The 72,089-nt window shown below is 38.8% G+C and overlaps 1 protein-coding gene across 1 annotated transcript; it reads left to right on the top strand.

Annotated features, from left to right (window-relative positions):
- The first annotated feature begins 29,348 nt into the window (after positions 1-29,348).
- On the top strand, positions 29,349-54,148 carry GORAB (golgin, RAB6 interacting). Its single transcript, XM_043923786.1, has 5 exons — positions 29,349-29,527; positions 37,180-37,528; positions 39,710-39,811; positions 42,381-42,521; positions 52,394-54,148. The coding sequence occupies exons 1-5, from the start codon at positions 29,392-29,394 to the stop codon at positions 52,851-52,853; spliced, it is 1,188 nt and encodes a 395-aa protein (XP_043779721.1). The 5' UTR covers positions 29,349-29,391; the 3' UTR covers positions 52,854-54,148.
- The last annotated feature ends 17,941 nt before the right edge of the window (positions 54,149-72,089 follow it).

Raw genomic sequence — 72,089 nt, forward strand, 5'->3', positions numbered from 1 at the left:
ATAATATTTTTAATATAAAGAAAGTGAACAATAAAAGATTTTTCAAAAACTACAGAAAAAAAAAAAAGCTTGATATAATCTTCTTGGCTCATGAAGAACCTCAAAAAAAAAAAAAAAAGAAGAAGAAGAAGAAGAAAAACCAGAAAATAAATGGAACAATTGTCCCTCCCCTTCTCCTCACTCAACTTGGTCTTCCCCGTTTTGCAGGTGGGGGGTAACATAATTTGCAGAGAAACACGAGATTTTTCTTTATCAAAGAGGGGCAGAGGTTATGTAAAGGTTGAGAAACACCTTCAGAAACCCACCAGCTGGAGAACTATTTAAACATCACTAGGGACAACATATTCCCCCCATGAGGCATGCTGCAGGAAAGAGAGGAACTGAAGCCTTTATTCTCTCCTGTGGTAAATGGAGTGTCCCCAAATCAGATTATAAACATTGGAATACTAGCTGGCGTGATCCCACCAAAGATTTTATTGCAGTGACTGTGTCAGACCTTTGCTGTTATCAGTTCTCTTAGGAAAAGTCAAAGGAACAAGATCCCTGAGTAAGGATTCCCTTCTTTACACAATGCTAATCCTATATTCATCTTGAAAGAAGAATGAGAAAATAAACACTAATCTTATAAATGCCAGCATTTAGTACAAGTTGCTCTTTTAAAAATGACCTTTCACTTAAATGAGGTTTTCACTGTTATACACAAGTTTTCTATAAGAGATATGAATTTTTTGCTTCTCCTGAGAGTCTGCCTTCTGCTATGAAGTGTTAATATATGACTTCAGTACCTTCCATTAGATTTTTATTTCTTTGCCTCACTGAGATTTCTGCTCAATGTGTTTTCAACTCCCCGCCCCCCATTTTTTTAATGTGTTTTCTCACAAAGATTAGATTTTTGAGTTGAAATAATATTTCACACACACAAAATTGCTCTCTTTGGGCAATAATGACCAATTCAGGATGATCTGTACAATGCTTAAGATCTATGGATATGGCAAGTTCTGACCTTTCACCTGCTGCTGAGTTTCTGAATGTTTCAGGAAAGTTTGTGTTATTGATGGCAGTTCATAGCTGTAAGCACATATTTATATGCCAGAATCATCAGCTGACATTCAAGCTTACATTGATAGAATCACTGCAATGTTTACCTTATAAAGGGAATAGACATGCTAGAAAGAATTGAATTGCATCAGTGCCAGGCTGTGCATGATGGTTAAGTGGGTTGTGACAACTTCGAGTCTTGCTCAAGGCTTGGTTGATAATGCAGTTAGAAAAGGAATGGGCTCAAGACCCAAAGGATGTTAAGAGCTCAGAATAGCAGACGAGAGTAGAGGTTGTTTCTAGAGCTGCCTACACTGCTCAGAGAACATGTTATATCTCCTTCCGTGAGGATACTTTAAAGCACTGTTTGGGGATTCCCTGGTGGTTCAGTGGCAAAGAATCTGCCTGCCAATGCAGGAGACACAAGTTCTATCCCTGATCCTGGAAGGTCCCACATGCCTCGGAGCAACTAGGCCCATGTGCCACAACGACTGAGCCCACGTGCTCTAGAGCCCAGGAGCTGCTACCACGGAGACCACGTGCTCTAGAGCCTGCACACCGCAACTGGAGAGTAGCCCCAGCTTGCCACAACTAGAGAAAAGCCTGAGCAGCAGCAAAGATCCAGCACAGCCAAAAACAAATAAAATGAATAAAATTATATATATACATATATAGGTATATATATAAACCACTGCTTACTTCCACTGATAAAGCCTCATTGTATACATGGCAAGGCTGGGACTGGCTAAAACCGCAGAGCAGAACGGCTATGCAAATTGCTGGACAAGAAAGTTGAGCTCACCCAGAGATGGACTCAAGTAGGCAATAAAATCAGTCATGGGAAACAGAGAGCTTTGGGATCCCATGTTACAGCTGAGTCAATCTTCCCTTCATGTCCAGATAGGTAATTCCAAAATTTTTTGCTCTATGCAGATGGTTTATTCTAGTGAACACCTTGGGCGTGTTTGCTCAGTTGCATTTGACTCTTTTGTTACCCCATGGACTGTAACCCACCAGGCTCCTCTGTCCATGGAATTTTTCATGTAAAAATACAGGCGTGGGTTGCCATTACCTCTTTCAGGGTATCTTCCCAACCCAGGGATCCAACTTGTGTCTCCTGCATGGGCAAGCAGGTTTTAACCACTGAGCCAACTAGGAAGCCGGAATATCTTGACTAGGTAACAATTGCAGGAAGTGGATACTCCTGAGATGCTTCAGTGGCAGAGGGCCCCTGACTTCAAATTCAGAAGACATCTTTGAAAACTGTCTGTGGATAATTTCTATCAGTTGTTGCATTTGCAAGACTGACCACTGGATATTTTCATGATTTCATTGCCTTGCAAACTAAGGTAGGTTCACACGAGCCAATTTTTTAGTTGATAAAGAAAACAGACATCAAATATAAGATGGCATTGGTGACTGGATACAGATTAAGGAAAAAATTATGACATAAACTACCACTAAGACTACTCTTAAATGGAGGATTAATTTCAAAGGACTCACTGTATATAGCTTGGTGAAGAAAGTAAGAGTAGAATCTCCTAGGGCTTTGTGTGCTAAAAGTCACTTTAGTCGTGTCTGACTTGTTGTGATCCTGTGGACTGTAGTCTGCCAGACTCCTCTGTCCATAGGATTCTCCAGGCAAGAATACTGGAGTGGGTTGCCATGCCCTTCTCCAGGGATCTTCCCAACCCAGGGATCGAACTTTTACATCTCTTTTACATCTTCTGCATTGGCAGGCAGGTTCTTTACAACTAGCACCACCTGGGAAGTCCAGACTTAATTATTTGCTCAAGATAGTGAATTCAGAGAATTACTCTCACACTTAATGATAAGCTCTAGATTTTCTTCGAAACTTAATGACTCACTTTTGGCATTTGAACCGCCACATAACCTGAAAGGGACCGGCCCAACAATTTGGAGATGACACAAACATTCTACATGTTGATTAGCTCTCAATCAATATGGGCTGTTTAAATTTGAAGGTATTTTCACAACTTCAATGTCAACTTCCCTGGTGGCTCAGGCGGTAAAAGTGTCTGCCTACAATGCTGGAGACGCGGGTTCGATCCCTGGGTGGAGAAGATCCCCTGGAGAAGGAAATGGCAACCCACTCCAGTATTCTTGCCTGGAAAATGCCATCACAAGAGTCAGACAGGACTGAATGACTTCACTTTCACTTTCTAAATAACAGATATAACTAAGACTAAAATTCCATTTTCTCAATCTTTATGATGCTTTAATTTTGAGACTCTAAGTTCTACTTAATATTTGAGTATCTACTATATCCAAAGCACTGATACTCAGATAAATCTGAAATGTTTTCTGTCTAAGAGGCAGGAATCGCATAAAAATGTAAGTTAACCTCAAAAGGAAATGAAGTTGGGGTACAGGTTCTTACTAACAGATACACAGCTGTGAAAGAATGGAGGCAAAATTTGTTGTTAATATACATTTTTTTTCTGTAAAAGGGAACCACAGTTTTCATCAGACTAAAAATTGATCAAGATTGCTGTTTTGTAGTTTGAACTGTAGATTTTGTTTCCACATAGCACCAGTCTATTATTTCCAAGATAAGGGTGCTGACAGTTTATTATAATCATACTTTAGAAAGAGAGAACACCAGATAAGATCTGAAGTAATCTCTAGTGATTTTAGTTTTAAAAACTGTTTTTCTTGGTGTAACTGGCCATGAATCTGCCATTCAGATGGACCCGGTTTATTGCTTTGGAAAGGGAGGGGAAGAAAAGGTAAAAGCCTTAGAAACAAAAGTAAAAAAGAAAAAAAAAGTCTTAAGATATTAAAGAAAAATCGATTAGAAATGTGAGAACATGAGCAGCAAAATATAATCCTTAACAAGCAATTGAAGTAAACTCAAATTTTAAACAAACTTAGGAATAACAGTTGTTTTAAAGTTACTTTTTGCCAAAGTCAAACTTCTTCTGAAACTAACTGGCCTATTTTTAGGCTAAGGATAGATACAGATAGATGGATAACCGAGATAGACAGATAGATGCAAATAGATCAATCATGGATACCAGATCACCTAAAATTCAAAGCCATGGCATAGCCTTATTTTATTAGCAGTTTTTGAACAGCAGAACAGGTAATCTTAGTAACATTAAAATACTGTGAATGATCTGAAATAGCTAGAGCCAATATAGAATAAAAGTTATCAAAACAAAAAAGGGAACTAAATGAAGTAAAGTTTGCCTATCTATTTCTAAGCAAACGAGAATCCATTATTTGAAATATTATCAGTGGGATTCTCAGTCTGTGAATAAAGGGACTATCTTGTTGAACAGTGTAACCTGAGAGCCTGTTACACAACAGACATTTGATAAATATCTGTTAAATGAGTGGGGTCTGAGGTTTCAGAAACTCCCCTACCATCACAAAATCTGTAGCATTTTCAAGTGCTAATGTCTGTGCTCTGAAATGAAACCACCAGCAAGAGAGCGCTGAGTAAGATTTAAAATATGGGACTAGTTTTCAGAGCTGAGTCAGAGGGTGTCAGTGATCTGGGGAGCAAAGGGAAGAGTGGAATAAGGACTTTGTAAATAAAGTATATACATCACATTTATTGTAACACCTAGATCAGCTTATAACTATGACAACTATCTGATTGGTAAAGGGGGGTAGTAGTTTATTATTTCTTTTAAAGAACCGTAGTGGTTCCTATCATAGATCAGCAAGTCATGCTTGCTGATTTAATAAATGCCTAAAAGCGGGTTTTTCTTGCATATATGTGCATACTGGTTAAGGTGCAGCATACATAAATCAGAATACAAAATTCTACTCATATATGACAGATTTTCACGTCTGACCTTAACCTTCAGTTAATATAAAGGACTTTTGTGTTTGAAATATACCCATTCACAACACATACCTCATTTTATCTTGTTTCCATATGGATGGGACTGGCAATGGGGGAAACAATAACAAATTTGTCTCAACTGAAAGTGTTCCACCAATCTTCCCTCCTCTCCAATCCATCTCCAGTTCCTTGTCCACCATGACCCACCCCCCAAAAAAGTGGCTCCAAGAGAGGAGGAGGATCAAGGATGCTACCAGTGGTGATTGCTGTTGCCTGCATCTTCAAACTGAGGCACATGCCTGTCTAGCAGTGGAAACAAAGGTCTCTGCAGCCCCACTAGCCAGGGCCCTGCTGCTTGTGTCTTCAGCACTTATTACTGAGGCAACATGAAGGCAAAACCTTCCGCTCCTGTCCTCAATCCCTTCCCCCAGCCGAGCATGGGGTAGGCATTAAGTAAAGCCTGCTTCTTGGAGAGCCTTTTCCCCACTCGCACGTTCTCTCACAAACCCTCTTTGTTCCCTGCCCTCCACCCCATCTATATGCTACAGCAGCAGCCGCCCAGATGTTCTCTATCAAAGCCTGAGCCATGGCAGCAAACTTTGGCACGCATGAAAGTGCACTGAGTCCTGGCCCTCCAGAAATACCTTTCCCCCCCCTCTGATTTCTGCAAATATTTTTAAATGTTAATGGGTTCCACTCACCCACAACCTAGGGGGAGGTTACAGAACAGGGCTCTGTGTGTCCCGCAAATTAGCAGCCGGAGGATACTGCTTGGCGCCTGGGTTCTGTCCCACCCTCGGGCGTTGGCTGGGGTTCTCCAACCTTGAATTGTTGAGGCCGGTTTGCCAGCACATAGCTTTCTAGTGACAGAGGTTAGATGGATGGTTGACAGGAAAGTTGCTCCAAGCTACAAAACAGAAAGGGCCCTATCTTGCTCTGAAGTTTCCGAGAGCAAGAAATCTCCTTTGAGCATCACAGAAATAAGATTCTGAAATGTTTATTTTGCCTTTTACCCATCCTGTCTCTTTTCTTTCTTTTTTGTTTTCTTTTTCTTTTTTTCCCAGTTCAATACACAGGCGTAGAACAATGTGATGTGAGCTCTGGGACTCTGGGTATCATGTCCAATTTGAAGCACTTTAAACATAGAAAATGGCATATTAACAGAAGCTGTGGTGCAAATTTTAACAAAATGGAAGCTTTATATGGATCATTCATATGTAGGCAGGAAAGTGATATGTATTTGGAGGGAGAAGGGTGGATGCACAGGAGAGACTTATTCGTCTTCCTTGCACTAAGACAGTATGATAGCTGTTTTAAGGCCCAGCTAGGGACCTCTAAAAAGCCCAGTTTCAAAAGCTAATTGAAAGCCACCTTTGAAGATTCTTTGTTTCTAATCCTGTCCTGACAATCTCACCAGTCACTCTGGGAAAAAAATGCTTCATGTCATCACCTCTAGGCCCTTGTTTTCTATGGCTAAGGCTCCCTCGATGCTCTTGAAGTCACAATGCTTGAGGCAGGTGGCCCATATGCTGTGCTTCTGCCCACTCTAGGGAGTGGAGGACATGGCTCTCAGATCTTGGGCTTCCTACATTCACGCTTCAGATAATCACACATGATCCAAAGACTTCGGAACGTGCCAGTTACACCATCAGTATTCTGGCTTCCAGGCGAAATTTTATTCTCCTAATGCCAAAGAATTGATGACTTTGAGTTGTGGTGCTGGACAAGACTCTTGAGAGTACACTGGATTGCAAGATCAAACCAGTCAATCCTAAAGGAAATCAACCCTGAATATTCATTAGAAGGACTGAAGCTGAAGCTCCAATACTTTGGCCAACTGATGTGAAGAACTAACTCATTAGAAAAGACCCTGATGCTGGGAAAGATTGTAGGCAGGAGGAGAAGGGGACAACAGAGGACAGGGTGGTTGGATGACATCACTGACTCAATGGACATGAGTTTGAGCAAGCTCCGGGAGATGGAAAAGGACAGGGAAGCCAGGCGTGCTGCAGTCCATGGGGTCGCAAAGAGTTGGACACAACTGAGTGACTGAACAACAACTTTTTAGTGAGAAGTAATTGAAGAATTAGGAAAACCTCAGTGAGATTTGATTGCAGAGCAAGTAAAAGGGTATCCAATCTGGATTCAGGGGAATCTTAAGAAGAAAAACCATCTACCCACACTCTCAGCCTTGGACACAGAAAATCATACTTGACAGCTTAGATTCATGTGAATTTGCTATTCCACTGCCTTCATTAGCATTTAAAATATCTACCCATCTATTTGGGCTTCCCTGGCGGCTCAGACAGTAAAGAATCCACCTGCAATGTGGAAGACCTGGGTTCGATCCCTGGGTTGGGAAGATCCCCTGGAGAAGGGCATGGCAACCCACTCCAGTGTTCTTGCCTGAAGAATCCCAATGGACAGAGGAGCCTGGCAGGCTACAGTCCACGGGGTCACAACGAGTCAGACATGACTGAGCGACTGAGCACCAGCACCTATCCATTATTAACACTTCTGGGCTGTTCTAACCAAGCAAATGCTTTGACTGTTCACTACAGAAATTTCCCCCCAAACTCACCAACTCTTCAACAGAAAACATCATTAGACAAATGCCCAGATTCTGTGGAATCCATTGCTTCAAGACCTTTCCCTTGTACTTTCTACCAATCCTGAAATTCTTACCCAATACTAATCTAGTCTCCACATTAACAGAGCAGATTTAAACCAATCCTCAATAAATTCTGACCTTCCATTTCCCCCCTCCCCCCTACCATACACTGCCAAACCTTTGTGAGGTGGTGCTTACTACCATACTACAGTAAGCAATAAATTCAGTTCTTACTCACAGATTGTGTTGATATTTAGGGAGCCAACTGCTGATACCCTTTTGTTTATAACCTGAGATGGGATTAAATTTTTCAGATTTTGAATTTTATGCTTAAAATTGGGGAGGAGGCAGTTTTTTTTTAATTCTCTTCTTTCTCTCAAAATTCTTCTCTATCATTTAAAAAGCTCTGAGATGATTAAAAGATTGGAATTAAGAAGAATTTCCAATGAGTTAATTTGAAAATGAAATTTAAATAATGTTAAGAAGCAAAACCTTAATAAGCTAAAAATATAAGCAGGGGCCATGTCTTTAATTTCCAATTTTAGGTGATCACAAATTAAGTAATTTGGTGCAACCCAAAATATCTCTAAATATTTATGTCAGTGTCAAATTACTGGGACTTTTTAGATGTGGGAAAACCGAACATACAGAATACTACTGTTAGTAGTCTCTGCAAGTGTGACTCAGCCGGCATTCATATTGATAAGGTGCCAACATAGGCACTATCTTGATATCAGGCAAAAGAGTGTAACCAGACAGATAAAGCACACAAGGAATTTCACTAATTTTTTACTTTAATCAGCAACCAAACAAAGCACAATAATAAATGCCAGACACAAGATAGGTGTCTCATCAAAGAATATGATGGTAATTAACAGACCACTAAAAACTCTGGAGAGGTGTGCTGAATCCAAGGAAAGAACTGTAAGATAATCACTGCTCTATTTACAAAGGCCTTAGTTTAAAAAACAAACAGAAGTAGCAACAGAAGAAAAGAAGAAATCCAATAAAGATTTTACACATAACAGTGTTTCTTGAGTTAGTACACTCTAGGAACCTGCAACAATTTTGGCTTTTCTTTAAAAGAGATCTGCAAGTTTGAGGACCACTATTTTAACATCCTAAATCCTTACTTAAACCAATATAAAGAAGCTAAGACTTCTGGTTTAAGCTAAACATAATTGCTCATCTGTTTCACCTCCTAAAAATCAGAGAAAGCATAAATAAATAAAAATTTTAAAGGGTGCTAACTAAAAATATTGCACCCACCAGAACAGGATGCCATGAAAAAGCAGCAGAGTTTTCAGAAATCATCATGATTAATAAAATATGGGCTGAACTGTAGACTGAGTGAGCTTCAAGATCAGTGAGCAGGAAGGTAAACTGAAAGATTCTATCAGAATTCAGTTGAAAAAGACAAGGAGATTAAATAGACGAGAGAAAATGGGAAACATGTAGAATATATCTAAAAGCTCTCCCATGCATTTAGTAGGTGTTGAAGAAAGAGAAGCTGAAAAAATGAAGGAACAAAAATCTAACAAATAATGAAAACACCAGAGAACAACAAGAAGATTTCCCCTAGATGAAGAAAGTTTTTTCATAGTGAAAGAATCCATTGATAACAGGGAAAGAAAAACACTTAGGCACATTTTATTAAACTATATATACTCCAACAATAAGTAATGAAAGAAACCAAGAGTATAACTAAATAGAAAGGAAAATTGAAACAGCATCAGACCTCTTATCTGCAGCAAAGTATGCTAGAAGATAACAGTACAATAGTTTATTTAAAGGGACAATTAGAATTTACATACGAAGTTTATTATCATTTAAAATCCAAGGCACATAATATTAAAAATCTAAGAGCTGACTACCAATAATCTTCCTGAAAAAATACAAGTAATGTAATATAACCAAAAATAGAATTTAAGGAAGAAACTAATATAAGGAAAAACTGAGAGCAACTAAAAGATAAAGCTTGCAGTTAGGTTCTTGTAGCAATTGACAACTGACTCTAACGTTAATTCAACTGCCAAGAAATTATTCATCAGCAATCAGAAACACAATGATGGAAAAGGATGCAAATACACCCAAATCAATCGAAAGGATTCCAAAAAATCTTCAGATGTAAATTGATGATGACTGCAGCCTGTTGTTAAAAGAGAAAGTATGCTAAAGAATTTGTCTGCTCCAGGGAGATAGAGGAGACTCAAAGTCTGATTAATACTAGATGCTGATAAGAGTCAACATCAGTATGCTATTATTAAATGCATAAATAAAAGTATTTATTTTCAAATTAGCATAACATGGACACTGAATATTATTTCTCCCCGTTGCTTTGGCCCTAAAAATGTTCAGAGCCATAATTGTGATGTAGCTCGAGAAAGTATATGAGATCTCATGGCTTTTGTAAACTACTCTCATTCCTGACTCTATTTTACTTTTTCTGCCCTTTTTCCTTAATTTGGATTTCCAAATAAAGAAAATAAAAAAAAATACATTGGCAAATGTGTGTATTTGTGCACCTATTCACTATATACATGTGTTTGTATGTGTGTGTATATCACCTTAAATTCTTTCTGGCCTAGGTAGGGATATAAAAAGTACGAATTTATCATTTTTTAATATATGATTTCCATTGACTAAAGGCAAGGGTACAGTTTAGCCACATGACTATTTAATCTCCATCTTATAAATGTAATACAAAGAATATCTAGCCCACAAATGTCTTAACTTTAAAATGGTTTACAAACTCTACTCTTCTGAATATCAATGATAGTTTCACAATCTCTCTCATCCACATATATTGAATCTTACGTAAATTCAATTACCTAAAAGAAAAACTTTTAATATTCAAATATATTGGCTAACTGTGGTAATCTTTTAAGAAAACAAAAAATCAAACAAAAACAATACTTGAAGCAAAAGAATGCATTAATAGCACAAACTCTTGAGTCAGACTGCCTGGGTTAACCTCAATTACAAGATATGGCAACTTGGAAGTTACTTAAATTCTTTGTTCCTCAGTTTCCTTATCTGCAAAATGGGGTGGGGGGGTGCTGATAAGAATGCTGTTGTAAGGATTCAATAAGATAATCATGAGAAATTCTTAGAATAGAGAAAGCCAAAATAAATGTTAGCTACAATTATTTTAATAAAATATCTTCACGGAAAACATCTTTCCCAGAAACATTTATTTTAGCACTCTACCACACAAATGATGATAAGTTTTGAGGGCTCCAGAACAAAGTTCATTCAGAACAGAATGAAGATTCTTTAGGAATAACACGTAACATAAAAAATGACCACTTCGGTGCTGGGAAAGCTGGTCAACCACTTGTAAAAGAATGAAACTAGAACACTTTCTAACACCATACACAAAAATAAACTCAAAATGGATTAAAGATCTAAATGTAAGATCAGAAACTATAAAACTCCTAGAGGAGAACATAGGCAAAACACTCTCCGACATAAATCACAGCAAGATCCTCTATGACCCACCTCCTAGAATATTGGAAATAAAAGCAAAAGTAAACAAATGGGACCTAATGAAACTTAAAAGCTTTTGCACTACAAAGGAAACTATAAGCAAGGTGAAAAGACAGCCCTCAGATTGGGAGAAAATAATAGCAAATGAAGAAACAGACAAAGGATTAATCTCAAAAATATACAAGCAACTCCTGCAGCTCAATTCCAGAAAAATAAATGACCCAATCAAAAAATGGGCCAAAGAACTAAACAGACATTTCTCCAAAGAAGACATACAGATGGCTAACAAACACATGAAAAGATGCTCAACATCACTCATTATCAGAGAAATGCAAATCAAAACCACAATGAGGTACCATTACACGCCAGTCAGGATGGCTGCTATCCAAAAGTCTACAAGCAATAAATGCTGGAGAGGGTGTGGAGAAAAGGGAACCCTCTTACACTGTTGGTGGGAATGCAAACTAGTACAGCCGCTATGGAGAACAGTGTGGAGATTTCTTAAAAAACTGGAAATAGAACTGCCATATGACCCAGCAATACCACTCCTGGGCAAACACACTGAGGAAACCAGATCTGAAAGAGACACGTGCACCCCAATGTTCATCGCAGCACTGTTTATAATAGCCAGGACATGGAAGCAACCTAGATGCCCATCAGCAGATGAATGGATAAGGAAGCTGTGGTACATATACACCATGGAATATTACTCAGCCGTTAAAAAGAATTCATTTGAACCAGTTCTAATGAGATGGATGAAACTGGAGCCCATTATACAGAGTGAAGTAAGCCAGAAAGATAAAGAACATTACAGCATACTAACACATATATATGGAATTTAGAAAGATGGTAACGACAACCCTATATGCAAAACAGAAAAAGAGACACAGAAGTACAGAACAGACTTTTGAACTCTGTGGGAGAAGGTGAGGGTGGGATGTTGCGAAAGAACAGCATGTATATTATCTATGGTGAAACAGATCACCAGCCCAGGTGGGATGCATGAGACAAGTGCTCGGGCCTGGTGCACTGGGAAGACCCAGAGGAATCGGGTGGAGAGGGAGGTGGGAGGGGGGATCGGGATGGGGAATACGTGTAAATCTATTGCTGATTCATGTCAATGTATGACAAAACCCACTGAAAAAAATAAATAAATTAATTAAAAAAAAAATAAAAATAAAAAGACCACTTCAATTTTTTCTATTGCATTCATTTTCTAAGCCGCTTATTCAACAGCTACCTAAAGGTTATAAATAAGCATTTGGTCAAAATTCTCCATCTGATAAGGTGACTAAATTTTGTCAACATTTTCCCAGGAATTACATGCCTAAAGAAACAGTACTAGTACATCTTATCCAGTTAAATCAAATTTTCCGTTTAAACTTAGGCTTTTACAGCTGATGACTTCCAAGCTGTATGTTTGTTTTGTTGCTTTTGTTCAGTTGCTAAGTCATGTCTGCAGCCCCGTGGATTACAACACACCAGGCTTCTCTGTTCCCCACTATCTAATGCCTCTTCAGTGGTTTGCTGGAGCAGTCTCTTATCAACTGGTAAGAGGTAACTGTATGCAACTCTTCTTAATTCCACATTTCATATTTACCCTCTGGGAATCAAGAAAGCATGGTGGTGGTGGTTTTTTTTCTTTTTTTCCTGGAGAGACTTTTGTTAAACATTACCAGCAAATCATAACCTCTAGTTTCAAAGAACCAGTCTTTGTGAAATCCCAGTTAACAGTGTCCACATGATCTTTTGCAATGCAGCTTATTCTAAAAGCAGGTATCAGAAGCCACCCTGATTTGAATATACAAAAGAAATACAGTGCAAAAAAGAAAGTGTGTTTCTATCTGTAATATTCCTACTTATAAACCTAGCTTTCTATTCTGGTTTAAAATTTTGAGCTTAAATCTTTTCAGATGAAACAGTAACTTCTGCAGTTATGTGGTCTGATGATTCCACATACTCAGTTAACTTGGAAATATTGATACATGACGTAAGTCCTCTTAGAAGTCCAGTCTGTTTTATTCAAAGAAGTTTAAATGCAGAATATTTTGTTCTGCTCTGGAAATTTTATAAAGGTGTTTTGCCAAAAGCATTAAATACTTGATTCTACTTGTTAAGATTTGCAGGAACTGCTTTAAATTTATTATAAAAAATAACAGCAACAGCAACACATTTTCCCCTTTCATTAAGGTAGTGAAAAAAAGAATTTTAAGAGCTTTTCCATAAAAATGCTCTAAAATATTCCATTAAAATTAAAAGGCAACTGCCATTTCACACGTGGTCAGATTTAACTATTCAAAGTTATTTTAGGTATATCTGTCCCCAAAGACCAAACTACCTGTGAGTCCAGCTGTGTTCAAAGATCTCTAGAACCTAGCCTCCAGAGTTGGATATGGCTGATACAAAGGGTTATTAGACCAGAGAAGGGAAGAAGAATTTCAGGTGCAATGTTAGTAACTTAATTCCTCCAATGTCTCACTTAATTATAGGTTTCTTAATGAAATAATCGCCCTGCAATGATCAGGGAGAAATCCTCAACAGAGCAAGGAGCTTGGAACAAAAGCCCAATTCCAATATTGATAGCATGTGACCTCATGTCTGCAGCGGTGAATTTAGAATCTTAACAGCAAACAATACTTCAAAGTGGTGGAAAACAGTAACATTTCAGTTGAAATTTTATGCTTTCATGATTATCAAAAGTATTTTTTTTTTTTTTTTTTTTTTTCAAAAGTATTTTTTAAATGCTACAATAACATGCATACTTGTCATTAAATATTATACTCTTTCTGGTATGGTTCTCCTTGCCTAGTTTTGTTTTATAACAATACTTCTGCATTTTAAATATGATTCAAAACATTAGTTGCCACAGAGATATGTAGTTTCCTGCATGAATAACTCATTAATGTAGTTCATAGGGTGGCCCATTATATGTATACTTAATTAGCCCTAGCATCAGATTGTTAAATACTTGTTTCAACATCCTAAATATCAAGAAATGAGTATCGTATATTTTTCAGGAATTTATTACTGACTTTTGTATTTAAACCTTAACAGTCCTTGTTAGGGTCTCCCAGAACCCCAACAAACTTTGAAATAACTTACTTTTACTTTAGTACCAGATGCTGATATCTTTGGATTTTCATTTTTGGTAAAAAAAAAGAGAGCTATATTTTTAAAAAGCTGGGGCAAGGGTGAAGGTGGGGACCAATGGCATACAATTAAAAAATATGGACACAAAAGATACAGTAACTAAATTAAGAAGCCAAAAGATTTGCCAGTAAGTCTTGATTTCCAGTGTTAGAAAGAAGATATCCAGATGAGAGTTTTTTTTGTTTAGTTTGCTTGATTGTTTAGATTGAAGTGAAAAGTTCAGGGCTGAACACATATACATTTGGGGTATCATTTTGACTTTTCCATTTACTCATTTGCCTGACCCTGAGGAAATCACTCAACTTCAAGTTATTTCTAGATTTCATTAGACTTCCTTTCAGGTCCATCAAAAAATGAGAAAACAAAAATAATGAATGATATTTTAATGATTTTATTTATACAAATACAGTGCAAATTCTGAAAAACAATAGACCAATGACAACTTTCAGGTTAGGCCACTGCCCTTCCTCAAAATATTTCTATAAGGAGCTTCTCAGCCTCTGCGTTAGAATGATTTCTTAAGGTAAAGTATGGCTATAACACTATTTCAAATGTAGGACTCCTTAGATTTCACACACACCTCACTGGTAGGCCACTGGCGTTTCTTCCACAAGAATCAAGAAAAAGGCAACTTCTAGCCTACTTTCCTACACATTTACTGTGAGCTCAACTCCATTTGTTGGAAAGCTGCCATACATTTATGAGAGCCCAAGGGATATTATCATCTTTCCCTTGCTCACTCCCACCACACTAAATGCCCTGGCAAGGTTGCTGCACCTGGACTCTGTATTCCCTACAGGGCACCTTGTTACCAAAATCATGGAAAACTTGGACTAAGTTCAGAGAAGAGCTACTAAAATGATTAAGTGACCAAGGGGACCAATTTATAAGAAACTCAGAAATGTCTGGTTAAGTGGTAATTACCCTAAAAAAAAAGTGTGGTGGATCTGGCATTAAGTTTGAATTCCAAACCATACTTGGCAAAAAGACCTCCTTTCAGGCCTCTACATTCGGAAATGCTCTGAAGAGGGGGCAGAATCTCCCTCTCATTTGGCCCTGACCACTGCTTGGGTGGTATTCCCATTCAAGGGTAGTGACCTCTACAAACAAACACAGAAGGAAACACTACCAAAGCAGACAGCCCACTTAAGAAGGCTGAAGGATGCTTAAAGGAAAGTCTTCTTGGGAATCATGAAGAACAAGCCTGGGCTGTGTAGGGCCAGTTCTTCCATCCCTGTTAAGCACCTATTCACACCCCACAGCCAATCTCTGCCTTATGGGTGGTACTATTTAATAAGAGCTGCTGACTGACCCCAAGTGTGCAAGTCTGCCTAAAATACACTGCTGGGTATGTTGACTCCTTTAAGGATGACAGTTTCCACTTAGCTAGAGGAAAAATCTAAGAACACCTGTAACAGTTAAGGAGGCTGAGAGAGATAATTCCTTATAGCAGCATTTCCCAAAATATCTTCCAGGTGATGTTACTATGGGTTACATATATGAATAATAAAAAAAGAAAAGAGCTTAAAACTGGAATAAACAAAGTTAAATCTTGTGTCTATGTACTTGATGTGTTTGTTAATAGTAACACCTCTCAAAGTCATTAATATGTCAGAGTCTATTGTGTCTCACTAAGAGGGGCAGTGTTTATACTAGTTCCCAAATTCAAATTGAGCATGCAATGTTTTACTCCTTAAGTACAGATTCTCTATATTCACAGCCACTTCCATAATGCCATTTAAAATGCAGCACCCAGGTGGCTTAGTGGTAAAGAATCCGCCTGCCAGTGCAAGAAACACAGGAGACATGGGTTCAATCCTTGGGTTGGGAAGGAGGAGGAAATGGCAACCCACTTCAGTATTCTTGCCTGGAAAATTCCATGGACAGAGGAGCCTGGTCGGCTACAATCCATGGGGTCACAAAGAGTCAGACCCGACTGAGCACACACACTCACTCAGTAAATAAACAATGAAATGAATCAGCCTAGGCTAGAACACAAATCTTAAATCCCAAACCACTCCTCTTTCCACTACACTGATATTCTAGCTACACTTAGCTTACATGAATCTTTTTATCCTATGTCGACAAAATGAAATTTGATTACTAGAAGTAGACTGACCGCCTGAGGCTATCAGAGCTCAAGCTTGAGGGCCTTCCACTTGCTTGAGGCTTCCATGTCCTTGAAAGCAAGTGTGCACTTACAGTAGTGTATTCCTTTTACTTAAGGAGGTCCCACAAAACTAAATAATCTTCATGTCTTGCAAAACCTGTTGTTCCATGTAAGATGAAAATGGTTCACTAGGTTTTCACTAAATAAATTGTGACTGAGACAGCTGAACTTAAATTACTGATGATATGACACAAAAATTCACTTTAGCTTACTCTCAGGTCACCTTTGAGAGAGAAGTATTCATCCTTCTGTGTGGGTAAAATGTAGACTCAAATAAGAACTAAATGTAGATTCATTACCTCTAAATGCTTCGCAAGTACATTAGCTTAAACCATCTTCCTTTTTAGAATTCCTCTTAGGACATTCATCAAATCTCTACTAGTCTATTTTTTTTTTAAGCACCTTACCCAATAGTCTTACTTCTGCTCTCCCCACCTCTCAATATTTTAAGACATGAACAGCCACTTTGAAATCATCACTTTGTAAATATCACCACGGTTGGAATTCCTTCTGAAGACCACCTGAAGTTTCTGCATCATTTTTTTCCAAGAGTAGGGACTGACATCTTTAAACTTGAATCTGCAGTACTGCAATTTGGCATTCCACTTCAATTCTTTAAAAGTTTCATTTACATTGATCTTGTCTTTTGGAATTTCCTGTAGGCTGCCTCAGATAATATAATTTCCAGTCTAATCTTCCTCTTGTCTGTTCTCTAGTTTGACATTATGCCTTCAAAATCAAATCTTATTATTTAACACAAAACAAAAACACCTTATTACAAAATATTAAATCAATAACATTAACAAACTGACTTTGGTGATTCACTTTTACCATGATTGATAAGCCAGTGTTTGAGCTTTGACTATTGATAGTCAAAGCTTTGCAAATTTCTTCCAGACTATTCACAATTTAGTAAGATACTCTAACAACCACGCGTACAGAAATCACTATCCAACCACTTGTGTCTTAGACCAAGTCCATGCTTTACTCTCTCATTTTTCAAGATACAGTCAAAATTACAAAACTAAGCCTGAGCATAAATGCCAAACATTTTACCTTCCTGTTTTTTTCCCATTATCTTCCTGAGTTGGTGACTAAGAAAATATGCTAAGCCCGAAATAACTGCTGGTTGCTGCCAGCTCAGTCTCAGTCATTTCCAAGCCAAATGGGACTTGACAGACCTTTATAAGTTGTAGTGTTTGTAAATATCCAAGGAAATTACTTCATTCAGTCAATTATTTCTAGGGAGGGCTGGCAGAATAATGTAGTAATTAAACTGAAGACTAAACAGGGGAGCTATTTTGCTCAGAAGTTCTAGTTAATGGTTTTAATGCATTTTCATTTCTCAAAAATGCTTACAATGGTAGTGTAATGAAAAGGAACTGCCTTTTCATTAAGAAACATATTTAAAAGATTCCAGTGAAGAGAACATATGGAAAAGGAAAGAGAAATTCAGTCTTCCAGTATCTTATTAGATTCAATATTGATTTCTTATTTTAAGGGTAAGGAATTCTGAAATCAAAAAACAGCTGTATTCAAATGCAAACAGAAAAGACATTCCAAAGTCTGGACATCCTGTGGTCAAGACTCAACTGCCTTTGTGCTAGGTATTCACTTTATAGTGAATATGTTGTCTGCAACATATTTTTTGCCCTCTGGCCCCTCTTTGGCTCCTCCAATTGGCCACCGGCATGCTTTGATTTGTGGCTTCCCTGGTGGGTCAGCGGTAAAGAATCTGCCTGTAATATAGGATACGCAGGTTCTATCCCTAGTCTAGGAAGATCTCCTGGAGAAGGAAATGGCTACCTACTCCAGTATTCTTGCCTGAGGAATCCCATGGACAGAAGAGCCAGGCCGGCTACCAATCCATGGGGTTGCAAGAATTGGACTTAGCAACTGAGCAACAACAACAATGTAGCCATAAACAGTATACTTTCCCACATCAGCTCTCCTAGCTGCCTAATGGTTATATACTTGGAGAGAGACAACAGTTCTAATACAAAGTAATAATAAGAAACCAAAACTGATGGAAAGAACTCTGAATGCTTCCTAAAGGAAAATGCAAGCCATTAAATTACTTGTAGCACTTCATTTTTAAAAGTCTTTTACATACAGATAACCACCATCTTTCCTAGTACCTGATGCCATGAATACAAAGGTTTAAAAAAACAGAGAGAGAGAGAAGCTGTTACATCATCTGTAACAACTGAAAGAATGAAGTGAGGGAAGTTGGCAAAAATCAAGACTGGCTAAGGGAAAGGAAGCCAGAAAATTCCAAGATTGAGTGAAATTGGGAGAGTTAATGACTAAAACTCCAGTTTGTTTCCAAGGCAAACCATTCAATATCACGGTAATCCAAGCCTATGCCCCAACCAGTAACACTGAAGAAGGTGAAGTGGAACGGTTCTATGAAGACCTACAAGACCTTTTAGAACTAACACCCAAAAAAGATGTCCTTTTCAATTATAGGGGACTGGAATGCAAAAGTAGGAAGTCAAGAAACACCTGGAGTAACAGGCAAATTTGGCCTTGGAGTACGGAATGAAGCAGGGCAAAGGCCAATAGAGTTGTGCCAAGAGAACGCACTGGTCATAGCAAACGCCCTCTTCCAACAACACAAGAGAAGACTCTACACATGGACATCACCAGATGGTCAACACCGAAATCAGACTGATTATATTCTTTGCAGTCAAAGATGGAGAAGCTCTATACAGTCAGCAAAAACAAGACCGGGACCTGACTGTGGCTCAGATCATGAACTCCTTATTGCCAAATTCAGACTGAAATTGAAGAAAGTGGAGAAAATCACTAGACCATATAGGTATGACCTAAATCAAATCCCTTATGACTATACAGTAGAAGTGAGAAATAGATTTAAGGGACTAGATCTGACAGACAGAGTGCCTGATGAACTATGGACAGAGGTTTGTGACATTGTACAGGAGACAGGGATTAAGACCATCCCCATGGAAAGAAATGCAAAAAAGCAAAATGGCTGTCTGAGGAGGCCATACAAATAGCTGCGAAAAGAGAAGCGAAAAGCAAGGGAGAAAAGGAAAGATATACCCATTTGAATGCAGAGTTCCAAAGAATACCAAGGAGAGATAAAAAAGCCTTCCTCAGCAATCAATGCAAAGAAATAGAGGAAAACAATAGAATGGGAAAGACTAGAGATTTCTTCAAGAAAATCAGAGATACCAAGGGAACATTTCATGTAAAGATGGGCTCAATAAAGGACAGAAACGGTATAGACCAAACAGAAGCAGAAGATATTAAGAAGAGGTGGCAAAAATACACAGAACTGTACAAAAAAGACCTTCATGACCCAGATATCATGATGGTGTGATCACTCACCTAGAGCCAGACACCCTGGAATGTGAAGTCAAGTCGGCTTTAGAAAGCATCACTACAAACAAAGCTAGTGGAGGTGATGGAATTCCAGTTGAGCTATTTCAAATCCTGAAAGATGATGCTGTGAAAGTGCTGCACTCAATATTCCAGCAAATTTGGAAAACTCAGCAGTGGCCACAAGACTAGAAAAGGTCAGTTTTCATTCCAACCTCAAAGAAAGGCAATGCCAAAGAATGCTCAACCTACCATACAATTGCACTCATCTCACACACGAGTAAAATAATGCTCAAAATTCTCCAAGCCAGGCTTCAGCAATACGTGAACTGTGAACCTCCCTATGTTCAAGCTGGTTTTTAGAAAAGGCAGAGGAACCAGAGATCAAATTGCCAACATCCGCTGGATCATTGAAAAAGCAAGAGAGTTCCAGAAAAACATCTATTTCTGCTTTATTGACTATGCCAAAGCCTTTGACTGTGTGGATCACATAAACTGCGGAAAATTCTGAAAGAGATGGGAATACCAGACCATCTGACCTGTCTCTTAAGAAACCTGTATGCAGGTCAGGAAGCAAGAGTTAGAACTGGACATGGAACAACAGACTGGTTCCAAATAGGAAAAGGAGTACATCAAGGCTGTATATTGTCACCCTGCTTATTTAACTTATATGCAGAGTGCATCATGAGAAATGCTGGGCTGGAAGAAGCACAAGCTACCTGAGTCAAAAGTGCCAGGAGAAATATCAATAACCTCAGATATGCAGACAACACCACCCTTATGGCAGAAAGTGAAAAGGAACTAAAGAGCCTCTTGATGAAAGTGAAGGAGGAGAGTGAAAAAATTGGCTTAAAGCTCAACATTCAGAAAACTAAGATCATGGCATCCGGTCCCATCACTTCATGGCAAATAGATGGGGAAACAGTGGAAACAGTGTCAGACTTTATTTTTCTGGGCTCCAAAATCACTGCAGATAGTGATTGCAGCCATGAAATTAACAGACGCTTACTCCTTGGAAGCAAAGTTATGACCAACCTAGACAGCATATTCAAAAGCAGAGACATTACTTTGCCAACAAAGGTCCGTGTAGTCAAGGCTATTGCTTTTCCAGTAGTCAGGTATGGATGTGAGAATTGGACGGTAAAGAAAGCTGAGCGCCAAAGAATTGATGCTTTTGAACTGTGGTGTTGGAGAAGACTCTTAAAGAGTCCCTGGGACTGCAAGAAGATCCAACCAGTCCACCCTAAAGGAGATCAGTCCTGGGTGTTCATTGGAAGAACTGATGCTGAAGCTGAAACTCCAATACTTTGGCCAGCTCATGCACAGAGTTGACTCATTTGAAAAGACCCTAATGCTGGGAAGGATTGGGGGCAGGGGGAGAAGGGGACGACAGAGGATGAAATGGCTGCATGGCATCACCGACTCAATGGACATGGGTTTGGGTGGACTCCAGGAGTTGGTGATGGACAGGGAGGCCTGGCATGCTGCGATTCATGGAGTTGCAAAGAGTCGGACACAACTGAGCGACTGAACTTAACTGAACTAAATGACTAAAAAGTGCTTCTGTTGTACTTCACGAACATTTCTCATTTCTCTTTGTGAGTATACATGATATTTCCCTTACTAAAGATTCCTCTGGATGAATAAGCATACTTTTTTGAAAATGCAAATAACATGGCATTAAGAATTCTCAGTCATTCACGTTCTGCTCATATGAACTACATAACAATTTAATAAGATGTATGCCACAGTTCTTTATAAACTGAGGAATACTATAAAATCAGAATGACAAAGTAGGTAAGAAAATAGATTCAAGAGATATATTGTCTGAGTTTAAGTCTTAGCTCTATCATCAACAAACTATGTAGGGCTTCCCTGGTGGCCCTAGGAGTTTAGAACCTGCCTGCCAATGCAGGAGACGTAAGAGATGCTGGTTCCATCCCTGAGTCAGAAAGATCCCCTGGAGGAGGGTGTGGCAACCCATGCCAGTGTTCTCGCCAGGACAATCCCATGGACAAGAGAAGCCTGGTGAGCTATATGGTCCACAGGGTCACAAAGAGTTGAACGCAACTGAAGCAACTTAGCACACACACACAACAAGCTATGCAAGTTTGGGTAACTCACAATCTCTTGGTGCCTCAGTGTTCTTGTCTGCAAAACAGGAATAACAGTTGAATGCACTCTACAATGTTGAAAGGTTTAAATTAGTTAATACACATAAAGCATTTAAAACAGTGCTGAGACTTGCCCTGTTGACCAAAATGCAGTAAGAGGGATTGAATTTATGTTCTCTCCTAAGACAACCACCAACAAAGAAACAGAATATATGAAACAATGATTTTCCAGACATAGGTAATGAAGGATAGTTATCCCTGAGACATGGGAAACAAATGAAGCAAGCCCTATGACTGCCCCAATTTAATTCCTTAAGAGAGTTCCCAGGCTACCACATGGGGTAAGGGAGAGAGGAGAATCCAATCAAAGCCAGCGGGACTCCCTGGGTTGAGAAGATGAAGTTCAGGATACCAGAAGGGAAAGAGCTGAACAGGAAAGGAACGATGGAGATCAGCAGAGGATCCCCTCAAAAATGCAGCAGAGAAGTGATCAGCACGTGCATGTGACGAAACTACGTGAGGCCAGGGAAAGAACTACCCAAAGCATCAGAGAATACAGTACCCACAAAGGACAAGGAATAGGGATTGTTGCCCCCAGTCTTATTTATATATGCAAAAGCTGAAAGAATTCATCAAGAGTAGTCCTATACTGTAGCAAGTGTTATAGCAGGCAGAAGGAAAATTATGTCTGATGCAATTATGGATCTGCACATAGGAATGAAGAGTACAGAAAGCTGTATCTATATGAATAAACATATAAGACTTTCTTATTTAAATCTTCTAAAGAAATAATTTTTAAACAAAAATAACAATACATTGTGAGGTTTATAACATGTATTAGTTAAATGCTTGAAAATAATAGCCAAGGCCAGAAGAGAAGGAGAATAAATACTTGGAAGTTTCTTTTATGTAAAGTGGTATAATACTACATGAATGTCGACTGTGATGAGTTAAAGATATATACTATGATTTTAAAGCAATCACTGAATAAATAAAGCAGAATTATAGCTAATAAGTGACCAAAGGAAATAGAATCAGTAATTTTTTTTAATGAAAAAGAAAATGGGAAAAGGGAAAAAAACAATAGATGATATAAAGAGAAATCAAAGACTGGACTGTTTTGGTTTAAGGTTTAGCTTAGAGGTTTAAGAATTACACATAATAATCACATTAAATATAAATGGTATAAACACTAATTAAAAGTCAGAGGTTGTTATATTGTATAAAAAGCAGGGCCAATGCTACCTAAAAGGAATGTTGAAGCACGTTAAAAGAAAAAAAGATATACCATGCTAACATTAATCAAAAGAAAACTCAGGATGGCATATTAATACTAGACTAAATAGATTTAAAACAAATATTTTCAAGCAAAAGGAGGACAAATCTTATAATAAATGGGTCTAATAATCAAGAAGACATCCAATCCTAGATGTTCATGAACCTAATAATACGGCTTTAAGACAACTGACACAATACTGAGAGAACAGCAAAAAGAAATGAACAAATCTACAATTATAATAGAAGATTTCAATTCTCATCTTGCAATAAATGATAGAATAAGTAGATTGAAAATCAGTAATAATATGGGGGACTTAAAAACCACAACCAACCAAAATTGAGCTGATTGGCACTAACAGAATACTCCATCCAACAACTACAGAATACATGTTCCTTTCATTGCACACAGAATATTTTCCAAGAGAGACTACATTCTGGGGCATAAAACAAGTGTCAATAAATACAAAAGGATTCAAACTATACATACTACTTATCTGATCACAATGAAATTACATTAGGAATCAGTAAGAGAGGACTCTAGAAATCTCCAAATGTAACTTTAATCAATGACTGAAAGATAAAGTCAAAAGAGGAATAACTGAATGAGAAAACACAACATATCAAAATTCATGGGACTCTGCTAAAGCACTTAAGAGAAAATTTATAGCACTAAACACTTACCTAGAAAAGAGTAAAGTTTTAAATCAATGGCCTCAATTTCTACCTTAAGAAACTAGGAAAAGAAGAGTAAATGAAAGCCAAAGTAAGCAGAAGAAATAAAATCGTAAAGATGAAAGCAGAAATCAACAAAGTGGAAAACTAATAAAACAATAGAGAAATTCAGTAAAACCAAAAGCTGGTTGTTTGAGAAAACAGAATCGATAAACCTCTAAGGAAAGTGGTCAGATAAGAGACAAAATACACATTCCCAATGTTGGGAATGAGAGGAAGCGATAACACTACAAAATCCACAGATATTAAAAGGATAGTAAGTGCCGAGGGTCCCACACCACTATGTTTTGATAAGTAGCACTATAAAGACTCAAAGAACTCAGAAAAGCTGTTATACTCATTATAACACACACTACTATTAATTACAGTGAACAGATACATATTAAAATCAACAAAGGCAAAACACACATTGAGAGGAGCCCAAAAGAAATCAGAAATAAGCTTCTAGCTGTCCTTTCCCAGTGTAGTTGTAAGCGCAGGTCTTAATTCTCCCAGCAATGATGTGTAGTAAAATATGTGAAGTACTGCCAACCAGGGAAGCTCATCTAAACGTTTTTGTTTAGAGTTTTTACTGGGAGTCAGTAATACAAGCATGGACTGCCAATATCACTGACTTTAGCTATATAGTCTCCAGCCCCTCCAGAGATCAAATTGATAAAATAGGGCCCAGAAGTCCAGGTAAACAAAAATAGGCATTCACCAAAAAGCACAATTAGTATAAACTATCTGATAAGCACAAAGACCCTAGATATAAATAAGACAAACTTATCATGAAGGATATTTCAAAGGCTTAGAGGTTTTCTCCCAGGAGCCAGTTAAGGGCTAGTTATTTCTTTGGAATGTGCAGAGTTTGACCATCATAAACCTTCTGAGCTAACCTTTTCTGGACAATAATATTAGGAACAATTTTATGCCAATACATTCAACAACTTAGATGAAACAAACAAATACCCTGAAAGAAAAACTACCAAAATCACTCAAGAAGAAATAATCTAAACAACATCTATCAAAGTTCAATCTGTAGTTTGCCACAAACTACAAAAAAAAAAAGTTTCCCACAAAGGAAAATTCAAATCGCTTCACTGGTTAATTCTACCAAGTATATAAGAAAGAATTAATAGCAATGCTACACAAGTCTTTCAGAAAATCAAAGAAAATATTTATTTCATGAAACCAGTATTACGCTGACCCCAAAATGAGGAAAACTTTACACAAAACTAAACTACAGACCAATCTCTCTCATGAATAAATGCAAGCTTCAACAAAATTTTAGCCAATCAAATCCAACAATATACAAAAAGCATAATATACTATGTCTAAGTAGAGTTTATCACAGGATGCAAGATTGGTATAACACTGGTTAAGTGTTCAATGCAATACACCATATTAAAAATCTAATAAAGAAAATTCATATTATCACATCACTAGGCCCAGAAAATGCATGCAAGAAAATCCATTATCCATTTCTGATAAAAGCTCTTGGAAAACTAGGAAAAGAAAGAAATCTCATCAACCTGCTAATGGGCATCTACAAAAAAACTTAAAGTTAGCATCATTCTAAATGGTGAGAGACTTTACACTTTTTCCTTAAGATCAGAAACAACAGGGTACCCAATCTCATTCTTTTATTCAACATTATAATGTTGGGTCTAGCCAGTGCAATAAGGCAAGAAAAGAAAAAAAGGCATGCAGACTAGAAAGAAGTTAAATTTTCAGACAACATGATCATCCAGGCAGAAAACCCAATGGAATCTACTTTTTAAAATCTGCTGTAACTATTAAGTCAGCATATAAAAAGACTTAATAGTTACACCAACATTTTTAAAAGTAGAATCCATTGAATTTTCTAACCTGGATGATCACGTTGTCTGAAAGTTTTACTTCTTTCTAGTCTGCATGCCTAGAGAGAAGAGGGTGTCAGAGGATGAGATGGCTGGATGACATCACCAATGCAAAGGACGTGAACTTGGGCAAACTTTGGGATATGATGAGGCACAGGGAGGGCTGGAGTGCTGAAATCCCTGGGGTCACAAAGAGTCAGACATGACTGGGCAACTGAACAACTATTATTAAGTGTGTTAATCATGGCTGATCAACAAACATTTCTATGTAGTAGACACAAAAAATTGAAAAAAAGGCTATTTATTAATACAATAGATCATGTTATTAATCACTTAAAGATAAATCTAACAGATGTGCAAGACATATACTGAAAACTATGGAGTATTGCTGAAATGCTATTTTAAGGCCTTATAAAAAATAAAATGACATCTTGATTCTTTTCAGCTTATTTTTAATGTCTTTTATTTACTAACTCACAAGTCCATGGTTGCAACTAGCAATAAGAAACAAACGGGGTTTACAGAAATTCATACTAGAAAGGAATCACAGAATATATAAGATGTGGAAAAGTTTCAACTCAATACTTAACTTTGAAAGGTTTCTTCTTTCAATATTTATGTGAGTACTCAGTAGGCGTCAAACACTGTTATACACTGAGTAAATAAAAGATGAATCCCCTGAAATTGTGGAGATACTATTGAGTAAAGCAAAATAGAAAATAAACAAATGCAGATAATTTAGGAGTTATAACGGTGCTATGAAAATAATAAAGAACACAAAAAAGTAGGGGGAAATCTGGGGTGCTATTTGTATAGGATAGGGTGGTCACCTAAGGGGACATTCAGGTCAAAACCTGAAGTAGAAAGAGCCAGTCAGACAAGGCAAAGATCGTTACAGCCAAATGGAACAGCATTTGGGAAAGCCTTGGGTAGGGCAGTACGGGAATGGGAGGAGAGACTGGGATTTTCTAAAACTCCAAAGAAAGCCAATCTGGCTGGAGTGTAGGGAATGTGGAATAAAAGGAAAGATAGCTTAATGGTCAAGTAAGAGGTAAGCAGGGGTCAGATCCATGGAGGCTCATGTAGAAACAGCGATTGTATTCAAAGTGCAACAGGAAGCTGTTTTACAGTTTTAACCAGACTACAGACATCAGATTTTCTTTTTTAGAAGGGTATTCTAGTTGCTATGGCAGAGAACCAACTGAAGCCAATATGACAGTCTAAGTTGTCACAGATGGTCTCCTTTAGCCATAAACCCAAAAATGCTGTATATGATACAACATGTTTTTAACACAGAACTTAAAAGAAAGCAAAATGTGATGTAGAAAGCAAATCCAAAAGGCACTCTACCTGTATATGTGCTGGTGACTTGGATTTCTAAACCCTTTTGAAGGCAAAATCCACGAAATAAAGTTCGGAGCATGGAAAGGATGGTCCACATGGTAACAGAGGATTAAGGAAAAACAAAACTCAGCTTACTGCTTGTAAAAGCAGCAAGGAACGTGCTTGTGTTTTTTAAGGGCACCTAAAGATATCTGAGACCCTGGTGGCTCAGACAGTAAAGAGTCTGCCTGCAGTGTGGGAGACCTGGGTTCGATTCCTGTGTCACGAAGTTCTCCTGGAGAAGGAAATGGGAACCCACTCCAGTATTCTTGCCTGGAGAATCCCATGGACGGAGGAGCCTAGCAGGCTACAGTCCAAGAGGTCGCAAATAGTTGGACACGACTGAGCGACTTCACTTTCAAACATATCTGAGGCCTGTATCATACCTGGAGTAAAAGCCTAACTTATGTTATAAGCTGAAAAATTTACTTCAAATCTGGTTTAAAAATTATCTTAAAATCTGGTATAAAATGAAACTTCTAGGAACCAGTAAAACCAATTTGTAGTCTCTCAATCCAAGATATAAAGGGCTCTCAACAGAAAGAACTTTGAAGATAAACTCCCAGGAAAATATTCATTATTTTATATTTTATGAAGAAACGAAGCACCAAGAAAAGTGAAAGTCACTTAGCTGTATCTGGCTCTTTGCGACCCCAAGGACTGTAGCCCACCTCTGTCCATGGAATTCTCCAGGCAAGAAAACCAGAGTGGGTAGCCATTCCCTTCTCCAGGGGATCTTTCCCACCCAGGGATCTAACACAAGTCTCTTGCATCACTGGCAGATTCTTTACCATTTGAGCCACCAGGGAAGTAACCATGAGGGAGAGCCAAAAGAAACAAGAAACAGTACATTTTGAAGTTTGCAAATTGGAAATTATAACTTTATACAGATCTTTTACCATCTCACTCAAGCTTTGGTTCTCATTCAGGGTTAATGCAAAACCTTCTAAAATACCTTACTTTCCAGCTCTATTAAGATTACTGATAATTCTCAAAATTATCATACAAGGTGGTTCATTTTTATTAGATGGCACTAGATGGCTGATGCTGTAAACAGCAAACTGAACTACCAGAATGTACTGATCCCCAACTACTATTCTGTAGCTACATAATCTTTAACTGCATTTTAACGTATTTAGTCTATCTTCAAAAACTGAATGAATATGACTCCTCCAATCCTTTGGGATGGCCTTTTAATTTCTAAATTAAATGTGGAAATGTGCCCTTATTTAAAAAGAAGCGTTTGTACACACCTAAATCTATGAAATCGCTTTTGAAGTTTAGGTTATAAGAATTCCAAACACCCTTCACCTTCTAATCACCTAGTTAAGCTTGAAATACTCATTCCAACTCTTTTCCTGGGGTAGTACTTTTAGTCTACTCCTTAATTTCAATTTGTTTAAAAATCGTGACACATTAAAACCAAAAGCCATACATGTAACTTTTAAATGTAAGCTAAAATAACTGGTTTTAAAAAGGCAAAACAATGAAAACAGAAATAGGAAAAATTAAATGTGCTATCACTTAAATCATCCTGATCTACACGTACTTAGACAAAGTTTGCATCTTTTAATCTCTGAAATCTTGCTTAAAACGAGAAACGGTAGCCCAGAGTGGTTAAATGTTTAAGGTAGTACCAGGACATTGAGATCAGGACTCCAGGCAGGAGAAGCCTAGGAAACATTTTCCCATCCCCCCTCGTCCACGTTTTACACTGCCTTCACTGAACATAAACAGAGAGGAAAGATCGTTTTTAACAGGCGGGACTTAGGCATCCCTTAGGAGAAAGGTGACAGGTTAGAGAGAATCATTCACACAACATCAAAAAACCGACCCGCAATCAATAGAAATCTGGGAGTCGCAACGGCCTGTGGGAGACCTATCCATGCAGGCTGTTACACGTGTCCGTTCCTTTCCCACTATTACACCCGTCTTCTGAAATGATTCTTTATACTTAAAAGCTTAAACCTGGATATTCTTGAGTCAACCTGCAGGATAAAGTCTGCAGTTTTAGAGGAACCCTCTACAAATCGCGCAGTGAAGCCTCGCAAGACCACCACGCACACGGCTCCGCTCCAGTAAATTTACAAAGGGCCCCTAGAGGCAGGGTCTGTCCTCCCTTCTCCGCCACCGACTCGTAGCCACTTTCTTACTGCCTGTTTATCTCCAGCCTACTCGCATCGGTGGTTCCTCTTCTTCCTCTTGAAGCGATAATCCAACAAGCACAGGAGACAGGGAGAAAGAGAAAAGCCAAGTCAAGGGGAACGAATGTCTGCAAAGCCAAGATTTCCTTATGCACTTTGTCAGGCACTGCCCGAGACAGCCTGAAAGAGATCCGGGTCCTGCGGCAAGGGAGAAGGGGGCCTTGCGTCCAGAATTCGATGCGCTGATTGGTTGGTCAGCCGCGGCGGGGAAGAACCCGGATGTGCCTGGGTAGTCGTGTTGGCAGTCGGGGCTCCGAGGTTTGGGGTACTAAGCGTGCTGGCAAGCCAAGGCGGATGGCGCAGGGTTGGGCCGGCTTCTCTGAGGAGGAGCTGAGGCGACTAAAGCAGCCTAAAGGTAAAGGGACGGGTCTGCAGAGCTTTAATTCTTCGATCTGTGAAGGGAAGGGGCGGGGCTGCAGTTTTTGAGCGAAATGGGGCGGGGAAAAGGGTTACCTGTGTTAGGGAGAGGGAGCTGTAAGTCGGAGTACAGGATTGAGGGGGCTCAGGAGTTGGATGCACTTGGAGCCACGGCTGAGGTGGCGGTGGGGGGTGTGTGGCAGACCCACGAGACTGAGAGAGTTAAGGCATCTATTTCAGGGATTTGACTTTTTCCTGGGAAAGGAATGGGACTTGGGAGAGGAAGTGACCTGTAGGAGGCTTGCTGCACAAATCAGTGGATGGAGGGTTGGGGTCAGAGTAAAGGAAGGAGGTGCACACATCGTATTAGCGTTAAATTGTGGTATATTCATAGAAGCAGGCTGTGATTGGGAAAAGGAAGCACAGGGATCTAAATAAATGCAGAAAGTTGCAGTTTGTCATGATACATCTGGAGTCTTGGCATTCACTTCTGGTTGCCAGATGATTTTTGCAGTTCCTTCCAACTCTTGAGAGTCAGCAAACCAAAAGGGTCTTTGAGAGATTAGGTGTGAAATGTATAGCTATCTAGCTACCTATCAATCTATAGACATGCACATCTGCTGACTTCAGTGTAAGCTAAAGTTTTGTGCTTGCTTCTCCATCTTTATAGTGTAATCACTCAATGGACTTTTACCGTTTTGTTATTTTTTTAATGAGGGAATTAAGTTTGCTGATATTTGGTGAGAAACTCGTAATATAAACTGTGCTTTGTGATTGAAATTTCATAAAGTTGTGTATAGTGATCTTGCTAGTGCACGCTACTTTTGTGAGTTTACACCACTCTTGGTACCATAACTTACACATTCTGGGGGGAAATTAATAATCCCTTCTATGCCTTTTATTAGAGTGTGTGAGAATGTTGGATGTTGCTCAGGTCAGCTTGTTTGTTTTTAGCGTGGCAGTGAAGATAATCTAGGCCTGAGGAATGGAAAAGGAAGTAAATTTGTAATGTGATAGCAGTGTAGATTATATGGATCGGGAAAATTTTGACTGCTCCAGAGACCTTTAAAAGCTGAATCCTAAAAGTTACACTAAAGTTTGTAATTAACTGACATTCCTGGTACTAGTACCTTGCTTCTTATCTGACCCGAAGTTAAGGGGGGGAAGCTTCTGCATTAGGGATGCTGATATAATCAGAGTTTCATCCCTGCCTTCAAAGAGCTTATAGTCTGCTGAGGAGACAAATTATAATATAATGTGATAGTAGATGTTGTACCAGAGCTTGCTACAGAATTAACAGAAATGTTACTCTGCTGGTGGTTGGATGGAGCTTGGCAGTATTTCACAGAGATTGTGTGTTAGTAGAGGTGAGTTTGCCCCAGTAAGGAAGACTTAATGCTAAATTGAACACTGGATTCATTATTTGGAAGTACATTTCTAAATATCTCCATAATTGGAATAGAGAGGGGATGAAGGACCTTAACTTTAAGACCTATCATTTCACTGAGATGTTAGAACATAGACACCAACTAGTCTTTGACTATCTTAAGAAAACATCTCAGCATTTTGTATACTCAGCCAACCACAGTGGTTGAAAATAGTAGATCTCGCAGCTCTGCCTCTAAATCTTTTTGTCTTGGATTTCTCATTTGTAAAACTAAAAGAGCTGAATCTTTAATTTTTAAGGCTCCTTCCAGCTGTTCTCCAGCCTTAAAAATATATTTAAATAATCTATGAAGATGGAGTTGGTTGCCAGCAAAAATAAAGACAGCAATAGTCTAGAGAAGCCCATATGGGCATCTGGGAAAGTCAAACATGTTCCTAATGGTCTTTGTTTATATTGTCTGTAATATTAAAAAGCTGGAAGCAACCTAGTCTTCATTAACAAGGGAGTGGATAAATAAGGGAGTGGATAAATAAATTGTGGTAAAATCATCCACTGGGCTACTATACAGCTAGTGGGAATTGAATTACAAGCAGCGTGTATTAGCATGCATAAATTTCATAGACTTAATATGTGAAGAGAGCAAATTGCAGAAGAATATATACAGTCTGCTACCATTAATAGAAGCTCAAAATCATACAAAGCACGTATATTCATTTAGGAATATAGGGAATATATAAAGAAAATTAAAGGAATGAAACACAAAATTTAGGATGATGGGAAGGCAAGGAAATACGATCAAGAAGGGGCAAATGCAGTTTCAAAAGTACTGATAATAGTGAAGTCAGGTTAAGCCAAGTTAAGCTGCAGTAACATATAGCCTTGAAATATCAGTTGTTTGAAATAGTAAAGGTTTATTTTTCACTCTAGTTTCATGTCTAACATGGGCTGACAGGTGATTGTTCCATATAGCCACTGCACACCATGATTTGGTGCTGTCATAGTTCACTATAGCGGGAGAAGATTGTGAAGTGAGCATTGGCAATAAATGCTTCCATCAGTAGAAGATCAATAGACTCTTAGAGAATATTCTCAATACAGTATTATGCAGTGTTAAAATTAAATGGCTACAGCGACATGAACAACATGGATGAATAATGGCAATATCATATTAAGTTGAAGAAGATTATATCCTGCATGATATCCTTTATATAAAGTTAAAATAACTAAATAATATAACATTTAAAAGAAGTATTTGTAGACACAGTATGACATAAAAAGCAAAGGAAGGGGATGATCAACATATGATTCAAATTGTCTTGGGTGGGGAAAGCAGGGCTTAATTAAAAGATGTAGAACAAGATTACAAACTCAGCCCACTGGCTTGATTTAAGCCACAAATGTTTGTCTTTTCATCCCCTCCCCCCTTTTTGGATTATCGAATCTTAAAACTTCTTTTAAATTAATACTGGGGAAATTGTTTCCGGTTCACTTCTCTTCCCAGTGTATTCCTGTTGCCCTTGTTTTTGGATCAGGCCTAATGCTGGTTCAGCATTGAATTGTAAGCATAAGTGTTAAGTCACTCCTGGGTCAGAGCAATTAATTGCTAAACCAAGTCCTTCCTAAGCTCTTTTCTCACCTGCCCTGGGGGCTAGCAAACACTGACTGGGCAGTCAGCCTGGAGCCCTAAGAGGCCGATCAGCAGGAAGCCCGTTCTGGCCTTCAGTTGGCACGTGGCGTTAATAAGAAATAAACCTTTGTTGTTTAAAACCATGACGTTTCCAGGGTTCTTTGCCCCTATAGCATAATCTAGATTTTCTTGATTGATACAGTTCTCTATATTTGACATAAAAATCTGAATTTTTCTAGTGAAAAATCAAACTGTCTGGTAACTTGGACTTAAGTTTTTTAGTGACAGCTGCCATCTTTAAGGGCTTCCCTGGTGGCCCAGCTAGTAATTAATCTGCCTGCAGTGTGGGAGACCTGGGTTTGATCCCTGGGTTGGAAAGATCTGGAGAAGGGGAAGGTTACTCATTCCAGTATTCTGGCTTGGTGAATTCCATGGACTGTCCATGGGGTCGGTTAGAGGTGGCTAATGGATTGTCCGCTTTAAACAATACTTGTGCTCCCAGTTTACCACAGCCTCCTTGATACTTGTGGCCCCCCAAAAAAGTGTGCAAAAGAGCATGTTCCTTTTTTCCTCCCCCAATTCTTCCTAAAGACTTTAGGTTGATGGCAAAATTGACAGGTAGATACAGAGGTTTCCCAGATAGTCCCTGCCCTAACAGGTACATAGCCATCCCCAGTATCAACGTCTTCTTCCAGAATGACACATTTGTTATAACTTTCATTGACCCATCATAGTCACCGAAGTCTACAGTTTACATTAGGGTTCACTCTTGGTATTAATACATTCCACAAGTTTGGACAAATGCATGATGTCATGTATCTATCATTATAGTATACAGAGTATTTTCACTGTCCTAAACATCCTCTTTTCTCTGTCTGTTCATTCTCTTCTCTCCTTAAACCTTAGCAGGTACTAATTCTTTTACTGTCTGCATAGTTTTACCTTTTCCAAAATGTCATATAGTTGGAATCATATGGTATATAACCTCTTCAGATTGTTTTCTCTCTCTTAGTAGTATGCAGTTAAGGTTCTCCATGCTCTGTGTGGCTTGATAGCTGATTTCTTTTATTTTTAGCTTTGAATAATAATCCATTGGTCTGTATGTACCACAGTTTATCCATTTACTTACTGAAGGACATCTTGGTTGCTTCCAAGTTTTGGCAGTTATGAATTAAGCTTCTATAAATGTCCATGTTCAGGTTTTTGTGTGGATATGAGTTTTTATCTCATTAAAAATACCAAAGAGCACAACTGCTAAACCATATGTTAAGAAATGTTTAGTTCTGTGAGAAACCACCAAACTGTCTTCCAAAGTGACTACCATTTTGCATTCCCACCAACAATGAAAGAGTTTAGGTTGCTCTACATCCTCACCCATGTTTGATGTTCTCTGTGTTACGGATTTTTGGCCATTCTAATGATTGTGTAGTGGTTTAGTTCAGTTCCATTAAGTCTCTCAGTCATGTCCGACTCTTTGTGACCCCGTGAACCACAGCACGCCAGTCTTCCCTGTCCATCACCAACACCCAGAGTTTACTCAAACCCATGTCCATTGAGTCGGTGATGCCATCCAACCATCTCATCCTCTGTCGTCCCCTTCTCCTCCCGCCTTCAATCTTTCCCAGCATCAGGGTCTTTTCAGATGTGTCAGCTCTTCACATCAGGTGGCCAAAGTATTGGAGCTTCAGCTTCAGCATCAGTCCTTCCAATGAATATTCAGGACTGATACCCTTTAGGATGGACTGGTTGGATCTCCTTGCAGTCCAGGGGACTCTCAAGAGTCTTCTCCAACACCACAGTTTAAAAGTGTCAATTCTTCGGCACTCAAGTTTCTTTATAGTCCAACTCTCACATCCATACATGACCACTGGAAAAACCATAGCTTTGACTAGATAGAATTTTACTGGCAAAGTAATGTCTCTGCTTTTTAATATGCTGTCTAGATTGGTCATAACTTTTCTTCCAAGGAGCAAGCATCTTTTAATTTCATGGCTGCAGTCACCATCTGCAGTGATTTTGGAGCCCAAGAAAATAAAATTTCTCACTGTTTCCATTGGATCCCCGTCTATTTGCCATTTGCTATTTGTGTAGTGGTATCTCATTTTAATTTGCATTTCCCTGTGGTATATAGTTTAGATTCTTTTTATAAGCATAGTTGTTATGTGTATATCTTCTTTGGTGACAAGGTATCTGTTAAGGTTTCTGACCCATTTTTTAATGAGGTTTTCTTATTGTTTTAAGAATTCTGTATATATTTTAGATAGCAGTCTTTTATTAGATGTGTCAGTTGCAAATGTTTTCTTCTAGTTTGTGGCTTGTCTTCTCTTTCTTTGACATTGTTTTCCACAGAGCAGAAGTTTTTAATTTTCATCAAGTATAGTTTATCACTTATCTCTTTTGGTATTATATCTGAAATTCACTGCTATATCTGACATCTTCTAGATTTTCTCCTGTGTTGTCTTTTAGGAGTTTTATAGTTGAGTTTTGCATTAGGTCTATGATCCCTTTTGAGTGAAAGGTATAAGGTCTGTGTCTAGATTTATTTTTGTGCCATTTGTTGAATATTTTTGTTCTACTGTATTGCCTTTGCACCCTTGTCAAAGATCAGTTGACTGTATTAAAGTGGGCCTATTGCTGGGCTCCCTAGTCTATTCCATTGATCTCTATTCTACTCTTCTGCTAATTCCCACTGTCATGATTACTATAGTTTTATAGTAAGTGTTACAGTCAAGCAGTGCCAGTCCAACTTTGTTCTTCAATATTTTATTGGTTATTTTGGATCTTTTGCCTCTCTATAGAAACTTAAGAATCAGTTTGTTAGTATCCACAAAATAACTTGCTGGGATTTTAATTGGCATTGCTCTGAATCTATAGGATCAGTTTAGGATGAACTGACATTGACATCTTGACAGTGTTGAGTCTTCTTATTCATGAGTGTGGAATATCTCTCCATTTATTTAGTTCCCTGATTTCATTTGAGTTTTGTAGTTTTCCTCTTACATCTTGTACATATTTTGCTAGATTTATATCTAAGTAATTCTTTTTTTGAATGCTAACATAAATGTGACTGTGGTTTTTTAATATCAAATTCCACTTGTTCATTGCTGCTAGGAAAGTGATTGGTTTTTGTATATTAATCTTATATTCTGCAACCTTGCTATAATGACTTACTAGTTCCAAAAGGTTTTTTTGTCATTTGTTTAATTCTTAAGTGACCTGATTTGTTGTTTGGGAGTTTAAAAATTAGCATTTTTAATCTCATAGGTAGGTTCTGTGAAAATGCAAAATAAAATGGAAGCTGCATTACTGACTTTCAGAGGGATATTAATAATTCAGCTAACAAGTATAACTGAAAGGTAAGCAGGCTTAGTGGCATTTTCTGATGGTGTGAATAAAGATCAGTAGCCTAGAATAAGTTTCTGTTGCAAGATATAGTACAGTACTTTGTGTTTCTGGCTAAAGTCAATAGTAATGACATTTTACTTTTGATTATATGTCTTTTGAAAATATTTTCTTTCCATATTTCATTTAATTCTTACACCAACTCCTTGAGTTAAGTAAAGCAAGTAAATTTTCAACCAGTTTGACAGATGAAGAAACTGAGGTATAGAGTATTAATAATCAATTGACTTGCCTAAGGTTAATGAGGTGGAGAAAAGCAACAATGGAAATTTGACTCCCAAGCTTTAACTCTCCTTTGGGAAATTTAAATAATAAGCTTATGTTGTTTCAGAGGTCATTATTAGGTTTTACAAACCCCATTTAGGTCATTTACAAAAACTTATCAGTTTTATTTCCTGGGCACTAATTGGAATGTATCACTTATTGATCTTAAGTATAGTGTGAATGTGAGTCAGAGTCTCCAGTTGTCTGACCTACAAGGTTAATACTGGTATGGACAGTCCAAAAAGTACATTTAATTACTTTCTTATCATTTAATTCATAATACTTCTTAAAAAAGACTTCTCCCGATTATTTTGTCTTCCTCTATTGCTTTGCTCAGGCTGCTATTAAAATTAGCTTGCATACATTGATTAAAGGCTAACTGAACTTTGGGGAACATAGTCCCAGGCTGTTTGGAAGATGAAAGGAAACAATTTAGGGTTAACTAGCATCCCTAAAATTAAAAGACTTCATTTGGTAATACTTTGTGTATTGTGTCTACCTATGTATCAAATTACCCTAAGACCTGTTAAAATTTAAGAAAGGTGAAGCCCATTTGAAAAAAGCCACCATTTTATTTCAGAAGAATAGACAGAACCATCAGTCAAATTTAAGACATATCAGTGAATTCATTTGTCTACCAACTTCGATCATATTAGATTCTTCTGACAGTAAATCAGGGTGAACCCTTGCTTTGTATTCTAAGGCCTAACTCACAAAGAAATGGACTTCCTTAAAGATAAATTGAGAAATAGGTTAGTTTTTGTTAAATATTAGCAGTGTGATCAGAGAACTGTCAAATTCTGCAGGAAGATGGCAGCTTTTCCCCCTGGGATTTTAAGGAAGACAAGGGAAGAAAAACCCTGCAGAATTACTTGAGTTTAATGTTAATGCTTTATTTTCTTAGAGAGGTTAAAATTAATTGCTGCTCACACAAAGGAATTTTTCTCCATTCTTTTTTTTTAATATATAGATCCGTTTGAACCACAGCGGCGTCTCCATGGGAAGAAAAGTCGACAGCAACTTCAGCGAGAAAGAGCACTTCAAGAGCAAAGTCAAAAATTTGGGCTTCAAGATGGGTCAACCTCATTATCTCCAGAGCAGCTGCTTTCTGCACCAAAACAAAGATTTAATACTCAGAGACCATGTTCTTCTCCTCCTACTCCCCTTACACTCACCTCTCCTGTTGGTGATGGAAAACCACAGGGTACTGAAAGTCAACAAAAGGAACTAGGACTTAAGAATTCCCATGAAGTTCATAAAAATGCTGAGGTTCTGCCTCCAAAACCAGATTGCCAACTGGAAAAAAAGAAAGTGGAATTGTTAGTAAGTCTATATATCCATGAGACTTTCTTTTCATTTTACTTTTTTTTTTCCCCATTGAACTTTGAAGAAATACAGTGTTAATATTTTGTTTGTTTGATAGTCTAACCTAAAAATGTGATGAATAAACTGTTGAAAAATATACCTAAATATAAGTAGCAGTGTTAAACATTTTATATGTTTCATGTTATTTAGTCTTCACAACAGTCTTAGGATGCATATTCGTTGTTTTCACTTTACGGATGTGATATCTTAGAAAAGATACTGTATTCGCAAAGTGAATACCCTGCTAATAAGTAGTAGAGTTAGGGTTCACATGCAAGTCTCTGGATCCAAAGCCTGTGTGCTTTACACTCACCAAAACCAGTTCTTATATGTATGATACTCCTCCCCAGATTGAATCCATTCTTTCAACTTTCAGATAGCATCTTCATTGACTCAGAAAAGGGTGCTTGTGAAGAGACATGAAGATCAAAGGAAAGAGTATAGGGAATTGAGAGGACAAATTAAATAATTAGTCATTAGATTTCTTTATTTGTTGTATTGGTATTAGAAACCACCTCCTAAATTTAGTTTAGCCACATTCTTGTGGAAATTGCCATTCTGTGACTTGTGAATTCTTATAATCAGTTTTTTTCTATTATATGACTTATGTATGAATAGCCCTTCTTTGTTTCTCCTGATTTATCACTCACAGGGAAGAAAGAATAGTCTCTGTTTCTGTTTTCCATTTTCTGAGTCACTCTTTTTCTAAGTGTCATATGTTTTATCTAATCTCAGCTCTTTTTCCAATCTCTGCTGATCCAGATTCTCTACTAAGTTTAAAGTGTTTCCTGCCCACCAGGGTTTACAGCCAAGAAATCATTTTGACAAGAGATATAAAGCCATATGAATTATGGAACCAAAATTAAATGTGTCTACATTTAATGTCTTAAATGTAGTCAACTCTCGTAGTCCTGAAACAAGTGGCGGGGGTGTTAAATTGGAAAACTGAGGTCGAATGTCATTAGGAAAATTATTATTATCATTTTAGGTACTTGAGAAATTTTTCATAGAAGAAATGTCATCTCAGGAATGGTTGTTGAAAAGGAGAAATTCTGAGGCTATAAGAGAGGAAAAGGAAAGCTATACATTAGAGAATGTTCAGAGATGACATCTCACTTTTCTGAAAGAGGCACACGATAGCCCAGAAAATTGTAGAGAATTAAAGAAGTATGAAGAAGGGCTTGGAAGCTGAAGATGCCTGTCTAGTGAGTTCCTTGACCCCAAAGGGGAGATGACACTCTGATAAAACTAACCGAAAACATCCAGGTGTTGGTGCTGCGGATCATTTGGCAGAGGGTACTGGTTTCAGCTGCAACTGAGATATCTGGGGAGGAGAAGCCTACAAACAGTAAAAATGAGCAATGACCAATGGCAGCACTAAGGTGGAGGTTGTAGGAATAAAGAGAAAAGGATAATTTTGCAAGTGGTTACTAGGTCTCAGAAGGGAGATTTTTGATACAATGGCTATGAGAAGTTGACAGTAATAGGGACAAACAGCTTTGTCATTACCTTGTTTAATTTGCATTGACATTAAGTTTGTGAGTTTACAGAAAATTTTAATGTATTTCAGAATTGGATAGATTGGAAGACAATTCATGTTTGTAGATCTTTGGAGTTTTTTTTGAGCCCAGCATTCAAGTTTTATTTCGTAGTGTTTCACTCTTTAAAAATGAGAGCTAGAAAGAAGTGAATAAATTGAAAGAAAAATGTATGAAATAAACATTGGTTATTGTTTGTTATAGAAAACTCTTAAAAGATTTGACATTAGCTATAGAACAATTTATAGTCCTATCTATTTTGCATATAATACATGATTAACTTAAACAAGTTTCTTTGTACTCCTAAAAGATGCCATAGTACTCTGGCTTCAAGTTTGTGGGTTTCTAGATTATATACGTATAGTGGATTTCAAAGGGCCAATTTATCTAAGCCTTTACTTCAAATCATAGTCTTTGTTCCTATTAGAACAAAATAATGAACTACAGATGGGTTCCTTTTAAGAGAACTTTTGGGGAAAAAAATGTATATATATATACATATAAATAATCTGGTTGATTGAATTTTATACTTAGGAACTGAGACTGGCAAGGTGTGGAAAAGTATAAAAAGCTCATTTTTATACTTTTGCTCCCAAGGCAAGAAAAATCTCGTTGGGAAGTCCTCCAGCAAGAACAGCGGCTGATGGAAGAGAAAAATAAACGTAAGAAAGCTCTTTTGGCTAAAGCTATTGCAGAAAGGTGAGGCACCTGAACCAGGAGAGGTTATTTGTAACCTGCAATCAGTTTTGTCGTGTTCTGTATCTATTTTCCTATGTCTGTTCTAATAAATGACATTTTCTCTACAGTCATTACTTTTAAGACCTATTAAACAAATTATGCTTCACAAGTGATACAGAGAGTCCAGTCTTAATTTATTAAGGAAGGCTTTTAAAGCATAAATTATAATGTATTTATGAATCTAGATGCAGTTAAAACTTAAGATCATCATCAGTGTTTTTTAGTTTTAACCAGCTACATACTCATAAGAGAGCAGTAAATAGCTGTCGATATAAGTATATTGGGCTTCCCTGGTGGCTCAGATGGTGAAGAATCTGCCTGCAGTGTAGGAGACCCAGGTTTGATTCCTGGGTTGGGAAGATCCCCTGGAGAAGGGAATGACAACCCACTCCAGTATTCTTGTCTGGAGAATTCCGATGGATAGAGGAGTCTGGCGGGCTACAGCCCATGGGGTCGCAAAGAGTCAGAGATGACTGAGCGGCTAACACTTTCACTTTCTTTCTTCATAAGTAAGTTAGCAACAAATGCAGGTTTTAATTTTGACCTAAGCCTTAATCATCTGACATGTAGAGGAATAAGATTATTCCAAGTAAGTGACTTATACTCCCACAAATCTTAATTGTATTTTTTATGGCCATTTTTCTTAAAATTTTATCCTGCCCCCACTGATAAAAGATAGATGATGTAACTTAACTTTATCCATGACTCTGGGTCGCCCTTAAGAGCACTGTTGCATATTGTGTATGCAATATGCAATATGTATGCTTTTCCCTCACCTTCAGGACCAGTCTGTCAGCAGTCGCTGTTCCCTTGCTGCCCTGTACGGGCCTGGAACAGCAACAGTCCCCTTTGAGCCACTTTCCCATCCCTTACCACTCTTCCCTTTTAGTTTATAGTTTCCGGTATGCTATGGCCTTAGGAAACCAAACTCAGTCAGTAAAGCAGTGTTTGAGAATAGTTCGAACTAAATGCCAACAAGTATTCAGTGGCATTTTTTTTTTTTTTTTTAGATCTCCAGAAAAGTCTGGCAGAACTAATTCTCATTAAAGCTAGGGTATGTGTCAGGGGGAGAGGAAGGCATAGGGCTGGAGAGAAAGGTAAGTAGGTATTAGAGTAATTCAGGATTTTATCTGCCAAAGGGATATATGTATTTAAAACTAATGATTTATTTTTCTCTTACTGTACATCTTGATCTTTCACGAAGAATAGAGAATTTCAACTTGACTTACATTTCAAGAAGGAAAACAGTGTGATTATTGAAATGCGTTTTAGTAGTCTTCAATTTGAAAGAGGTTAGGGAGGCTGTTTACTGGGGATTTTACAAAAAGATTTACAGGCTCAGTACTTGTTTTTCTTTATGTGATTTTGATTTAAGACAGCACTGCTATAGACAGAAATGTAAGGAAATGTAACTGATTAGATTACTAATAAATGGACAATAGATTATTAAAGCACGTGTGCTCAGTTGTGTCCCACTCTGTGACCCCATGGACTATAGCCCACCAGGCTCCTATGTTCCTGGGATTTCCCAGGCATGAATGCTGGAGTGGATTACCATTTCCTTCTCCAGGGGATCTTCCCAACCCAGGGATCAAACCTGCATCTATTGCCTCTCCTGTTTGGCAGGCAGGTTCTTTACCACTGAGCCATGTGGGAAGCCTGAATCATTAATATTTGAAATAAAAAAAATCATTTGGTTAGCTTTTGTAGACAGAAAACAAGAGTGAATGCATAATGGAGTAGAAATCAAGTCTCAGTATGGTGGTTTTGTTAAGAGTTTTATTTTCCTTTGAGAATGTGTATGACATTTTGAAACAAGTGAAATCATAATTAAAGGTTGGCTTTGTATTTGTTTATTGTTTCTGAGATAGATGATGTACTTGGGAGTGATGAAAGGGCTGAAGTTGCCCTTAAACAAGGGGGCAAATAGAGTGTTTGGTTTTGAGCCCTGGAAAAAATTTTGAGGACCTGTAGTATTACCTAGAGAAGAGGAGTCAAAATAATAAAAGTTTGAAGAAATGAGTCCTAAAAATTAAAACCACGTAGACATTCTCAGACATACAAAGAAATGATGTTTAATGCTGGCATGTGTTCTCAGTGTCCGCTGAGTATCAGACAAATGAAAATGGGCTTTGCAAGAAGAGTTTAAGGAATTTGAAAAGCTGTGTTCGATACTCTTAATATATCCAGTTCTCTATACAGGTGCATCCTTTTAGTGCTTAGGGAATGAATATAGACCTATGAGTGAACAATTTATTGTTTTTTTAATATTACTTTTTCTCTTGTGTCTGAAAACAATATATACTACTAATAAAATTTGGAATCGTAAGAGGAAAAAGCGCAAATGCAGTTTTGGAGATATACCAAAATATTACTAGCATTAATTTCAGTTTTTCTGTTTTTTTTCTAGCTTTTAAAAATTATATACTGTAATCATATTGTATATACAGTAGGTTGGTTTTTTCAGTTGTATGTGGACATGTGATTTTAAAATATTTTTATTTTTCCACTCATGTTCTTCATTTTATAGATCTAAGAGAACTCAGGCAGAAACCATGAAACTGAAGAGGATCCAGAAGGAGTTACAGGCTTTAGATGACATGGTGTCAGCTGACATTGGAATCCTCAGGAACCGGATTGATCAGGCCAGCCTCGACTATTCATATGCTCGGTGAGTTAGGAGTCTGATTTAGTTGATGTATATTGTTAGCTGGGCCAGAGGCATTTATGTATATCATCGTTAAGCCTCATAACAATAGTATTAGGTGCTGTACCTATTCCGGTTTTCAGTCTGTTCAGTTGCTCAGTTGTGTCCAACTCTTTGCGACCCCATGGACTGCAGCACGCTGGGCTTCCCTGTCCATCACCAACTCCTGGAGCTTGCTGAAACTCATGTCCATCAAGTTGGTGATGCCATCCAACCATCTCATCCTCTGTCATTCCCTTCTCCTCCTGCTTTCAGTCTTTCCCAGCATCAGGGTCTTTTCCAGTGAGTCAACTCTTTGCATCAGGTGGCCAGATTATTGGAGCATCAGCTTCAGCATCAGTCCTCCCAGTGAATATTCAGGACTAATTTCCTTTACGACTGACTGGTTTTTTTCTGCTTGCAGTCCAAGGGACTCACTCTCAAGAGTCTTCTCCAACACCACAGTTCAAAAGCATCAGTTCTTCAGTGCTCAGCTTCTTTTTGGTCCAACTCTCACATCCATACATGACTACTGGAAAACCATAGCTTTGACTATATGGACCTTTGTTGGCAAAGTAATGTCTCACTTTTTAATATGCTGTCTAATCAAATTATTTCCTTCTTGAAGTCTTCATTAACTCTTAAATCTGCCCTACTCATTAACTTTGTTATACCCCTGTTAGAGGATTTCTTGCTTTATTTATCTATGTTTTAGTCTTTCCTGCTAAGCCATCAGCTGTTTAATATTTGAGACTCTGAAAGTCTGAATGACTTGCTCCAGAACTCTATATTATTCTAACACCAAGTCTGTGTTCTTTCTTTAAGAAATTTTGATTATCTGAGATGGTCTAAGGATTAGACTAGTTCTCATTTCAGTTTTCATCAAAGAAAGGTCTAGTTTATTTTTTAAAGGCATTTGAGTATTTTAAAGAAAATACCACTCTGTATTGAAAGCTTGAAGATTTTTTCTTTTTCAATTATGCTCTGTGTAAAATAGTTTGCTATCACATGTTTCCTTGGTTTCAATGATTGGCATTTTTTTTTAAGAGAAAAAATCATCATTGCATGTTCTCAAAACAAACTAACACATGTAAAGAATTACGTGAACTTTGCAAACAGATAAAAGAGCAAAAAAATTAAGTCCAATTTCAGGGTTTTCAGTCTTTTCAACATTGCTTTAATCATCCTGGTTTGTCTTTTTTCACAAGGGAATGCTGTGTTAATGACTCAGTTTTGCATCTTTCTCTGTAACAGTAGAAATCAATCAGAATGCCTCATTAGTCCAGGGTAAACCACAGCATCAGAATGTTTATATAACAATTTAATAAAGCGGAAATGCTTGATTGTGGTTTTTAATTCACTGTTTATTGTTTAAGAAAGAGGTTTGTGGTGTCCTTGTGATTTTTGTAATTGTTGTTTGACCATATGCTATTAGACCTAATGGGTTGCTTTTATTAAGTAACTGCATAAATTAATGCCATCAGTAGCTGATAACTGGTGGTTCCATTTCTATTAATAAGGTCATTAAGAAGGTAACCAAGATTTTACTAAGATTAGACTAAGCCTAGATTTTTAGCACATTTTTCCTCTGTAACAAGTTTGCCAGAGGAATGTTGTTATGCCTTTTTAGCTTTTTAAATGAATAATTCTGATTATTCTGGATGTCTCAACAGAAAAATCATTTGATCATGTTTTAATTCTGTCCTAGGGGAGGGCTGGAGAAGGATGCCTTTGTACATTGAACATTATATAAGAAATGCCATTGTTTTAGCCTTCAGAGAACCACAAAGAAGGTGGGATTGCTGGTTAAAGGAGACAATATCCCACAGTATATGAGTATTTTTTCATGACATTTTTGTACACTTTATATAGTAAAAGATTTTACATGATAAATTGTTGCATTTCTTAACAAGCTAAAGATGACAGTTTGTCATGGTACTAACACTGATATAGATGTTTGTGAATATCCTTATTGTATGTGTGACATTATTTTTAAAAACATCAGCTCTTGAGTTAAGTCAAAGAGAGCCATAGACAGTTTAGCCTAGAACCAGGGTTGTATTTAGCCTAGAACTAGGGTCATGCAGAAGATTAAGACAACATTTTCTAAATTTACAGCTGTGGTTGTTAGGCAATTATAGATTGGTGATAATAGTATTGTGGTTTAGACTTCTACTGAAGGTAGTCAGTTTCATTGGTTCTGTGGGAGATTTCCTTGACTTTGTTTAAATAAAAATATTGTTGTTCTGCCCACAAAAGATTCTTCCATACAAATAGGCCAGAATTCACCTTAAAACTGGTTCCTGTAGAGCACTGTCAGGGTAGACACCTCTGAGAAGACGACACTTGGAGTGAGCCAGCTGGAGAGAGTTGTCACGGCTGCTGCTGTTCACAGCTGTGATTACAGTGCTGCCCTGTGCTGCGCAGACCAGCTTGTAAAACTGAGAGTGGCTCCCAGTAGAACTTTTCTTTAACCCTCAGTGTCCTGGGAAAGATTGAAGGCAGAAGGAGAAGGTGACGTCAGAAGATGATATGGTTGGACGGCATCACTGATTCAATGGACTTGAATTTGAGCAAATTCCGGGAGATAGTGAAAGACAGGGAAGCCTAGTGTGCTGCAGTCCATGGGGTTGCAAAGAGTTGGACATGACTGAGCAACTGAACAACAAAATACCAGGAAAAGCAATGTGTGCTATTTGCCTTCCATGTTTAATAGACACTGCCATGTGTATGTCCACACATGCGTGTACACACACACGCACACGCACACACACATAAATGTTCTCAGTTGCTCAGTGGTGTCTGACTCTTTGGCAACCCCAGGGACTGTAGCCAACCAGGCTCTTCTGTCCATGGAATTCTCCAGGCAAGAATATTGGAGCGGGTTACCATTCCCTTCTCCAGGGGATCTTTCTGACCCAGGGATCAAACCCAGGTATCCCACATTGCAGGTGAATTCTTTAGCGCTGAGCTACCAGAGAAGCCATATTGATTTGGTAGGACTGCCATAACAAATTATGAAAAACTCAGTGGCTTAAAACAATAGAAGTTTATTCTCTTGTGCTTCTGGAAACCAGAAGTCTGAAATCAGATGTTATCAGGGTTGCCATTCTGTCAGAGACTCTAGGGAAAAATATATTCCTTGTCCCTTTTGGTGTCTGGTGGCTGAAGGCATACCTTGGCTTGTGGCTGTACTACTCAGGTCTGGGCCTCCAAGGTCACATTGCTTCCTCCTGTTTTCTCTCAAAACTTACTCTGCCTCTTTCTCAAAAGGAAACATGTGATTACATTTAATACCCAGCTGGATAATCCAAAATAAATTCCTCTTAAAATCTTAAACTTTGTCACATCTTTTGCCATTTGAGGTAATGTTCACAGATTCTTGGGAATAGGAAGCGAATATCTTTGGGGGGGGTCATTTTTTAGCCTGCCACAACATGCATCTTTTGATTTGTCTCAGTTCAGTTCAGTTGCTCAGTCGTGTCCAACTCTTTGCGACCCCATGAACCGCAGCACGCCAGGCCTCCCTGTCCATCACCAACTCCCGGAGTCTACTCAAACTTATGCCCATTAAGTCGGTGATGCCATCCAACTATCTCATCTTCTGTCCCCCCCTTCTCCTCCTGCCCTCAATCTTTCCCAGCATCACACTCTTTTCAAATGAGTCAGCTCTCCACATCAGGTGGCCAAAGTATTGGAGTTTTAGCTTCAGCGTCAGTCCTTCCAATGAACACCCAGGACCAATCTCCTTTAGGATGGACTGGTTGGATCTCCTTGCAGTCCAAGGGACTCTCAAGAGTCTTCTCCAACACCACAGTTCAAAAGCATCAATTCTTTGGTGCTCAGTTTTCTTTATAGTCCAACTCTCACATCCATACATGACCACTGGAAATACCATAGCCTTGACTAGACGGACCTTTGTTGGCAAAGTAATGTCTCTGCTTTTTGAATATACTGTCTAGGTTGGTCATAACTTTGCTTCCAAGGAGTAAGCGTCTTTTAATTTCATGGCCGCAATCACCATCCACAGTGATTTCGGAGCCCAGAAAAACAAAAGTCAGCCACTGTTTCCACTATTTTCCCATCTATTTTCCATGAAGTGATGGGACCAGATGCCATGATCTTAGTTTTCTGAATGTTGAGCTTTAAGCCAACTTTTTCACTCTCCTATTTCACTTTCATCAAGAGGCTCTTCAGTTCTTCACTTTCTGCCATAAGGGTGATATCGTCTGCATATCTGAGGTTATTGATATTTCTCCCGGCAATCTTGATTCCAGCTTGTACTTCCTCCAGCTCTGCGTTTCTCATGATGTACTCTGCATAAAAGTTAAATAAGCAGGGTGACAATATACAGCCTTGATGTACTCCTTTTCCTATATGGAACCAGTCTGTTGTTCCATGTCCAGTTCTAACTGTTCTTTCCTGACCTGTATACAGGTTTCTCAAGAGGCAGGTCAGGTGGTCTGGTATTCCCATCTCTTTTAGAATTTTCCACAGTTTATGTGATCCACACAGTCAAAGGCTTTGGCATAGTCAATAAAGCAGAAGTAGATGTTTTTCTGGAACTCTCTTGCTTTTTCGATGATCCAGCGGATGTTGGCAATTTGATCTCTGGTTCCTCTGCCTTTTCTAAAACCAGCTTGAACATCTGAAAGTTCGTGGCTTGCGTACTTGTTGAAGCCTGGCTTGGAGAATTTTGAGCATTATTTTACTCGCGTGTGACATGAGTGCAATTGTATGGTAGGTTGAGCATTCTTTGGCATTGCCTTTCTTTGGGATTGGAATGAAAACTGACCTTTTCCAGTCCTGTGGCCACTGCTGAGTTTTCCAAATTTGCTGACAGATTAAATGCAGCACTTTCACAGCATCATCTTTTAGGATTTGAAGTAGCTCAACTGGAATTCCATCACCTCCACTAGCTTTGTTCATAGTGATGCTTCCTATGGCCCACCTGACTTCACATTCCAGGATGTCTGGATCTAGGTGAGTGTGAGTGATCACACCTTCATGATTATCTGGGTCATGAAGATCTTTTTTATACAATTCTTCTGTGTATTCTTGCTACCTCCTCTTAATATCTTCTGCTTCTGTTAAGTCCATATCATTTCTGTCCTTTATTGAGCCCATCTTTGCATGAAATGTTCCCTTGGTATCTCTAATTTTCTTGAAGAGATCTCTAGTCTTTCCCATTCTGTTGTTTTCCTCTGTTTCTTTGCGTTGATCACTGAGGAAGGCTTTCTTATCTCTCCTTGCCATTCTTTGGAACTCTGCATTATGATTTGTCTCATAACTGCAAAATGGGCTTCCCTGGTGGCTCAAATGGTAAAGAATCTGCCTGCAGTCCAGGAGACCCGGGTTCAAACCCTGGATCAGGAAGATCCCCTGGAGAAGGGAATGGCTACCCACTCCGGTATTCTTGCCTGGAGAAGTCAATGGACAGAGGAGCCTGAGGGCTTACAGCCCATGGGGTTGCAAACAGTGGGATACAACCAAGTGACTAACACTTTCACATTCAGTAACTGCAAATGTCTTCTTCTGTAAATTTTCTTTGCTCTTCTGGGTAGAAAATGAAAAGTAATCCTCACTTGTGTTTAGTGAAAGCTAAAAGCAGATTATAAGTATGATGTTTCCAGTCTAATTTTATGCTTTATTAAAAGGTGATGTAATACTTTGGCAAAACAGTAAGGAAACTAAGCAGTTCATTATTGTATCATCCTTTTAGGTCATTCCATCATTCTCTGTTTTCTTATTATTTTAATTTTTCAGCATACATGGGAGTAATAGATGAGTAATGAGGAAGTAATTCCTAGGGTGAGGAAATGACAAATGTTTCAAGATACAAGAAAAACTGTATTTCAACAATCCCATAATGTATCTTAGATTTCTAAAAGGGCCCAGTGGACTGATAAAGTAATTGTAAAATATAATTAGTGTATTTTTCAAAATATAAATAAATTTTCTCTTTGTTCTCTGGAAAACTTCTAAGAAATAATAAAAACTATGATATGTTGATACTTACAAATAGTTAGAACTGTTCAGAAAAGAAACTAGAGAACTAAAAGTTCTAAGAAAACTTTTAGTTCCAGTGGGACCTAATGCATGCCAAGGGTTAATGGTGTTTTAAAAAATTTTCAGGGATACTGAAACCAAGAGATAGTTTCTAGAATCCTTTAAATAACATTCATTAAATCATTCAAGATTCCTTTAAAATAACAAAATGGTTCTATAATTACATTTCCAGTTCAATTTGTCTTACTGTATTATGTATAATGCTCTTATTATTCTGTTCCAAAGTATGTCTTCATAGTCTGATTTGGTATTATCCACCTGACCCCCAGACTTGTAGTGCAGTTTGTGAAACTAATCAATATTTTTTTAACATAAATCACTGTGTAAAAAAAAAGTCTGTGTGTATATATATATATATGCATGTTTCTGGCCAGAGGACTTTAAATAAATAAACAAAATGCTGAATCTTCAATGATTTATTCAGAGTGAAAGATCAGTGGAAACCTAGGGACCGATTTGCAAATTTTATTTCAATTCAGCATTCATGAGCCTAGTCAGTAAATCCTTACTAACTGACTTTGACTGGCTGAGGCTGACCACAGACTTGCAGAGAAGGGGGGCTTGAGTCAAAGGGAGGGACAAGATACATGTACCTCTAGAGGCTGTTGTCAGAGCTCTCAAGCTTGATGAAAGAACATTCATAGGTAGGATATTATATGAGAATAAGGGATCCAGATACCCAGCATACCCTCCTTTGTAACAATTCTTTTAACATAGGGGTAGTTGAAAAACAGCTTGTTCTCATTCTTATATTTACTAGATGACAGTAAAAAAATTAAATGTGAGAAATGAACATTATGTAAATAAGAGTTTTCAAATATAAACCCTAAGTTCTTAAATTGTACTTAAGTTTAATTTTAAGTATTTGTTTGTGTGCTTAGCTGCTCAGTCATGATCCCATGGACTGTAGCCTGCCAGGCTCCTTTGTCCATGGGATTCTCCAAGCAAGAATACTGGAGTGGGTTGCTATGCCCTTCTCTAGGGAATCTTCCCCACTCACGAATCAAACTCAGGTTTCTGCATTGTAGGCAAATTCTTTACCATCTGAGCCACCAGGGAAGCCCAGATACATGTTTAGTGATATACTAACAGTACTTTTTAATTTTGGTGCTCTGAAGAGGAACTTCTGTTCCTTGAATGCCTGCCAGGCACTGGGCTAGACACTTGCCCTCCTTTTTCTATTTAACGCTTAGTTAACACTCCTATGAGGTATTATTATCATCGCCATTTTATAGACGAACCAAGACTTAGTTCGCGAAGCCACCCCTGCTCACCACACTGGAATATTGAGTCACTGCATGCCTTCTTTTCAGCCTCTTCCACTGGAACCTGGCTGTGTGTTGTTTTCATGATGTTGATCCTGGGGCACACTGGATAACAAAAATGGGAACCCCAGAACATTTAATCCATAAACTGAACTGAGGGGCCTGGCATGACCTGGCATTAAGGGTTCTGTTTAAACTGATATAAGTCAAGCCAAACCAGCCCAGCCAGAAGGAATTTTGGAACATGGAGGGTTTGATTGAAGAAAATTTGATATCACACAGCTGGTGGCCATACTGGGCTGTGAATATGATAGGAAAGCCTCAAAGAAAGAAACTCTGGTTTCTGACCATTGAAGAGAAGAGCCCTTTATCCTGATGACATGCCTTTGAGACTGCCTCTTACATCCTGCAGTAAAACCCTCTCTGTCCCTGAGCTAGTATGACTCACATCCAGAAAAGGTTTTGCCAAAACACGTACACACATTATAAATGGCAAAGATAGGTTTTGAACCCTGGGTTCTCTAAAAGCAAGGCCTTTTATTTATTTATTTTTCACTGTATTTCCTTCTGAGACAGAGACTCTTGCATAAGGAGATAATACCTATTTCTTTCTTGCCATAACTCTAGTGCTGGAAATTACTATTACATTGAATAAGGTAAGGCAGGGCTTCCCTGGTGGCTCAGCAGTAAAGAATCCACCTGTAATGCAGGAGGCCCGGGTTTGATCCCTGAGTCGGGAAGATCCCCTGGAAGAGGACATGGCAGCCCACTCCAGTACTCTTGCCTGGAGAATCTCGTGGACTGAGGAGCCTGGCAGGCTACAGTCCACAGGGTCGCAAAGAGTTGGACAGGACTGAAGCGACTGAGCATGCACACATGCAAAGTGAGGCAATCATAGCAGGTAAGGCAGCATAGCCCTCACAACTCTTCAGTTCAGTTCAGTTCACTCGCTCAGTCGTGTCCGACTCTTTGCGACCCCATGAACCGCAGCACGCCAGGCCTCCCTGTCCATCACAAACTCCCAGAGTTTGCTCAAACTCATGCCCATCAAGTCGGTGATGCCATCCAACCATCTCATCCTCTATCATCACCTTCTCCTCCTTCCCCCAATCCCTCCCAGCATCAGGGTCTTTTCAAATGAGTCAACTCTTCACACAAGGTGGCCAAAGTACTGGAGTTTCAGCTTCAGCATCAGTCCTTCCAATGAACACCCAGGACTGATCTCCTTCAGGATGGACTGGTTGGATCTCCTTGCAGTCCAAGGGACTCTCAAGAGTCTTCTCCAACACCACAGTTCAAAAGCACCAATTTTTCGGCACTCAGCTTTCTTCACAGTCCAACTCTCACATCCATACATGACCACTGGAAAAACCATAGCCTTGACCAGACGAACCTTTCTTGGCAAAGCAATGCTCTGCTTTTTAATATGCTGTCTAGGTTGGTCATAACTTTCCTTCCAAGGAGTAAGCGGCTTTTAATTTCATGGCTGCAGTCACCATCTGCAGTGATTTTGGAGCCCAGAAAATTAATGTCTGACACTGTTTCCACTGTCTCCCCATCTATTTCCCATGAAGTGATGGGACCAGATGCCATGATCTTAGTAGTAACTAAATAGAATAATTAGTTGGTAGGTAGGGATCAACCTCTTGTAGACAAAAAGAAAACTGACACATTATATGGAAAGGCAAATAAAAAAAAAAGGGAGATTGTAAATTGACATCCTCAGTAGAATTACCCTACATCAAATAAGACTGGCATTATCTACCTATGGAGTTTCTATATAAAAATAATTGACTTTTCTTAGTAAAAGTCCCACGGTAGTCTGTTGCAGAGTGGACAGGGTGAAAACAATCTGGCGCTTCTCAACTGGGGGCAGTTTTGCCCCTTAGGAGACATTTGGTAATATCTGGAGACATTTTTGGTTCTCACAAGCAATAGGTGCTACTGTCCATGTCTTTCTCCACCAAAAGGTTTCTCCCTTTTCTAATCCATTTAGTCAAGAGATACAGATTTTTCTGCTTTCTCCATCTCTTACTGTTTTACCTCTCATAAATTTAACTGACTATATGCTAGAGCTGGTTTTGCCTGGTTCATGAGAGAGTTTGTGTATCTCTTCCCAATTGTGCATTCAGGGATATCACATCAGTAGCTTGAAATTGACCATGGTAATCATATTTTCACTACAGAAATTGACAAACACTACATATTAGGGCTTTCCCCCACTGGAGCTAGCACACCACTGAATTAACCTTTCAACCTGGTTTCATTCAGGCACAGCCTTGGAAAAAGGAAATGGGTACAGGAAAATGTGGTTAGGTCAGGAGAGTCCAGATGTGCATGTTGTGGAAGTTTCAGCAGCAGTACCCTACTTGGTCTAACATGTAGACAGGTGTCTGTAAAGTATTAATAGCCATATTTTCTTCATATATCATTTTTTCTGGTGTTGGAGTTACTGTGTCTAGCCCTCTGACTATCTCCTTCAGTAGCTAGCTAATAGACCAGTGTTCGTGTCTGCTCCTGCAGGAAGCGGTTTGACAGGGCTGAAGCAGAGTACGTGACGGCAAAGCTGGAGCTGCAGCGCAAGACGGAGCTTAAAGAGCAGCTCACTGAGCACCTTTGCACCATCATCCAGCAGAACGAGCTCCGCAAGGCCAGGAAGTTGGAGGAGCTGATGCAGCAGCTGGATGTGCATGCCGACGAGGAGACTCTGGAGCTCGAGGTGGAGGTGGAGAGACTGCTGTGTGAACAAGAAGCCGAAGCAAGGAAACAAGTGGTTCATTTAGAGAGGTCACTTCAGCCGTCTGGGGAGAGTGTGACCTTAGAGTTGGCTAAAGAGGACAAAAAGCCCCAAGACCAGACTGCTTCCACAAAGGTAGACGAACAGGGGCAAAACTCCAATAGCATTGCCCTTCTTGATCCACAACGGCCAAACCAAGAGGTTGAAACTGCAGTAAAAGACAGTTCAGCTTCTCTCATCACGTGAAGTGTCCGTGTTTGTTCTTTACAATTAAATAGGGTATTCAGTAAACTTTCTGTTGTAGATTATGCCATGACCTCTGATAAATGCCCCTTCAAGACAATATTAATTTTTAAATCCATTAGTTTTAGTGTAACATGTTTGAAGGTTCTAGAAAAATCTCAGATTATGATAGTTTTTTATATGGGGGCATAGTTCACTTTGATTTTAATCCAGGTCTTCCATTGTATCCTTATTACTGGGTGAAAACAAGTAATTTAAAAGGATGGAAGAAAAACTACATGGTTAATTGTTTTTTCAGACCAGGTGAATACAGAAATGTAAAGTGAAAAATGATAATCAGTACCTAATGGAACTTATTTAACTTCTCCTGGGAGATATGTTGGAAATGAGAGTTGTATTTCATGTAATCAATAAAGAGACACAAAAACTAACATGTGGAAAAGAGAATGAGAGACAAAACTAACAAAAGTACTAGATTGAATTATCTGTTCGGATCTTACTCGTGTAAAATACAACTTGGAAGTTATAGTTTACAAAAAGAACCAGACACCTTAAGTTGGCTGTTGATATACATGCACACACATACAAACAGATATGTATAAATATACCACGGTATATATAACTACTATTAATATATTGTCTCTTTTCTAATCAGCACGTTGCTTAAATTTAGGCAGTGAAAACCCTTCTACAGGCTGAAAATAATCCAGAAAATCTTACTGCTACTTTTGATTATTTAAAGGTGATATATAATTTTTTTCTTAAAGTTACCTGTATGTGTTTTATATGTTGGATATAAATTATCCTCTCGTGGAACATTAAAATTGTTAAAATGATGGTTTTTTATTACTTCAATAATTTGTTAATTACCATCACTAATACTTGACCACTACATTGTACTATATGTGAATGTGTAACTATCACATGAAATTATGATCTATTTATCAGAAATTCTGAAAGTACAAATATTACATTTTAAGGCTAAAGAACTATTAGAAGATAATGACAAATGTAATATTATATCCATTATAAGTTCTGAAAAAGTTGGGGACATCCTATTTTAAAATGAATTTGTTTAAAGATATTACCTTCTAGTAATGCAGGTGAGCTTTTTATATTATGTAATTTGAGTTGAATTTATAGCTTTCCATTACTGACTTCTCTGAACAGAAACACTTAGATAGTTGGTTTTTTATTCATGAATTACATACATAAAAACTGAAAGCTTCATTGTTCAAAACACTTATTTTTCTAATGAATAAATGATTCTAATGCATTTATAATGTGACAAGTTTAAACAGTTGAGTGTGAATTCTTAAGCACTCTGTGGCAGTAATGAATGCATCCTGTTTGTTCGTGTGGTAGGGGCTTCCCAGGTGGCTCAGCGGTAAAGAATCCGCCTGCCCATGCAGGGGATGCAACAGATGTGGGTTCAGTCCCTGGGTTGGGAAGATCCCCTGGAGGGGGAGATGACAACCCGCTCCAGTATTCTTGCCTGGAGAATTCCTTGGACAGAGGAGCCTGGCGGGCTACAGTCCATGGGATTGCAAAGAGTCGGACATGCCTGAGCGACTGAGCACACACAGTCTAGTTCTCAGCCTGTACCATACTTAAAAGTACAAGGAGGAAGGAGAACCATGAAATAAATGAATTGGATGGGACCTCAGCGATGACTCAGTTTAATCGTCTTATTTTACAGTTGAGGAATATGAGAGTCAGAGCTTTTGCTTACGGTATGCTGGCCAACTTCCTCATATTAAAGTGCTGGTAAAGTTGCAGTTTTAAACTCGTGATATATCTCTTACGTATGTAAGGCCATGAAGCTCACTGCATTCTTCCCACTTGAAAATTTTGCTTTATAACATATTCAGGATTTGTGTTTGTACATGTGAAATGCTTTCAAATATGTCTATAAAAGTCCCTGAAACCATTATTTTACCTTGCTTGACTTTCCCAGGGTGGTATCCAAGTGCTCAGGTGATGATATAAGTGACAAAGTTATATTGCATCAGTTTTGTACAAGGCAGCTGTCTCCCATGTGTGAGAGGAACAGAGCGAATGAATGAGAATGGGGGCTTATTGGTATGAGGACCACATTCACTGGCTTTTCCAGGATAGCCCTGGTATCTTTTAAAATCATAAAATACATTTGAAAGGCTTTTGATATATGAATTCAGAAATCCACAATAATTGTTATTTTCTATGAATGAAACTGTTGGCTCAAAATTACTGCCATGAGTTTACTGGGGTGCTTCATAGAACTGTTCCTCTGGTGGTGAACTCCTTTTCCTTCCACGGCTCAGTTAGCTGTTACCAAGGCTCTTAATAATGTGATATGTAATTTCAGAGTTAACTGCTTTGTTATCTCACTTGTTCTATTTAAAAGATAGTGTTTAGAAAATTGTAGTAATTTTCACTCATTATCTTTAAAAAGCATACTTTGAAGAGTAGTAAAATTGAATTCCTGAATTTAAAGGTTCTTGCAACTTGAGGCCCTACTCTCTTTATATATGAGCCATTTTATAGGTTTCTGAGAATCCAGCTTCCCTAAAGCATGGTTTTTAAAATTGCATTTAAAAATGAAGAGTTTTTTCAAGTGTTTCTCGTCTGCATAATTCTCCTGAATTATAACAATTGCAGGTGCTAAATCTTCGTACTCACTGAGAACACAGCTGGTTTCCAAGTCAGATGTTAAAAATCTCTGATTGGAATTCCTAGAACATATTTCATTGCTGGATTGCCATTTGAATTACAGAGTAAAAAAACTCAGCTGTAAACTTCTCTCATTCTTTGTTTGGATTTGGCAACATAGTACTCTCAAGGAGCTTTAAGTATTCAGCAACTTCCTCTTTTGAGGCACTGGCACAAAACGAACTCAAGTTATTCTGACCCAGGCCATTCCCCCTGACCTTTATAAATGATGTTATGGGTTTTGTATTTCTAAGGAGCTAAGTCAGCATTTCCAAAGGCCTTGATAGATATAACTCAGTCTGCCAGACAAGACCTGGGGCCACTCTGGATCAGGGTAATTATACCCCTTCTCAACATAGATCTATCCCAGGCCAGACTTGAACTACTCTCTGGAGGGATGAAGCAGGACAGTATTTTCCAGTCTGTCTTTACCTTAATGTCAGGCCACTTTTGCAAGCTCCTAATCCCAGTTTTTCTTGAAAATACAACATTATCTCTTCATGCAGCTGATCAAAAAACAACTGTGTAAGATACATGTAGAACTATATAAATGGTATGGTATACATTCTGTGCCTTTTGTCCTTAAGCTTATAGTCTGCTTGAAGGTCTAAGATTTACTTGCATAAAACAAATGCTGGTAGCAAAACATAATGTATAATTTTGGGGAAGCAAAATAAGTGACCAGTGATGCATCCTCCAGAAGTCCCCAATTTTTAGAGTACTTCTAATTTTAAATAGTCTATCCAGTTCTGCAATCTCTGAATATATTTAGAAACTACCGTATCTTAGTTTGTCTTTAGCACTGAGGAACAATATATATACAACAGAAAAAACAACAAAAAACCTCTGCTAGACAACATGTCCAGATTTTGAGTTAAAAAAATTGTGGTCACTAGAGCAAAAGTGAATTGGAAAACGGGGAAGTTTTTTGCATGACATGATTTAAAATGGGGGGCCCACTGAGATTTATCAGTTAAGAAAAAATCAAAATTGGAAAAATGAAATTTAAGTACATATCTTTTTGACAAAGGGTTGGTAGTATCTTATATGGCGAAGAGCATAAATATAATAGCTTATTATAATAATTCAAGGTGTTGCTGAACCAGGGGGCAATAATTATTGCCCAAGCCAGAACAAGATGGAAATGGAACGGTCGTATAAACTCAAGGATAACAGCATGGATGTACATTCAAAGATTACACACATAAGAGAGGTCTTTTCAAGCCAAATGACCCTGGGTGTCTAAAATAGAGCCATAATTAAGCAATAAGACGTGACAGGGAGCACATTTCTCAGTGATTATAGCATGCCTCAAGGGATAATTCACTAGGCCAAAGGTCCATATGAGGAGTGAAATAATAACCTTGCAATGTATAGTATCAAGCTCATAGAGGGAAAAGGAGAAGGAAATGAATGAGGGGAGTTAGAAGAGTCATTTCATGAGCTGTTATTTCAGTTGTTGGGCAATACTGCCATGTGTACTTTGCATGTAGCCATTAGCCGTACCCAGCATCCTGAAACTATTTACACCAGAGCCCTCATCTAATTTAAAACCCTGCAGAATTGTCCATTTCTCATTTTCTTAACCGAGCAGAAACAAGCAGGTAAGTCACAGATTGAAAGTTCATAGCCATATATAAGGAATCCCAGCCTGGTAGAACTTACAGTTGCTTAGACCCGGATTTTTAAAACTGAAAAATAATTGAAGCAACCACAAGTTATTTTTATTATCTTGGCTCATTTATCTCATGTACATTTCCCTCAGAAACTACCAATAGCCTTGGCCCCAAGTATCACGTAGATCCAGAAATATGTCCAGCCTTCTAATCTGAGCTTTCCCTTCTCTACTGCTGTGCTACCAGTGGGAGTGAGGGAGAACTCTAGAGCTAGTGACCAACTGAACCCCACAATATGATGGAGGCAGGCCTCCGCAGGATGAGAACTATTCCATCCTCAGTAGCCATAAGGCGGGGAGGGGGCGGGGGCGGGTAAACAGTTTCTAAACTGGCATGCCCTGAAAAGCCCAGCAGACAGAGGTAGGTATCTTATTGCCAGATGTCTCTCCATGTTTCTATGATTCTTATCACTTCAGAAGATAGCTACAAATCTGAACCAAAGTCAGAGGGTAAGATTTTTTGTATGTATGAACCTCAGCATCCCCCTATGTCAGTAGATTTTGTCTCAGGCTATCCCCTGGACAAAATTCTAGGCAAGCAATCATTTATCTTAGATAGCTTAGGCCCTCCTTCTGGTGACCAGTACTCTCACTCTTTCTCTCAAAATCTATTCTTGAGGAACAATCTGAATACAGTTCCTCCAAGATTCTTATGTTGAAATTTAAGCCCCATTGTGATGTTATTAGGAGGTAAGGCCTTCGGGAGGTGATTAGGTGATGAGGGTAGAGTCCTCATGAATGGTATTTGAGTCCTTGTAAGAGATGGCAGAGAAAGGGGAGAAGGGGACGACAGAGGATGAGATGGTTGGATGGCATCACCAATTCAACAGACATGAGTTTGTGCAAGCTCCGGGAGTTGATGATAGGCAGGGAAGCCTGGCATGCTGTAGTCCGTGTGGCCGCAAAGAGTCGGACACGACTGAGCAACTGAACTGAACTGAAGAGACAGCAGAAACATCTCTAATCCCTTGCACTATGTGTGGACACAGGATATCATCTTTGAACCAGGAAGCGGGTCCTCACTAGACCTCAAATCTGCCAACACCTCGATCTTGCAGGTCCCAGACTCTGGAATTTGAGAAGTAAATTTCTATTGTTTATAAGTTATCCCATCTATATACTATTCTGTTAGGTTTTCAGACATTTGGTCCTGTCCAAAGCTTCTATGAGCATTATTTGGTCCATGCCAAATGGTTTTGGATGGAACCAAATATCAAGGACCTTTTGGCATGAACCAAATGTCTTATGAACCAAGTATCTTATGGGCATTCTGGACAGGACCAAATGTCCTGTAATTTTCTGTTACAGCAGCCCTAACAGACTAAGACAAAATTACTTACATCTTGGGGAAACTTTAAGTTGGTAGGTTAGTTTTCCCCAGGGTGTCTGCATTTTAATGAATGGAATATTTTAAAGTAATGTACTTTAATTTGTGTAGTGTAAGTCTTAACCCCCAGCTAAAGGAATTTCAAGCAGCAGAGAGCAGGTGTGAGAATAGTGCTGCTGCCTGGAGAGGACTTGAGGAAATTCTGAAATCAGACCCCACTGTATGAGCTGAGGAATGAGTCCCCAGAGCCTTTATTGCCCATGCTGCAATAATCCTTAGATGAGGAAAATTACCCCAACCTGTCCTCCCCCAACTTCCTATTGCTAATGCAACATTCTATTCAAGAAGAGAAACCAAGGCTGTCATTCAGGCTACATATATCAGTTATCTACATGTATCAGCCAAAAGTTAGTGTCTTAAAACAGCGATTGCTTCTCTTTGCTCATGATTCCGTATGTCAGTACTTTGGTCTAGGCTGTGGAGAGAAGTTTACAGCTATTGCTGGGGAACACTCATCTGGTTGCAGCATTTTGATGACTTTCCTGGGGCTAGATAGTCTAAGAATGCCTCACTCACATTCTGGTTATTGGAAATGCCTAAACCCTGGGCTTTTTTTTTCTCTATTTAGCCTCCTATCCTCAAGAGGGATAGCTTGAAATTATACTCATGAAGGTCCCAGGGGTCCACGATAGCAAGAACGGAAGCTGCAATACTTGTTGAGACCTACACTTAGTAGTCACACTCATCATCTCTGCTGCATTCTACTGGTCAAAGCAAGTCACTAAATTAGCCCAGATTCAAGTGGTGGCAAAACTGACTCTACATCTTGAAGGGAGGAACAGAAAAGGTATGTTGCACAGGGTCAATCAGATAGGAATGGGAGGAACTGTTGTCACCATCTTTGCAAACAATGTAACAGTCTGTTCCCCTCACCCCCCATTACTATAATTTTCAATCATTCCACATACAAAATGTACTCACCTCCTCCCCCAAACATCCTTTCCCATTCTGGTTTCAGGCATGGAGTTCAGGATCTTATCATTTGATCAAATGCAGATATGAATGAATATGGGAAGACTGATATATTGAATAATATCCTCCAAACTAAGAAACTTTGAGACCAAGAAATGAAGCGGGCGACTCCACTAAGTGCAAATATGAAGTTTATTGTAGGTATCTTCCACACAGGCAGGATCAGGAGGATGATGATCCAGAGACATTCACAGCCTTCCTCCACACCACCAAAAAGGATACAGGGGAATTTAAAGGGGTCAAAGCCAAAAATAGAATCTGACTACTAGGGAGAAGTATGTCTGTGTTGGCAGGAACCAGGAGGTTTTCCTCCCCCCCAACTCCTGGGGGTCTCATGACCACTAACCATCTCATCTGTGTTAGGAAAATGCATTCTTCCAGTTTTTGTATTAGATGAAGGCAAGAGTAAAAGTTGATGGAGAACTTATCTAACTTGGGTGCATTCCTTTTGAGTTGGCTAAAGCTCAGTCATGCAGAAAGAGGAGAGGGCAGGACTGCAGGTCTAAGATGGAGCTGACAAAATGGAGTCAGTGTGGTTCAGCCACGCAGGTGAGGCTTCTCAGGTGTATCCCCCCAGCGTGGCTCCTCACAATCTAAAGACCTATAAACTAAATTGAAAAGTTACCTGTCCTGACTACACATCAACGTACAATGGGGAAACAGGAAGGACAGCTTCAGGAGAAGGCAAGAGTGGGATGATTTGAGAGAATAGCATTGAAACATGTATATTATCATATGTGAAACAGATCTCCAGTCCAGGTTCGATGCATGAGATGGGGTGCTTAGGGCTGGTGCACTGGGATGACCCAGAGGGATGGGATGGGGAGGGAGGTGGGAGAGGGGTTCAGGATGGGGAACACATGTACACCCATGGCTGATTCATGTCAATGTATGGCAAAACCACTACGATATTGTAAAGTAATTAGCCTCCAACTAAAATAAATAAATTTTTTTAAAAATTAAAAAAAAAAGAAGAAGAACATGAGGCAAATAGAAGGCATTCTGAAACAAAAGGCAAACAGAAGCCCAGGATATGTTGTCAGGTCTCTCTCTTCTGGGACCAGGGAATGTAATGAGAGCCTAGTGCTACTCTCTGGGAGTGGCTCCCTGGTTCACATTCTCAGCTCCACACTTTGAGATCTCTTACATTTTCTGTAAGAAATGACCCATATTTGCAAATGAGTAGCTTTCTCGAGCCTGCTTCCTGTTCTTAAGGGTCCGGAAGTCTCTTTTCATTTTGGAAAGTCTTAGTCTCTTTTCGTTCAAACTGGTGGTGATTTTGTCAATTCAATTCTCTTAAACCTTTGTAGGTTTCTCTGAATCTTATAACTCCACAGTCACATTTACAATTATTTCTTATGAAAACCTCTTTGAGGTTTATAAAACCTCTTTTATATATGTTAGGGAGCCAACATAAGCCTCCCAATGCCTCATAAGACCCAGTGCCTCCACTGAGAACTGAACTGTGTCCTTCTGAAATAAGTTATGTTGAAACTCTAACCTCCAATGTAACTGTGTTTGGAGACAGGTCTTATTAGGTGGTGAAAGTGAAAGTGAAGTCCCTCTGTCCTGTCCGACTCTTTATGACCGCATGGACTATAGCCCACCCAGGCTCCTCCGTCCATGGGATTTCCCAGGCAAGAATGCTGGAGTGGGTTGCCATTTCCTTCTCCAGGGGATCTTCCCGACCCAGGGATCAAACCTGGGTCTCCCACATTGCAGGCAGACGCTTTAACCTCTGAGCCACCAGGGAAGCCCAAATGCAAACTCCGAAGAGAAACACTTTTCCCCTGGGTTTTGAACCGGGGACCTTTTGCGTGTGAGACAAACGTGATAACCGCTACACTACAGAAACTTATTAGGTGGTAGCTTAGGTTAAATGAGGTCATAAGAATGGGACCCTGATCTGATCAGAGACAACAGAAAGCCCTCATATTCTCGCGCTGTCTCTTCCTTCCTCTCCTCCACATGAGGACACAGCAGGAAGATGGCCATCTGCAAGCCAGGAAGAGAATGCTCACTAGAAATCATATCAGCTGGAACCTTGATCTTGGTATTCCAGCCTCCAGGGCTATGAGAAATACATTTTTAACATTTGAACCATCTAGCCTGTGGTATTTTGTTATGGCAACCCAAGCTGACTAATACACATTTTGACAGCAAGAAGTGGGATGCTATTACAACAAATTCCATTCCAATAGCTCCAAAACTCTTAACTCATTCCAGCATCTAAAGTCTAAATCCACTGTTATCTAAATATCATCTAAATCAGGTATGGCTTTTAAAACTAAGCATTTAAAAAGGATGAATCTCACTCTACATAAACATGACTCAATAAACAAGACTTTGAGGGAAAATAATGACTTAAAACAATTGTGTTATTTGTTTTGACCCCATTCTGTGTGTCGTCAATTTGGATGAGGATCAGAGGGCTAGTCCTTATGTTCTATACACAGAATCAGAAGCAAATAAAAATATTATTGTTTTAAATGGATTCAATTTTAGGGATGGTTCTTTATGCAACAATAAACAATTAAGGAACTTCCCCAGTGGTCCAGAAGCTAAGATTCTGAGCTCCCAATGCAGGGGACCTGGGTTTGATCCTTGGTTAGGGAACTAGATCCAACATGCTGCAACCAAGTTTTCATGGTGCAACTAAAAAAAGATCCCACATGCCAGAACGAAGATCAAAGATCCCATGTGCCACAATGAAGACCCAATGCAGCCAAATAAATAAATATTTTTATAAATAAATAAGTAATTGATATGGTGCAGTAGTAGATTGAATCAGGAATTCTTGCTTTTATATGGTGACTTGGTCACTAAGTTGTATCTGGCTCTTGCGAACCCATGGACTGTAGTCCACCAGGATCTTATGTCCCTGCAATTTCCCAGGCAAGAATACTAGAGTGAGTTGCCATTTTCTTCTCCAGGGGATCTTCGCAACCCAGATATTAAACCCAGGTCTCCTGCATTGCAAGCAGATTCTTTATCACTGAGCCACCAGGGAAGCCTTGCTTTTATATGAGACAACAAAATACAAGTTGGCCATGAGGAAGGTCAGCATCCCTTAGGGTGATTAGTGTGCCAAATCTAAATGATGCCTAAACCACTACATCATTTCCTTTGTTTGGGAAAGCATGCAGTGCAGAGTGCAAAGAAAGAATTGTGGGTCAAGTTCAGATTGTTACCTGAAGGGAAGCTGAGCTACTTTCCCAGAGTTGACTTTACATGTTTCAGGGTCTGGTTGTTACACGTCCAGGTTGGCATCCTCTAAGTTGTATATGGTGCCACTTGTCCTTCAAACTCAATCCATGTGGATTATATCTTCAGTATCCCTTGGACCAGACTGTGGAATTCTTCCCTGTCTGCCTCCCTCTTGACTGCTTCTATGCCTTTCTCAGGACCTAAGAAAATATGAGGCTCACAGTGTCTTTGCCACTCTAGGGCCGTGGAAAATTCTCTGAGGCGACCCATACTCTTTTGCTTTAGATGTTCCAGGTAGTGTCTCTGGTACAAAGCTGTGGAGAGGGGATCTTGGAAGTTTGCCATCATTTGGCTTGCAACATGGAAATAAGGCATAAGCCTCTTTGTTCTCAGAACCTCATGCTCAAGTCAGGGTTCAGCCTGACTGTGGAGGACGTAAGAATAGAGTGCAAGATTCCCTTTCCGGGACTCACCAGCATCTCACCCTTTAGAAAAGCTTTAGAAAACTTGTCTCCCAGCCAGGGGAATTTTTATTTTACGTGGGCAGAAAAAAATTGGCTCATGTTGATCAAATATTCTTCCAAATCTTTTTTGTCTGAAGCCTGAAGCTCAGCTTTTTAAACTCAAAAGCCAAGCATTTGGCTCTTTTGTTCTCTGGTTCTGCTGTGACAACCCTCCCTTGAGGCAAGGAATGACTCACAGTCTAGCTGCCCCAGTGGGGGAGGGTCAAGGGTAACAGGAAATCACGGGGAAAAACACATTTGTTAATACATAAAAATATTATCTCGCTACACTAAGATTCCTATTCTCTCTCTCATTCTTTGTTAAATGATGAACCGGTCTTTTGTCTTCCTCCTTTCTTAGTCTTCTGCATTAGAGAGGGTTCTTTGGGATGTAAGTAATACAGATCAACTCCTTCTTGCCCACTGGCTCCCTGAAAATGAAATGCAGGTGCTGGGAGTAATGGAGAAGAGCTGAAGACTGAGACAGAAATGTAATCACGCTCCACAAATGCACCAAGGACCTAGATTTCTATTATAAGCCATCTTTCTCTGTTTTCACGTTGCCACTGTTTACTCCATGGCTTTCTCTGGCCCTGAATCTAAATTCTTCCCTGCTACTGTGCTGAAACTGAAATCTTCTTGTTCTAATATACGAATTCTAAGGGAACTGACTGATCAGTGTGGTCAATGATCAAGCAACAATAGCTGAGAGAGTACTTGTACGGAAGAACAAAATCTCATTTTACAAAAAGACAGCCAAAGTGCCCACTTCCAATGGAAGAAAGGAAAATTCTTGAAAAAGAGGAGGTTGGACAGATAACTCTTCAGATGTCTAGTTTACTGCTCCCTGGGTGGAATGACTTCACCTTTATCTTGGCAGCTTATCTGTATCTATCATGTAGTACCTACCAGACTGCTTATTTCATAGCCATTTAGGGGTATGTCTAGCTTCTGTTTGGGGGCTTCCCAGGTGATGCAGTGGTAAAGAATACACCCGCCAATGCAGGAGATGCTAGAGATTCGGGTTCGATGTCTGGGTTGGGAAGATCCACTGGAGTAGGAAATAGCAACCCACTCTACTGTTCTTGTCTGGAAAATCCCACACATAGAGGAGCCTGGCATGTTACAGTCCATGAGATCTCGAAGAGTCGGACACAACTGAGCACACACACACACACACACACACACACACACACACACACACACACACACACAGTCTCTCTGTCTTCTATTTGGACCAGCAACTGTGGGCAAGAATTGGTTTCTCTTCCCAACAAAGGCAAACACCGTGTCCTACAGAATATAGGATTCCAAAGCATCCACTGAAGAATTAAATGAATCAATGAATGGGAACAAAGGAAAGAGTTAGTTGAATCAATAAGCCCCCTCCTTCCCAAATCAATGGGTATTACAAGAGGAGAAATATAAGGCATTTACATGATAGACGTAATTTTGAAAAAAAAATCCAGATACCTTCTATTACATGCTACAATTTTCTTTGGGCAGGGAAAGAGTTAAGCGGTTTTGCACCGTGTTCATGGACTTCTGACATGATATAAAACACTACAATTTTGGCTTTTCCATTTTAGCTGACATAGTTTAAGTTGATGAATATTTTGATTTGTGCCAGTCTCAGGCAGTTTTAAATGCTATCCCTGCAGGAGTCAAGAAGTCCAGTCATAATCATAACAATATGCCTGTCAGTCAAAAGCACCGGAAGATTGTTTAGGTGCAAAGAAAGCGTTTTCCCCTGAAAGGAAACAGGGCAATTGAAATCACCTACTTTTCAAGGCATTGAAGTCAAAACTGTTACCAGCTTCATGGTGTGAAAATCCAGGTCTCGGCACCCCCTTGGTCAGATTCCAGTATGTCCTGGGGCTATCCAGCCAAAAACAAGTTACAGTCTAAAGTTCAGAAGAAATTAGACGAAAGGGAAAGCACAGCGATCAAGGTTGATTTCCGCATCATTATTTGCAGGTCACCATTTCAGCAGGGAGTATATAATGAATTCCCTTCCATCTCTGCAGTCGATGCACCTTGGGATAGATTTGCAGAGCCAACTAAATAGCTAAATCAGAGAATTCATGCAATTACACGAAATCTGGGCAGAAGAAAGTGATTTTTTTTTTTTCCTGAGCTGACCAAGCACATAATACTTGATAAAGTTGACCTAAAGTTTATACCATAGGAACTGTTTGCATTAGAGCAGGTAAAATTAAAACATCCACATAGTATTGGGTTCATTAGGAAAAGGGGAAAAGCCAGAGACCAGTGTGGGAGAAAGAAAGGAGAAATGAACATCCTGAAGAAAAAGATTTCAGAATTGGAGGCAGCCCAGAATTATTCAGATCTTTGGGTATGTTGATGTCAGGACCTTCTTTTTTCAAAGTTAGTGTGACCTTAGCCATTCCAGCTGCTCAACAAATTTGCTCAGCAACTTTGCCCTACCAGAGTAAAATTAAAAAGCAAATCTGATATGCCCCTTCTAATTTTATTGCATCCATAGCAGCTTTTACATGGAAATGAACTGGTTAAATAAAAAGTTACTATAATAGAAAGAACACCTTTCACCCCCAAAGAATTCCATATACCCCATGCTGATATCAAAAGAATCTCCTCATGGGAAAGAGCAATGTGGAAAGCAGAGGGGAATGAAAATCTGGTGTTCAGAGTCCACTGGGAGCTTCAGACAAATATGAAACAATGACTTCATGTAGTAGATAAATTTCTCACATTCTTCAACCAGTTTTATTGGCTAAATACGCATGTATCCAGTTATATGAACACCAAGCCCTCTCAAGGAAGAATCTGAGTGGGTATTAAAAAATATGTCCTGGATAGGAGTCTAATCATGGGCTAACCCTTTGTCCAGAAATTAATAAATGTTCCTATTAGTTGGTCATTGTTGAAGTCACCTAAAAAACTGTCTATGATTTCCCCCTATCTCACTGACAAAGAAATGATAACTTTGAAAAGGTAAGAAATCTTTTAGCAGTAATGGAGCTAGAGGACGTACACTGTGGCTCTGTCTCTTTAGCTTTGTTTCCAAACTCTTCCCAATGAGACTCTTTCATTTCATTTAGGCCATTTCTACTCTTCTGAAACAAGGTCATGCACACATGTGCCTCTGTACCTTCATGTCCTCTGTTTCCTCTCTTTTCTCTCACCTAAGCTCTGTCTTCCCATCCTTCAGACTGGATGCGTCTATGAAATTCTCATGGGCTGCTCCAGGCTTTCCCAGGTCTCTCTCATCTAGATTATTCTCAGTTGGTTCTTAGCCTAGTTGGTACTAACCCTGCTATATCTCATATGATTTCATTCGCCTCTGAAAGCCAGGAGGGAACATAGAAAGTGCACAGGCTTTGGAATCAAATAGACTTAGTTGGAGATTTGGGATCTTTCCCTAATAAACTGGTAATCTGACCTCTCTGAAGTTTTGTTTACTCGTGTGTAATCTGGAAATAATATCTCTCTTACAGAGTTCTTAGGAACGTCAGATAGAGTCACATATATGGAGTGAAAGTGAAAGTCACTCAGACATATCTGACTTTTTGCAACGCCATGGACTGTAGCCCGCCAGACTCCCTTGTCCATGGAATTCTCCAGGCAAGAATACTGAGTGGGTAGCCATTCCCTTTTCCAGGGGATCTTCCCAACTCAGGGATCGAACCTGGGTTTCTTGCATTGAACAGGTATATTCTTTACTATCTCAGCCACCAGGAAAGCCCAACTGGTCCCTTATACTACAAAGTAAGTCAGATCTTTGTCTCTTTTGTTCCTTGCTTTGTCTCTGGCACCCAGAAGACTTCCAAGCACAGAGACGGTGCTCAAATAATGTTTATTAAGTGAATGAATAATCAGTGTGCAATAAGCATTGGCTCTCAACAATTTTTCTCTCCTCCACTAGCCTGGTGGACAAGGCTTGTGACTGTATCTCTTGGTATACTCACTGAAGGAGCTCTCCTCAGTTTGCTTCTCAGTTCTTGGTCTCCCTATTTATTAGATGACTCTCAATGGCCCATAATGATCCATTTGTAATGGTGGTTAACCCATTTGTATATGGACTTCAGTGCTACTCTCCACTGATGGAAGCAGTAACAGATTAAAAATAATAACCATCTTGGAAAAAATCATGAGAGCCAGAAGACATTTGACAAATATGTACCATGCATTAACCTTTTCCACCTGTCCAGCATGCCAAGAAATATACCATGAAAGTCAAAAAAACAACAACAAAAGTATTGTAAGAGGAAAGAAGGAAGGGGAAGAGAGAAGGAAAGAGGAAGGTAGAGAGGAAGGAAGATAAAGAAAGAGAGAAAAAAAAGTGTGTGTGTTGGGGGAAATGCCATGAGCATTTTGCTGTTGCCTCAAGGCTGCGTGTCTTATGTTTGTTCCCAGGCCTCTCGTGATCATTCTGGCTCAGGCTGGGAACAGCTTCAGAAGAGTTTTAAAGTCCCAAAAGGCTAGTGGTATTTAGAGTCCAGAAATCTCATAGTATACTCTCTTCTTCAAAGAGCATGCCAAGCCACCATACATACATCAGAGACACTCCCTGTGTCTCTCAGAATAAGAACCTAGATCTATGATCCTAGAAGATCTCTTCCTGATTTTAACCCAAGGACTTCTCCACAGTTTTTTAAATCAGCCTGGGCTCTGAAGTCATACACTGGAGAGACAGTTTAGAGCAGTTAAGACAGGCTTTCCCTTGGCATAATGGAAACCACATGCACTATTATGGATTTCTAATGCGCCATTGAGGTGGGTACACGTTGCTTTGAAGAAAAGGAAGCCATTTCCAACTACATTTCTTCTGATTTATGCCTGAGCCCCAGAAGGTCCAGACAGGTTGGAAAAGATCTGGTAACTAGAGAAGTGACAGGGGGTGAGAAAGTATACTTTGTAGAAGACTGCAAACTTGACTCTCACTTTAAATCCTTGCCTTGGGCAATGTGTGCATTTCAGAGTTTAAATCATGTTAGTAGTTTAAGTCCAATTGAGGGTGAAGGACTACATAGCCCTATGAATTAGGACTGGATTGTGTTGGTAAAAACATTTTCTAAGTTGGCCAAACATAAATCAGTCCTAACAAGGCACCTGTGATTACAAGTAGGTCTAATGCCCTTCCACATTATCCACCCGTTCTTATTTCTCTTCTATTCACATTTTTTTTCCCAACCAGGAAAGTGGAAAGAAAAAAAACAGGCTGTACTCAGCCTCAAAAGAGAATAGAAGAGTCTAGAATGACTCAAGTCCAGAGTACAGGTCACAGGTGACTGCACGTGTCTTAACAAGGGGGCCAGGACCAGGTAGAAAAGGACACAGGAAAGCTTTTCTTCAGACAGTGGGTCATGGAAGTCCTAGATTCCAGCATCGTGTCCAAGAGCTGACATCAGCTATCACCTGGTAGCTGGCGCCCCACACTGCTGTTCTGGGGGGGCTTCCAAGATGGGACACACAAGCCTCATCTCTCTCCTTCTCTTACTCTTTGACCTCTAGTCTTTTGGTCCAGGAGATTCTAGCTACCCATCTTTTCAGGTGACTCTTGTTTATCCATGGATCCTCATATTTGTTTTCCTATTAAATCATGAGTTTTGACCTTAGTATATTTTTCTCATGATTCTTTTTTCTTTATTGCTATCTGATTAACAATGGTCTCATCATTGATCAATGCTTTATTTCCATTAGCAAATGACTTTCTTCTTCAAGTTGCATCAGGAACAGAACCATAACACTGAAAAAAAGACAACAGGGTTATTTTGTCCTCTTTCCTACATGGTAAACTGGTCAAATAGGTTTGAAAGTTTTTGTTCACCAAATTCAGTGGTCTTGGGAGTATGTGTGTCTATTTTCAGTCTTTCATCTATTTTTAAAATTTGATTTAAATTATCTCCCCATATGTTATATGCCATTCATAAACATTTTTATAAGTAAAATCTTCTTACTTTTATTATTTGTAACTCATCACAGGTAATTCATTTTTCCAGTTGACTGATGTTATTTTAATATTCCATAGCAACTCCTGCTCAAGTTAGTTACTGAGTTCTGAGATCTGATGTAAAACAATTATGTTGTTTGTGAGCATCATACAATCAAGGTAGTTAATTGGTTGAAATTTCTTGAGTTCTCCTGAGTCACATCACTAGGAGGAAAACAGATTATGGCCTCATCTTCAGAAAATTAATTTATTCTGCACTATATATTTTAGATCAGTCAGTTCAATTGCTCAGTCATGTCCAGCTCTTTGTGACCCCATGGACTGCAGTACACCAGGCTTCCCTGTCCATCACCAACTCCTGGAGCTTGCTCAAACTCATGTCCATTGAGTCGGTGATGCCATTCAACCATCTCAACCTCTGTCATCCCCTTCTCCTCCTGCCTTCAATCTTTCCCAGCATCAGGGTCTTTTCCAAAGAGTCAGTTCTTTGCATCAGGTGGCCAAAGTATTGGAGCTTCAGCATCAGTTCAATTCAGTTCAGTTCAGTCGCTCAGTCATGTTCGATTCTTTGCAACCACTTGGACTGCAGCACGCCAGGCTTCCCTGTCCATCACCAACTCCCAGAACTCACTCAAACTCATGTCCATCAAGTCAGTGATCCATCCAACCATCTCATCCTCTGTTGTTCTCTTCTCCTCCCACCTTCAATCCTTCCCAGCAACAGGGTCTATTCTAGTAAGTCAGTTCTTCATATCAGGTGGCCAAAGTATTGCAATTTTAGCTTCCAATGAATATTCAGGACTGATTTCCTTTACGATTGACTGGTTTCATCTCCTTGCAGTCCAAGGGACTCTCAAGAGTCTTCACCAACACCACAGTTCAAAAGCATCAATTCTTCAGTGCTCAGCTTTCTTTAAGGTCCAGCTCTCACATCCATATGTGACTACTGGAAAAACCATAGCTTTGACTGGATGGACCTTTGTTGGCAAAGTAACGTCTCTGCTTTTTAATATGCTGTCTAGGTTGGTCATAGCTTTTCTTCCAAGGAGCAAGCGTCTTTTAATTTCATGGCTGCAGTCACCATCTGCAGTGATTTTGGAGCCCAAGAAAACAAAGTCTGTCACTATTTCTGTTGTTTCCCCATCTATTTGCCATGAAGTGATGAGACCGGATCCCATGATCTTAGTTTTTTGAATGTTGAGTTTTAAGCCAACTTTTTCACTTTCTTCTTTTACTTTCCTTAAGAGGTTCTTCAGTTCCTCTTCACTTTCTGCCATACGGGTGGTGTCATCTACATATCTGAGGCTATTGATATTTCTCCTGGCAATCTTGATTCCAGCTTGTGCTTCATCCAGCTCATCATTTTGCATGATATATTTTATATAGTGCACCAAAGTTTCCATTTATTTACTAAATAAATGACAAGGTTTAATTTGTCAAACTCTTGAAATCCTCCACATGTATATGTTCATTTAAAATTATCACATTTCAAAATCAAGCTTACATGAACAAGGTACCCAAGTGCTATGTCTAGCAACATGGCAGTTAATTTATTGTTATATCCATTCTAATATTAGCCACATAGAAAAAAATGAAAAGAAGTTCAGAAAAATTAAGTAACCCATCCAAAATCACATAGTTCTGGTATAAAGGACTCAGGATTTAAACTTATGTCTGTCTGATTCTAATGCCCTGCTATCTCTTAAATAAATTGTTACATGAAAAATTATAGCTGTTTATAGCCATACAGAACTTCAGAGGTCTCAGATACTGATTTCCTTGGATAATCCTAACAATCAGTTAAGACTGACAAATCAAATGTGATTTCTGTTTTATAGCTGAGGAAATGGAGGATCAAGAGGTTATGGAATTTATCAAAGACCCCAGTCTCCTGATTCCTACTCTGGTGCTTTTTTAAGGACATGCTACTGTCTCCTGAAGTTTTCTTCTGGGCATACCCTTTGCCTCTGTCCCTACTTCTCCCTGCAGTGTTTGTGAGCCCACAGTGGATGATGAAGATGGGGATAATCACATTGATGAGGAGGAGGAATAATGCCCTGCTACACGCTCAAAGAAGCTGTGCATATTTTTTTTCCTATGGAAAGTTATATAATTGCCCCCACCTTATGATTATATATGGTTTCTTTTTTTGTCTGATTAACAGATGTACTCTTCAGGGTAAATGAACAAAGATGAATAAATGTTAGGTCTCAAAATTATGTGCTTCATATAGTTTAGGGTGTGGTGGAAGACTAAAGCCTGTTTAGATTTCTCAGAAGAGGAGATGATTTCAAGAGGTTTAATCAAGATTTAAACTAAGAGATTTAATCCACTAGAGTGATCTCCTTTGAGAGATTTCATTCTTTGAACATATAATTCATGAATACCTACCATATAATAAGGGTTATGATACTGGAGATATATCAGTGAAAATCAACAAAATTTGATCTCCAGATTGAATAAAAGAAAGTATACTGATATGTGGGGAAGGGATAGGTGAAAGAAGGGACAATAAATAAACAGCAATGCACAATATCCAATTTTTACTTGTGCATATCCATAATAATATATATACAAATATCTTTCACAGTTGAATATCAACTAGAATAAAGCAGTAGTAGTTGCTCTACTGACAACATACATGTTGAATCTTAAACCTTCTGTCATGTAGATATTCTGAAATTATTTTGTTATTATTCATTATTTTTATCTTAAAATAATCATCCTTACTCTATCTACTCAAAGAAAGAATTAAAGGGGAAAAAATCATAAGATCCCAAAACAGAAATTGGATGAGTCTAGCTGGTATGGACTTTTGAGCTATTTTAACTAAGTTATGGGGAATATGTTTATAATGACAATTATAGTT

Source organism: Cervus elaphus, chromosome 14 (assembly GCF_910594005.1).
Source record: "Cervus elaphus chromosome 14, mCerEla1.1, whole genome shotgun sequence".
NCBI lineage: Eukaryota > Metazoa > Chordata > Mammalia > Artiodactyla > Cervidae > Cervus > Cervus elaphus.

Excerpts from the sequence above, each read along its gene's own strand:
- GORAB (XM_043923786.1), top strand. The coding sequence starts at position 29,392 with ATGTGCCTGGGTAGTCGTGTTGGCAGTCGGGGCTCCGAGGTTTGGGGT. Across the intron at positions 39,812-42,380 it reads GCTAAAGCTATTGCAGAAAG|ATCTAAGAGAACTCAGGCAG; the intron begins GTGAGGCACCTG and ends TTCATTTTATAG. Across the intron at positions 42,522-52,393 it reads CTCGACTATTCATATGCTCG|GAAGCGGTTTGACAGGGCTG; the intron begins GTGAGTTAGGAG and ends CTGCTCCTGCAG.